We start from the raw sequence: 72,089 nt of genomic DNA on the forward strand, positions 1-72,089 counted from the left end.
AAGACTGAAAGAGTAGCCGAGGCCGCCTTAGGCGCATCGGGATTTTGACCAACTTCCGCTTCATCTGCCAGCACTTACAAGATATTTTCCAGTCCCTGGGACTCTAAAGTAACTCATGATGGGCTTGGTTTTCAGTGAAATTCTGAGAGGAAAACTTTTTGAACGCTCACTTTGGAGCTTCTGGGCCGAAATAGAGCCCCACTTCACTTTAAGACTGAAAGAGTAGCCGAGGCCGCCTTAGGCGCATCGGGATTTTGACCAACTTCCGCTTCATCTGCCAGCACTTACAAGATATTTTCCAGTCCCTGGGACTCTAAAGTAACTCATGATGGGCTTGGTTTTCAGTGAAATTCAGAGAGGAAAACTTTTTGAACGCTCACTTTGGAGCTTCTGGACCGAAATATAGCCCTACTTCACTTTAAGACTGAAAGAGTAGCCGAGACTGCCTTACGCGAATCGTTATTTTGACCAACTTCGTCTCGATTTCGCGGAACTTGGGGGATATTTTCCAGTTCCGGGCACTGTAAACTACTTCCTGAGGGCCTTGCTTTGCAGTGAAATGGGCACAGCATAACTTTTTGAACGCTCACCTTCGAGCTTGTTGGCCGAAATATACAGCCACGTCACTTTAAGACTCAAAGAGTAGCCGAGACTGCTTTACGCGCATCGTGATTTTGACAAACTTCGGCTCGATTTCCCGGAACTTGGGGGATATTTTGATGTCCCGGAGACTGTAAACTATCTCCTGATGTGGCTTGGTTCGCGGTGAAATGGACACAGCAAAACTTTTTGAACTTTTCACTTTCGAGCTTCTGGGCCGAAATATAGCCCGAGTTCACTTTAAAGAATGAAAGAATAGCCGAGACCGCCTTACGCGCATGGTGATTTTGACCAAAATTGGCTCGATTTCTCGGGAAATAGGGAATATTTTCCGGTACCGGGGACTCTAAAGTAACTCCTGATTGCCTTGGTTTGCATTGAAATGGAGAGAGCAAAACTTTTTCAACGCTCCCCTTCGAGCTTCTGAGCCGAAATATAGCCCCACATCAGTTTAAGACTGAAAGAGTAGCCGACACCCTCTTACGCGCATCGTGATTTTGACGAACTTCGGCTCGATTTCCCGAAACTTCGGGGATATACTCAAGTCCCAAGGACCCTAAACTAACCCCTGATGGGCTTGGTCTGATGTGAAATGGACACAGCAAATTTTTTTCGCGCTCACTTTGGAGATTCTGGGCCGAAATAGAGCCCCACTTCACTTTAAGACTGAAAGAGTAGCCGAGGCCGCCTTAGGCGCATCGTGATTTTGACAAACTTCGGCTTGAGTTGCCAGAACTTAAGGGATATTTTCAAGTCCCGTGGACTCTAAACTAACTCATGATGGCCTTGGTTTTCAGTTAAATTGAGAGAGCAAAACTTTTTGAACGCTCACTTTCGAGCTTCTGGGCCGAAATATACAGCCACGTCACTTTAAGACTAAAAGAGTACCCGAGACTGCTTTACGCGCATCCTGATTTTGACAAACTTCGGCTCGATTTTCCCGAACTTAGGCGATATTTTCCAGTCCCGAGGAGTCTAAACTAACTCCTGATTGCCTTGGTTTTTAGTGAAATGAACACAGTAACTTTTTTTGAACGCTTATTTTCGAGCTTCTGGGATGAAATATAGCCCCACTTCACTTTAAGACTGAAAGAGTAGGCGAGACCGCCTTACGCGCATCGTGATTTTGAGCAACTTCCGCTCGATTTTCTAGAACTTTGGCGATATTTTCAAGTCCCGGGGACTCTAAACTAACTCCTGATGGCCTTGGTTTGCAGTGAAATGGACGAAGGAAAATTTTTGAACGCTCAGTTTCGAGCTTCTGGGCCGAAATACAACCGTATTTCACTTTAAGACTGAAATAGTAGCCGAGACCGCCTTACGAGCATCGTGATTTTGACCAAGTTCAGCTCGATTTCCCGGAACTTGGGGGATATTTTCCAGTCCGGGGGACTTTAAACTTACTCCTGATGGCCTTGGTTTGCACTTAAATGCAGAAAGCGTAACTTTTAAAAGGGTCACTTTCGAGCTTCTGGGCCGAAATATAGCCCCACTTTACTTTAAGACTGAAAGAGTAGCCGAGACCGTCTTACGCGCATCGTGATTTTGACCAATTTCCGTTCGATTTCCCTGAACTTCGGGGATATATTCCAGTCTCGGGGACTCTAAACTAACTGCTGATGGCCTTGGTTTGCAGTGAAATGGACACAGCACATTTTTTTGAACGCTCACTTTCCAGCTTCTCGGCCGAAATATAGCCCTACTTCACTTTAAGACTGAAAGAGTAGCCGAGACCGCCTTACGCGCATCGTAATTTTGACCAAATTCGGCTCCATTTCCCGGAACGTGGCGAATATTTTCAATTCCCGGGGAAGCTAAACTAACTTCCGATGACTTTAGTTTGCAGTTAAATGAACACAGCAAAACTTTTTAAACGCTCACTTTCGAGCTTAATGGTCGAAATATAGCCCCACTTAGCTTTAACACTGAAAGACTAGACGAGACCGCCTTACGCGCATCGTGAGTTTGGGATACTTCGGCTGGATTTCCCGCAAATAGGCGGATATTTTCCAGTCCCGGGGACTCTAAACTAACTCCTGATGGCCTTGGTTTCCAGTGAAATGGACACAGGAACACTTTTTGAACGCGCACTTTCGAGCTTGCTGGCCGAAATATAGCCCTACTTCTTTTTAAGACTGAAAGAGTAGGCGGGAGCGCCTTACGCGCATTGTGATTTTGAGGATCTTCGGCTCCATCAGGCGAAACTTAGGAGATATTTTCAAGTTCCAAAGTTTCTAAACTCACTCCTGATTGTCTAAGATGTGAGTGAAATAGAGACAAAACTTTTTGAAGCCTTACTTTCGAGCTTCTGGAGTTAAATCTAAGCCCACTTTACCTTAAGACTGAAAGAGTAGCCGAGACCCCCTTAAGCGCATCGTGATTTTGACTAACTTCGGGTGGATTTCCCGTAACTTGGGGGATATTTCCAGTCCTTTGGTCGCTAAACTAAGTCGTGATGGCCTTGTTTTGCAGTGAAATGGACACAGCAAAACATTTTAAACACTCAGTTTCGAGCTTCTGGGCCGAAATATTGCCCCACTTCACTTTAAGACTGAAAGAGTAGCCGAGACCGCCGTACGCGCGTCGTGATTTTGACCAACTTCGGTTAAGTTTCCCGGAACTTGGGGGATATTTTCCAGTCCCGGGGACTCTAAACTGACCCCCGACGTCCTTGGTCTGCAGTAAAATGGACACAGCAAAACTTTTTGAACGCTCACTTTTGAGCTTCTGGGCCGAAATAAAGCTCCACTTCACTTTAAGAGTGAAAGAGTAGCCGAGACTGCCTTACGCCCATCGTAATTTTGGGCTACTTGGGCTCGATTTCCCGGAACTTGGGAGATCATTCCCAGTCCCGGGCACTCTAAACTAATTCCTGATTGCCTTGGTTTTCAGTGAAATGGACACAGCACAACTTTTTGAACGCTCACTTTTGAGCTTCTGGGCCGAAATAAAGCTCCACTTCACTTTAAGACTGAAAGAGTAGCCGAGACCGCCTTACGCCCATCGTAATTTTGACCAACTTCGGCTCGATTTCCCGCAACTTGGGGGATATTTTCCAGTCCCGCGGACTCTAAAGTAACTCCTGATGGCCTTGCTCTGGAGTGAAATGGACACAGCACAACTTTTTGAACGCTTACTTTCCAGCTTCTGGGCGGAAATATTGCCCTAGTTCACTTTAAGAATGAAAGAGTAACCGGGACCGCCTTACGCGCATCGTGATTGCGACCAACTTTGGCTAGATTTCCCGGGAAATGGGGAATATTTTCGGCTACCGGGAACTCTAAACTAACTCCTGATTGCCTTGGTTTGCAGTGAAATGGACACAGCACAACTTTTTGAACGCTCACTTTTGAGCTTCTGGGCCGAAGCATAGCGCTACCTCACTTTAAGACTGAAAGACTTGCCGAGACCGCCTTACGCGCATCGTGATTTTGGGCTACTTGGGCTCGATTTCCCGGAACTTGGGAGATCATTCCCAGTCCCGGGCACTCTAAACTAATTCCTGATGGCCTTGGTTTTCAGTGAAATGGACACAGCCAAACTCTTTGAACGTTCACTTTCGAGCTTCTGGGCCGAAATATAGCCCCACCTCACTTTAAGACTGAAAGAGTAGCCGGGACCGCCTTACGCGCATGGTAATTTTGTCGAACTTCGGCTTGATTTCCTGGGACTTGGGGGATATTTTCCAGTCCCGGAAGCTCTAAACTAACTCCTGAATGCCTTGGTTTTTAGTGAAATAGACACAGGTAAAAGGGGCGCACGCTAGGTTTCCAGGTTGTAGGCCGAAATATAGCCCCACTTTATTTTAAGACTGAAAGTGTACACGAAACCGCCTTAAGCGCATCGAAATTTTTAGCCACTATGGCTCGATCTGCCAAAACTTGGGGGATATTTTCCAGTCCCGGGGACTCTACCCTAACTCTTGATGGCCTTAGTTCTCAGTCAAATGGTCACAGGTAACAGGAGCGCATGCTCGGTGTCGAGCTTCTAGGCCGAAATGTAGCCCCAGTTCATTTTAAGACTGAAAGAATAAACGAAACTGCCGTAGGCTTATCGTAATTTTAAGAAAGTATGGCTCAATTTGCCGAAACTTGGAGGATAGCTTCCAGTCTCGAGGATTCTAAACTATCTCCTGATGGACTTAGTTCTTAGTGAAATGGACACAGGTAAAAGGAGAGCACGCTCGGTGTCGAGCTTGTAGAACCGAAATATAGCCCCACTTCATTTTCGAAGTAAACAAGTAGCCGAGACCGCCTTACGCGCATCGTGATTTTGAGCATCTTTGGCTCGGACTCTATGCTAACTCCTGATGAACTTAGTTTTCAGTGATATGTACACAGGCAAAAGGAGCCCACGCTCGGTGTTGAGCTTGTCGGCCGAAATATAGCCCCAGTTCATTTTAAGACTGAAAGAGTAGCCGAGACCGCCTTACGCGCATCGTGATTTTGAGCAACTTTGGCTCGATCTGCCAGAATTTGGGAAATATTTTCCAGTCCCAAGGACTCTAAACTAACTCCTGATGGCCTAAGATGTCAGTGAAATGGACACAGGTAAAATTAGCGCACACCCGGTCTCGAGCTTCTAAGTCGAAATATAGTCCCCCTTCATTTTAAGACTGAAAGAGTAGCCGAGGCCGCCTTACGCGCATCGTGATTTTGGGCCACTTTTGCTCGATTTCCCGGAGGTTGGCGAATAATTTAAAGTCCCGGGAACGCTAAACTAACTCCCGATGACCTTGGTTTGCAGTTTAATGAACACAGCAAAACATTCTGAACGCTCACCTTCGAGCTTCAGGGCCGAAATATAGCCCTACTTAAATTTAAGACTGAAAGAATAGCCGAGAGCCCGTTACGCGCATCGTAATTTTCATCAACTTCGGCGCCATTTCCTGGAACTTGGAGAATATTTTCCAGTCCCGGGGACTCTATACTAACTCCTGATGGCCTTGGTTTGCAGTGAAATGGACACAGCAAAACTTTTTGAACGCTCACTTTCGAGCTTGTGGGCCTAAATATAGCCAGACTTCACTTTAAGACTGAAACAGTAGCGGAGACCGCGTTACGCGCATCGTGATATTGATCAACTTCTGCTCGCTTTCGTGGAACTTGGGGAATATTTTCCAGTCCCGGGCACTCTAAACTAACTCCTGATGGCCATGGTTTGCAGTGAAATTCACACAGCACAACTTTTTGAACGCACACTTTCGAGCTTCTAGGCCGAAATATAGTCCCACATCACTTACGACTTAAAGAGTAGCCGAGACCGGCGTGCGCGCATCGTGATTTCGACCAACTTCGGGTCGATATTCCGGAACTTGGGGGATACTTTCCAGTCCCAGGGACTCTAAACTAACTCTTGGTGGCCTTGGTTTGCAGTGAAATGGAGACAGCAAAACTTTTTGAACGCTCACCTTCAAGCTTCTGGGCCGAAATATAGCCCACTTTACTTTAATACTGAAAAAGTAGCCGAGACCGCCTTACGCACATCGTGATTTTGACAAACTTCGGGTGGATTTCCCGGAACTTGGGCGATATTTTCCAGTCCCTTGGACGCTAAACTAGGTGCCGATGTCCTTGTTTTGCAGTGAAATGGACACAGCAAAGCTTTTTGAACCCTCACTTTCGAGGTTGTGGGCCAAAATATAGCCATACTTCACTTTAAGACTGAAACAGTAGCCGAGACCACGTTTCGCGCATCGTGATTTTGATCAACTTCGGCTCGATTTCCCGGAACTTGCGAAATATTTTCCAGTCCCGGGGACTCTAAACTAACTCGTGCTTGTCTTGGTTTGCAGTGAAACGGAAACAGAAAAAGTTTTTGAACGCATACTTTCGAGCTTCTGGACCGAAATAGAACCCCACTTCACTTGAAGACTGAAAGAGTAGCCGAGACCGCCTTACGTGCATCGTGATTTTGAGCAACTTCGGCTCGATTTGTCGGAGCTAAGGGGATATATTCCAGTTCTGAGGACTCTAAACTAATTCCTGATGGCCTCCGTTTGCAGTAAAATGGACCCAGCAAAACTTTTTGAACGCTCAATTTCGAGCTTCTGGGCCAAAATATAGCCCCCCATTTCTTTAACACTGAAAGAGTAGCCGAGACCGCCTTACGCGCATCGTGATTTTCACAAACTTCGGGTTGATTTCCCGGAACTTGGGGGATATTTTCCAGTCCCGGGGACTCTCAACTAACTCTTGCTTGTCTTGGTTTGCAGTGAAATGGACACAGCGAAAGTTTTTGAACGCTCACTCTCGAGCTTCTGGGCCGAAATAGAGCCCCATTTTACTTTAAGACTGAAAGAGTAGGCGAGACCGTCTTGAGCGAATCGTCATTTTGACCAATTTCGCCTTTATTTCCCGAAACTTGGGGGATATATTCCAGTCAAAGGGACTCTAAAGTAACTCCTGATGGCCTTGGTTTTCAGTGAAATGGACAGAGCACAACTTTGGAGCTTCCGGACAGAAATATATCCCCACTTTACTTTAAGACTGAAAGAGTAGATGAGACCGCCTTACGCGCATCGTAATTTTGACGCACTTCGAATGGATTTCCCGGAACTTGGGGGATAATTTCCAGTCCCTTGGACGCTAAACTAAGTCCTGATGGCCTTGTTTTGAAGTAAAATGGACACAACAAAACTTTTTGAACGCTCACTTTCTAACTTGTGGGCCGAAATATAGCCACACTTCACTTTAGGACTGACACAGTAGCCGAGACCACGTTACGCGCATCATGAATTTGATATACTTCGGCTCGATTTCCCGGGACTTGGGGGATATTCTCCAGTCCCGGGGACTCTAAACTAACTTCTGATGGCCTTGGTTTGCACTGAAAGTGACAGAGCAAAACTTTTTTAACACTCACTTTCGAGCTTCTGGGCCCAAATATTGCCCCACTTCACTTTAAGACTGAAAGAGTAGCCGAGACCACCTTACGCACATCGTGATTTTGACCAACTTCGGCTCGATTTAACGGAACTTGGGGAATATTTTCCAGTCCCGAGGACTCTTAAGTAACCCCTGATGGCCTTGGTTTGCAGTTAAATGGATACAGCAAAACTTTTCGAATGCTCACTTTTGATCTTCTGGGCCGAAATATAGCCCCACTTCTATTTAAGACTGAAAGAGTAGCCGAGACCGTCTTACGCGCATCGTGATTTTGACCAACGTCTTCTCGATTTTCCGGAACTTGGGAAATACATTCCACTCCCGGGGACTCTAAACTAACTCCTGATAGCCTTGGTTTGCAGTGAAATACACAAAGTAATATTTTTTGAGCTTTGAGCTTGTGGGCCGAAATAGAGCCCCACTTCACTTTAAGACTGAAGGAGTAGCCGACACCGCCTTAAGCGCACCGTGATTTTGACCAACTTCGGCTCGATTTGCCGGAACTTGGGGGATATTTTCCAGTCCCGGGGACTCCAAACTAACTCCTGATTGTCTTGGTTTTCAGTGAAATGGACACAGCGAAAGTTTTTGAACACTCACTCTCGAGCTTCTGGACCGAAATATAGCCCCACTTTACTTTAAGACTGAAAGAGTAGCCGAGACCGTCTTGCGCAAATCGTGATTTTGACCAACTTCGGGTCGGTTTCCTGGAGCTTGGGGGATATATTCTATTTCCACGGACTCTAAACTAACTCCTGATGGCCTTGGTTTTCAGTGAAATGGACAAAGGGAAGCTTTTTGAACACTCTCTTTGTAGCTTCTGGGCCGAAATAGAATCCCACTTCACTTTCAGACTGAAATAGTAGCCGAGACCGCCTCACGTGCATCGTGAGTTAGACCAAGTTCAGCTCGATTTCACGCAACTTTTGGGATATTTTCCAGTGCGGGGGACTCTAAACTAACTCCGGATGGCCTTGGTTTGCACTGAAATGCGCACAGCATAACTTTTTGAACGCCCACTTTGGAGCTTCTGGGCCGAAATATAGCCCCACTTCACTTTAAGACTGAAAGAGTAGCCGAGATCGCCTTACGCGCATCGTGATTTTGACCATTTTCGGATCGATTTCTCGGAACTTGGGGGATATTTTCCAGTCCCGGGGACTCTAAACTAACTCCTGATCGCCTTGCTTTGCATTGTAATGGACACAACAAAACTTTGTGAACGCTCACTTTCGAGCTTGTGGGCCGAAATATAGCCACACTTTACTTTAAGACTGAAACAGTAGCCGAGACCGCATTTCGCGCATCGTGATTTTGATCAACTTCGGCTCGCTTTCCCGGAACTTGGGGAATATTTTCCAGTCCCGGTGACCCTAAACTAACTTTTGATAGCTTTGGTTTGCAGTGAAATGCACACAGCAAAACGTTTTGAACGCTCACTTTCTAGCTTCTGGAGAGAAATATAGCCCGACTTTACTTTAAGACTGAAAGAGTAGCCGAAACCGCATAACGTATATCGTCATTGAACGCTCACTTTCAAGCTCCTGGGTAGGAATAAAGCCTCACTTCACTTTAAGACTGAAACAGTAAGCGAGACCGCCTAACGCGCACCGTGATTTTGACCAAGTTCGGCTAAATTTCCCTGAACTTGGGGGATATTTTCCAGTCCCGAAGACTCTTAAGTAACCCCTGATGGCCTTGGTTTGCATTGAAATGGATACAGCAAAACTTTTTGAAGCTCACTTTTGAGCTTATGGGCCGAAATATAGCCCCACTTCACTTTAAGACTGAAAAACTAGCCAAGACCGTCTTGCGCGCATAGTGATTTTGACCAACGTCTTCTCCATTTTCCGGAACTTGGGAAATATATTGCAGTCCCGGGGACTCTAAACTAAATCCTGATGGCCTTGGTTTGCAGTGAAATGGACACAGCAAATTTTTTGCAGCGCTCACTTTGGAGCTTCTGGGCCTAAATAGAGCCCCACTTCACTTTAAGACTGAAAGAGTAGCCGAGGCCGCCTTAGGCGCATCGTGATTTTGACCAACTTCGGCTTGAGTTGCCAGAACTTAAAAGATATTTTCCAGTCCCGGGGACTCTAAACTAACTCATTATGGCCTTGGTTTTCAGTGAAATTCAGCGAGGAAAACTTTTTGAACGCTCACTTTCGAGCTTCTGGACCGAAATATAGCCCTACTTCACTCTAAGAGTGAAAGAGTAGCCGAGACTGCCTTACGCCCATCGTTATTTTGACCAACTTCGTCTCGATTTCCCGCAACTTGGGGGATATTTATCAGTCCCGCGGACTCTTAAGTAACTCCTGATGGCCTTGCTCTGGAGTGAAATGGACACAGCACAACTTTTTGAACGCTCACTTTCGAGCTTCTGGGCGGAAATATTGCCCCAGTTCACTTTAAGAATGAAAGAGTAACCAGGACCGCCTTACGCGCATCGTGATTGCGACCAACTTTGGCTGGATTTGCCGGAAAATGGGGGATACTTTCCGCTACCGGGGACTCTAAACTAACTCCTGATTGCCTTGGTTTGCAGTGAAATGGACACAGCACAACTTTTTGAACGCTCACTTTTGAGCTTCTGGGCCGAAGCATAGGCCTACTTCACTTTAAGACTAAAAGACTTGCCAAGACCGCCTTACGCGGATCGTGATTTTGGGCTACTTCGGCTCGATTTCCCGGAACTTGGGAGATCATTCCCAGTCCCGGGCACTCTAAACTAATTCCTGATGGCCTTGGTTTTCAGTGAAATGGACACAGCCAAACTCTTTGAACGTTCACTTTCGAGCTTCTGGGCCGAAATATAGCCCCACTTCACTTTAAGACTGAAAGAGTAGCCGAGACCGCCTTACGCGCATGGTAATTTTGTCGAACTTCGTCTTGATTTCCTGGGACTTGGGGGATATTTTCCAGTCCCGGAAGCTCTAAACTAACTCCTGAATGCCTTGGTTTTTAGTGAAATGGACACAGGTAAAAGGGGCGCACGCTAGGTTTCCAGGTTGTAGGCCGAAATATAGCCCCACTTTATTTTAAGACTGAAAGTATACACGAAACCGCCTTAAGCGCATCGAAATTTTTAGCCACTATGGCTCGATCTGCCAAAACTTGGGGGATATTTTCCAGTCCCGGGGACTCTACCCTAACTCTTGATGGCCTTAGTTTTCAGTCAAATGGTCACAGGTAACAGGAGCGCACGCTCGGTGTCGAGCTTCTAGGCCGAAATGTAGCCCCAGTTCATTTTAAGACTGAAAGAGTAAACGAAACTGCCGTACGCTTATCGTAATTTTAAGAAAGTATGGCTCAATTTGCCGAAACTTGGAGGATAGCTTCCAGTCTCGAGGATTCTAAACTATCTCCTGATGGACTTAGTTCTTAGTGAAATGGACACAGGTAAAAGGAGAGCACGCTCGGTGTCGAGCTTGTAGAACCGAAATATAGCCCCACTTCATTTTCGGAGTAAACGAGTAGCCGAGACCGCCTTACGCGCATCGTGATTTTGAGCAACTTTGGCTCGATCTGCCAGAATTTGGGAAATAATTTCCAGTCCCAAGGACTCTAAACTAACTCCTGATGGCCTAAGATGTCAGTGAAATGGACACAGGTAAAATTAGCGCACGCCCGGTCTCGAGCTTCTAAGTCGAAATATAGCCCCCCTTCATTTTAAGACTGAAAGAGTAGCCGAGACCGCCTTACGCGCACGGTGATTTTGGGCCACTTTTGCTCGATTTCCCGGAGGTTGGCGAATAATTTAAAGTCCCGGGAACGCTAAACTAACTCCCGATGACCTTGGTTTGCAGTTTAATGAACACAGCAAAACATTCTGAACGCTCACCTTCGAGCTTCAGGGCCGAAATATAGCCCTACTTAAATTTAAGACTGAAAGAATAGCCGAGAGCCCGTTACGCGCATCGTAATTTTCATCAACTTCGGCGCCATTTCCTGGAACTTGGAGAATATTTTCCAGTCCCGGGGACTCTATACTAACTCCTGATGGCCTTGGTTTGCAGTGAAATGGACACAGCAAAACTTTTTGAACGCTCACTTTCGAGCTTGTGGGCCTAAATATAGCCAGACTTCACTTTAAGACTGAAACAGTAGCGGAGACCGCGTTACGCGCATCGTGATTTTGATCAACTTCTGCTCGCTTTCGTGGAATTTGGGGAATATTTTCCAGTCCCGGGCACTCTAAACTAACTCCTGATGGCCATGGTTTGCAGTGAAATTCACACAGCACAAGTTTTTGAACGCACACTTTCGAGTTTCTAGGCCGAAATATAGTCCCATATCACTTACGACTTAAAGAGTAGCCGAGACCGGCGTGCGCGCATCGTGATTTTGAAAAACTTCGGGTGGATTTCCCGGAACTTGGGGGATACTTTCCAGTCCCTGGGACTCTCAACTAACTCCTGCTTGTCTTGGTTTGCAGTGAAATGGACACAGCGAAAGTTTTTGAACGCTCACTCTCGAGCTTCTGGGCTGAAATAGAGCCCCATTTTACTTTAAGACTGAAAGAGTAGGCGAGACCGTCTTGAGCGAATCGTGATTTTGACCAATTTCGCCTTTATTTCCCGAAACTTGGGGGATATATTCCAGTCAAAGGGACTCTAAAGTAACTCCTGATGGCCTTGGTTTTCAGTGAAATGGACAGAGCACAACTTTGGAGCTTCTGGGCAGAAATATATCCCCACTTTACTTTAAGACTGAAAGAGTAGATGAGACCGCCTTATGCGCATCGTAATTTTGACGAACTTCGAATGGATTTCCCGGACTTTGGGGGATATTTTGCAGTCCCTTGGACGCTAAACTAAGTCCTGATGGCCTTGTTTTGAAGTAAAATGGACACAACAAAACTTTTTGAACGCTCACTTTCTAGCTTGGGGGCCGAAATATAGCCACACTTCACTTTAGGACTGACACAGTAGCCGAGACCACGTTACACGCATCATGAATTTGATCAACTTCGGCTCGATTTCCCTGGACTTGGGGGATATTCCCCAGTCCCGGGGACTCTAAACTAACTTCTGATGGCCTTGGTTTGCACTGAAAGTGACAGAGCAAAACTTTTTAAACACTCACTTTCGAGCTTCTGGGCCCAAATATTGCCCCACTTCACTTTAAGACTGAAAGAGTAGCCGAGACCACCTTACGCACATCGTGATTTTGACCAACTTCGGCTCGATTTACCGGAACTTGGGGGATATTTTCCAGTCCCGAGGACTCTTAAGTAACCCCTGATGGCCTTGGTTTGCATTGAAATGGATACAGCAAAACTTTTTGAACGCTCACTTTTGAGCTTCTGGGCCGAAATATAGCCCCACTTCACTTTAAGACTGAAAGAGTAGCCGAGACCGTCTTACGCGCATCGTGATTTTGACCAACGTCTTCTCGATTTGCCGGAACTTGGGGGATATTTTCCAGTCCCGGGGACTCTAAACTAGCTGCTGATTGTCTTGGGTTTCAGTGCAATGGACACAGCGAAAGTTTTTGAACGCTCACTCTCGAGCTTCTGGACCGAAATCTAGCCCCACTTTACTTTAAGACTGAAAGAGTAGCCGAGACCGTCTTGCGCAAATCGTGATTTTGACCAACTTCGGGTCGGTTTCCCGGAGCTTGGGGGATATATTCCATTTCCGCGGGCTCTAAACTAACTCCTGATGACCTTAGTTTTCAGTGAAATGGACAAAGGAAAGCTTTTTGAACACTCTCTTTGTAGCTTCTGGGCCGAAATAGAATCCCACTTCACTTTCAGACTGAAATAGTAGCCGAGACCGCCTCACGCGCATCGTGAGTTAGACCAAGTTCAGCTCGATTTCACGCAACTTTTGGGATATTTTCCAGTCCGGGGGACTCTAAACTAACTCCGGGTGGCCTTGGTTTGCACTGAAATGCGCACAACATAACTTTTTGAACGCCCACTTTGGAGCTTCTGGGCCGAAATATAGCCCCACGTCACTTTAAGACTGAAGGAGTAGCCGAGATCGCCTTACGCGCATCGTGATTTTGACCATTTTCGGATCGATTTCTCGGAACTTGGGTGATATTTTCAAGTCCCGGGGACTCTAAACTAACTCCTTATCGCCTTGCTTTGCATTGAAATGGACAGAGCAAAACTTTTTGAACACTCACTTTCGAGCTTGTGGGCCGAAATATAGCCACACTTTACTTTACCGCATTTCGCGCATCGTGATTTTGATCAACTTCGGCTCGCTTTCCCGGAACTTGGGGAATATTTTCTAGTCCCGGGGACCCTAAACTAACTTTTGATAGCTTTGGTTTGCAGTGAAATGCACACACCAAAAGTTTTTGAACGCTCACTTTCTAGCTTGTGGGCCGAAATATAGGCACACTTGACTTTAAGACTGAACCAGTAGCCGTAGCCACGTTACGCGCATTATGAAGTTGATCAACTTCGGCTGATATTCCCGGGACTTGGGGGAAATTTTCCAGTGCAGGGGACTCTAAACTAACTCCTGATGGCCTTGGTTTCCATTGAAATGGACACAGCACAAATGTTTGAAAGCACACTTTGGAGATTCTGGGCCAAAATATAGCCCCACTTCACTTAAGACTGAAAGAGTAGCCGAGACCGCCTTGCTCTCATCGTGAGTTTGACAAACTTCGGGTCGATATTCCGGAACTTGCGGGATATTTTCCAGTCCCAGGAACTCTAAACTAACTCCTGATGGCCTTGGTTTGCAGTGAAATGGACAGAGCAAAACTTTTTGAACGCTCACCTTCGAGCTTCCTGGCCGAAATAAAGCCCCACTTTACTTCAAGACTTAAAAAGTAACCGAGACCACCTTACGCGCATTGTGATTTTGACAAACTTCGGGTGGATCTCCCGGAACTTGGGGAACATTTTCCAGTCCCTTGGACGCTAAACTAAGTCCTGATGGCCTTGTTTTGCAGTGAAATGGACACAGCAAAGCTTTTTGAACGCTCACTTTCGAGCTTGTGGGCCGAAATATAGCCACACTTTACTTTAAGACTGAAACAGTAGCCGAGACCGCATTTCGCGCATCGTGATTTTGATCAACTTCGGCTCGCTTTCCCGGAACTTGGGGAATATTTTCCAGTCCCGGGGACCCTAAACTAACTATTCATAGCTTTGGTTTGCAGTGAAATGCACACAGCAAAACTTTTTGAACGCTCACTTTCGAGCTTCTGGAGAGAAATATAGCCCCACTTCACTTTAAGACTGAAAGGGTAGCCGAGACCGCTTTGGGAGCATCGTGATTTTTACCAACTTCAGTTCGCTTTCCTGGAACTTGGGGTATATTTTCCAGGCCCAGGGACGCTAAACTAACTCGTGATGGCCTTGTTTTTCAGTCAAAAAACACAGCAAAACTTTTTGAACGCTCACTTTCGGGCTTCTGGGCCGAAATATAGCCTCTCTTCACTTTAAGACTGAAACAGTAGCCGCTACCGCATTTCGCGCATCGTGATTTTGATCAACTTCGGTTCGATTCCCCGGAACTTGGGCAATATTTTTCAGTCTCGGGGACTCTAAACTAACCCCTGGTGGCCTTGGCTTGCAGTGAAATGGACACAGCAAAACTTTTTGAACGCTCACTTTTGGGCTTCTGGACCGAAATATAGCCCCACTTCACTTTAAGACAGAAAGAGTAGCCAAGACCACTTTAGGGGCATCGTGATTTTGACCAACCTCAGCTCAATTTCCCGGACCTTGGGGCATATTTTCTTGTCCCGGGGACGCTAAACTAACTACTGATGGCCTTGGTTTGCAGTGAAATGAACACAGCGAAGCTTTTTGAACGCTCACTTTCGGGCTTCTGGGCCGAAATATAGCCCCACTTCACTTTAAGACTGAAAGAGTAGCCGAGACTACCTTACGCAAATCGTGATTTTGACCAACTTCGGCTCGATTTCCCGGAAGTTGAGGGATATTTTCCAGTCCCGGGGACTCTAAACTAGCTCCTGATGGCTTTGGTTTGCAGTGAAATGAACACAGGTAAACTTTTTTAATGCTCACTTTCAAGCTCCTGGGCAGCAATAAAGCCTCACTTCACTTTAAGACTGAAACAGTAAGCGAGACCGCCTAACTCGCACCGTGATTTTGACCAACTTCGGCTCGATTTACCGGAACTTGGGGGATATTTTCCAGTCGCGAGGACTCTTAAGTAACCCCTGATGGCCTTGGTTTGCATTGAAATGGATACAGCAAAACTTTTTGAACGCTCACTTTTGAGCTTCTGGGCCGAAATATAGCCCCACTTCACTTTAAGACTGAAAGACTAGCCAAGACCGTCTTACGCGCATCGTGATTTTGACCAACGTCTTCTCCATTTTCCGGAACTTGGGAAATATATTGCAGTCCTGGGGACTCTAAACTAACTCCTGATGGCCTTGGTTTGCAGTGAAATAGACACAGCAACTTTTTTGCAGCGCTCACTTTGGAGCTTCTGGGCCTAAATAGAGCCCCACTTCACTTTAAAACTGAAAGAGTAACCGAGGCCGCCTTAGGCGCATCGTGATTTTGACCAACTTCGGCTTGAGTTGCCAGAACTTAAAAGATATTTTCCAGTCCCGGGGACTCTAAACTAACTCATGATGGCCTTAGTTTTCAGTGAAATTCAGAGAAGAAAACTTTTTGAACGCTCACTTTCGAGCTTCTGGACCGAAATATAGCCCTACTTGACTTTAAGACTAAAGAGTAGCCGAGACCGCCTTACGCGCATCGTGATTTTGACAAACTTCGGGTTGATTTCCCGGAACTTGGGGGATATTTTCCAGTCCCGGGGACTCTAAACTAACTCCTGCTTTTCTTGGTTTAGAGTGAAATGGAAACAGCAAAACTCTTTGAACGCTGACTTTCCAGCTTCCGGGCCCAAAAGTTTAGCCCCACTTCATTTTACGGTTGAAAGAGTAGCCCAGGCCGCCTTACGCGCATCGTAATTTTGACTAACTTAAGCTCGATTTTCGGAAAATTGGGGGATATTTTCCAGTCCCGGGGACTCTAAACTAACTCCTGATGGCCTTGCTTTGCAGTGAAATGGACACAGGAAAACTTTTTTAGCGCTCTTGTGCGAGCTTCTCGGCCAAAATATAGCCACACTTCACTTTAAGACTGAAAGAGTAGCCGAGACCGTCTTAAGCGCATCGTGATTTTGACCAAGTTCGGCTCCATTTCCCGGAACTGGGGGGATATTTTCCAGTCCCGGGGACTCTAAACTAACTCCTGATTGCCTTGGTTGGCCGAGCAATGGACACAGGAAAACTTTTTGAACGCTCACTTTCGAGCTGCTGGGTTGAAATATAGCCCCACTTTACTTTAAAACTGAAAGAGTAGCCTAGACCGCCTTACGCGCAACGTGATTTTGACCAACTTCCGCTTGATTTCCCGGAACTTGGGGGATATTTTACAGTCTCGGGGACTCTAACGTATTTCCTCTTGGCCTTGGTTTGCAGTGAAATGGACACAGGAAAACTTTTTGAACGCTCACTTTCGAGCCTTTGGGCCGAAATATAGCCCATTTCATTTGAAGACTGAAAGAGTAGACGAGACCGCCTTACGCGCATCGTGATTTTGAGCCTCTATGGCTCGATTTCCCGGAACTTGGGGGATAGTTTCCAGCTTTGGGAGCTCTAAACTAACTCCTGATTGCCTTACTTCTCAGTGAAATCGACACAGATGAAATTAGCGCACGCTCGGTGCCGAGCTTCTAGGTCGAAATATAGCCCCACTTCATTTTAAGACTGAAAAAATAGACGAAACGGCCTTACGCGCATGGTGATTTTGAGCAACTTTGGCTCAATTTGCCGGAACTTGTGGGATATTTTTCAGTCCCAGGGACTGTAAACTAACTCCCGATCGCCTTGGTTTGCATTGAAATGGACAGAGCAAAACATTTTAAACGCTCACCTTCAAGCTTCTGAGCCGAATATAGCCCCACTTCACTTTAAGCCTGAAAGAGTAGCCGAGACCGTTTTACGCGCATCGTGATTTTGACCAACTTTGGCTTGATTTTCCGGAACTTGGGGGATATTTTTCAGTCCCGGGGACTCTAAACTAACTCCTGATTGCCTTGCTTTGCCGTGAAATGGACACAGCAAAACTTTTTCAACGCTCACTTTGGAGCTTCTGGGCCGAAATATAACCCCACTTCACTTTAAGACTTAAAGAGTTGCCGAGACCGCTTTACGCGCATCGTGATTTTGACCATCTTCGGCTTGATTTCGCGGGACTTGGGGGATATTTTCTAGTCCCGGGGACTTTAAACTAAGTCGTGATGACCTTGTTTTGCAGTGTAATTGAAACAGCAAAAGTTTCTGAAAGCAGAGTTTCGAGCTTCTGGGCCGAAATATAGCCCCACTTCACTTGAGGAGTGAAAGATGAGCCGAGTCCGCCTTACGCGCATAGTGATATTCACCAACTTCGGCTCGATTGGCCGGAACTTAGGGAATATTTTCCAGTTCTGTCGATTCTAAACTAATTCCTGATGGACTTGGTTTGATATGAAATGGACACAGCAAAACTTTTTGAACGCTCATGTTCGAGCTTCTGCAGCAAAATATAGCCCCACTTCACTTGAAGACTGAAAGAATAGCCGAGACCGCCCTACAGACATCGTGATTTTGACCAAGTTCAGCTCGTTTTCCCGGAACTTAAGGGATATTTTCCAGTCCGGGGGACCTTAAAATAACTCCTGATGGCCTTTTTTTTGCAGTTAAATGCACGAAGCGTAACTTTTTAAACGGTCACTTTCGAACTTCTGGCCCGAAATATAGCCCACTTTACTTTAAGACTGAAAGAGTAGCCGAAACCGTCTTGCGCGAATCGTGATTTTGACCGACTTCGGGTCGATTTCCCGGAGCTTGGCGGATATATTCGAGTCCCGCGAGCTCTAAATTAACTCCTTATGGCCTTGGTTTTCGGAGAAATGGACAGAGCAGAACTTTTTTAACACTTACCTTCTAGCTTGTGCGCTTAAATAGAAGCCCACTTCACTTTAACCCTGAAATAGTAGCCGAGACCGCCTTACGCGCATCGTGATTTTGACCAAGTTCAGCTCGATTTCCCGGACCTTGGGGGATATTTTCCGGTCCGGGGGACTCTAAACTAACTCCTGATGGCCTTGGTTTGCAGTGAAATGCACAGAGCATAACTTTTTTAACGATCACCTTGCAGCTTCTGGGCCGAAATATAGCCCCACTTCACTTTAAGACTGAAAGAGTAGCGGAGACCGCCTTACAGGCATCGTGATTTTGACCAACTTCAGCTCGATTTCCCGGAACTTGGCGGATATTTTCCAGTCCGGGGAACTTTAAACTAACTCCTGATGGCCTTTTTTTGCCGTTAAATGCACAAAGCGTAACTTTTTAAACGGTCACTTTCGAGCTTCTGGGCCGAAATATAGCCCCTCTTCACTTTAAGACTGAAACAATAGCCGAGATCGCGTTTCGCGCATCGTGATTTTGACCAACTTCGGATCGATATCCCGGAACTTGGGGGATATTTTCCAGTCTCGGGGACTCTAAACTAACTCCTGATCGCCTTGCTTTGCATTGAAACTGACAGAGCAAAACGTTGTGAAGACTCACCTTCGAGCTTCTGGGCCGAAATATAGCCACACTTCTTTTTAAGAGTAAGAGTAGCCGAGTCTGTCTTACGCAAATCGTGATTTTGACTAACTTCGGCTCGATTTCCCGGAACCTGGGGGATATATTGCAGTCCCGGGAACACTAAACTAACTCCTGATGGCCTTGGTTTCCAGTGAAATGGACACAGCAATTTTTTTTGAACCCTTACTTTGGAGCTTCTGGGCCGAAATAGAGCCCCACTTTATTTTAACAATAAAAGAGTAGCCGAGACGGCCTTACGCGCTTATTTATTTTGCCAAACTTTGTCTGGATTTTTCGACACTTACGGGATATTTTCCAGTCCCCGGGACTCTAAAATAACTCTTGATGACTTTGGTTGGAAGTGAAATTGACACAGGAAAACTTTTTGAACGCTCACTTTCAAGCTTCTGGGGCGAAATATAGCCCCACTTCACTTTAAGACTGAAAGATTAGCCAAGACCGCCTTACGCCCTGATGATTTTGACAAACTTCGGCTAAATTTGCCAGAATTTGGGGGATATTTTCCACTCCCTGGGTCTCTAAACTAACTCCTGATGGCCTTGGTTTGCAGTGAAATTGAGACAGCAAAACTTTTTAAACACTCAGTTTCGAGCTTCTGGGCCGAAATATTGCCCCACTTCACTTTAAGACTGAAAGAGTAGCCGAGACCGCTGTACGCGCGTCGTGATTTTCACCAACTTTGGCTAAATTTCGCGGAACTTGGGGGATATTTTCCATTCCCGGGGACTCTAAACTGGCCCCCGACATCCTTGGTCTGCAGTAAAGTGGACACAGCAAAACTTTTTGAACGCTCCCCTTCGAGCTTCTGAGCCGAAATATAGCCCCACATCACTTTAAGACTGAAAGAGTAGTCGAGACCGTCCTACGCGCATCGTGGTTTTGACCAACTTCGGCTAGATTTCCCGAAACTTCGGGGACATATTCCAGTCCCAAGGACTCGAAAGTAATTCCTGATGGCCTTGGTTTGCAGTGAAATGGACACAGCCAATTGTTTTGAACGCATACTTTCGAAATTCTGGGGAAAAATATAGCCCCACTTCACTTTAAAACTGAAAGAGTAGCCGAGACCGCCTTAGGCGCATCGTGATTTTGACCAACTTCGGCTCGAGTTTCCGGGACTTAAGGGATATTTTTCAGTCCCGGGGACTCTAAACTAACTCACGATGGCCTTGGTTTTCAGTTAAATTGAGAGAGCAAAACTTTTTGAACACTCACTTTCCAGCTTCTGGACCGAAAAATAGCCCTACTTCACTTTAAGACTGAAAGAGTAGCCGAGACCGCCTTACGCGCATCGTGATTTTGACCAACTCCGTCTCGATTTCGCGGAACTTAAGGGAGATTTTCCAGTTCCGGGGACTCTAAACTAACTCCTGATGGCTTTGGTTTGCAGTGAATTGGACACAGGATAACTTTTTGAACGCTCACTTTCGAGCTTCTGGGCCGAAGCATAGCCCTACTTCACTTTAAGACTGAAAGAGTAGCTGAGATTGCCTTACGCGCATCTTGATTTTGGCTTAGTTCGGCTCGATTTCCCGGAACTTGGGAAGTAATTCCCAGTCCCGGGCACTCTAAACTAATTCCTGATGGCCTTGGTTTTCAGTGAAATGGACACAGCCAAACTTTTTAAACGTTCACGAGCTTTTGAACGCTCGAGCTTCTGGGCCGAAATATGGCCCCACTTCACTTTAAGACTGAAAGAGTAGCCGAGACCGCCTTACGCGCATGGTAAATTTGTCCAACTTCGCCTTGATTTCTCGGGGTTTGGGAGATATTTTCCAGTCCCGGAAGCTCTAAACTAACTCCTGATTGCCTTGGTTTTCAGTGAAATAGACACAGGTAAAAGGAGCGCACGCTAGGTTTCCAGGTTGTAGGCCGAAGTGTAGCCTTACTTTATTTTAAGACTGAAAGGGTAGACGAAACCGCCTTAAGCGCATCGAAATTTTTAGCCACTATGGCTCGATCTGCCAAGCTTGGGGGAGATTTTCCAGTCCCGGGGACTCTAAACTAACTCCTGATAACCTTATTTTTCACTAAAATGGTCACAGGTAACAGGAGCGCACGCTCCCTGTCGAGCTTCTAGGTCGAAATAAAGCCCCACTTCATTTTAAGACTGAAAGAGTAAACGAAACTGCCGTACGCTTATCGTAATTTTAAGAAACTATGGCTCAATTTGCCGAAACTTGGAGGATAGTTTCCAGTCTCGAGGACTCTAAAGTATCTCCTGATAAACTTAGTTCTTAGTGAAAAGGATACAGGCAAAAGGAGCGCACGCTCGGTGTCGAGCTTGTAGAACCGAAATATGGCCCCACTTCATTTTCAGAGTGAAAGAGTAGCCGACACCGCCTTACTCGCATCTCTATTTTGAGCATCTTTGGCTCGATTTGCCGGAATTCGGGCAATATTTTCCAGTCCCGAAGACTCTATGCTAACTCATGATGAACTTAGTTTTCAGTGATATGTACACAGGCAAAAGAAGCGCACGCTCGGTGTCGAGCTTCTCGGCCGAAATATAGCCCCACTTCATTTTAAGACTGAAAGAGTAGCCGAGACCGCCTTACGCGCATCGTGATTTTGAGCAACTTTGGCTCGATCTGCCAGAATTTGGGAAATATTTTCCAGTCCCGAGGACTCTAAACTAACACCTGATCGCCTAAGATGTCAGTGAAATGGACACAGGTAAAATTAGCGCACGCCCGGTCTCGAGCTTCTAGGTCGAAATATAGCCCCCCTTAATTTTAAGACTGAAAGAGTAGCCGAGACCGCCTTACGCGCATGGTGATTTTGGGCCACTTTTGCTCGACTTCCCGGAAGTTGGCGAATAATTTCAAGTCCCGGGGACGCTAAACTAACTCCCGATGACCTTGGTTTCCAATTTAATGAACACAGCAAAACATTCTGAACGCTCACCTTCGAGCTTCAGGGGAGAAATATAGCCCTACTTCACTTTAAGACTGAAAGAATAGCCGAGAGCCCGTTACGCGCATGGTGATTTTGATCAACTTCGGCGCGATTTCCTGGAACTTGGAGAATATTTTCCACTCTCGGGGACTCTAAACTAATTCCTGACGGCCTTGGTTTCCAGTGAAAGTGACAGAGCAAAACTTTTTGAACGCGCACTTTCGAGCTTCTTGGCCGAACTATAGCCCAACTTCACTTTAAGACTGAAAGACTAACCGAGAGCGCCTTACGCGCATCGTGACCTTCACCAACTTCGGCTCGATCTGGCGGAACTTGGGAAATATTTTCTAGTCCCAAGGGCTCTAAACTAACTCCTGATGGCGTTGCTTTGCAGTGAAATGGACACAGCAAAACTTTTCGAATGCGCACTTTCGAGCCTCTGGGCCCAAATATAGCGCAACTTCACTTTAAGACTGAAAGGGTAGCCGGGACCGCCTTGCGCGCATCGTGATTTTGACCAATTTGGGCTCGATTTCCCGGAACTGGGGGGATATTTTCTACTTGCCCGTACTCTAAACTAACGCCTGATGGCCTTGGTTTGCAGTGAAATGGACACAGCAAAACTTTTTGAACGCTCACTTTCGAGCTTGTGGGCCGAAATACAGCCACACTTCACTTTAAGACTAAAACAGTAGCCGAGACCGCGTTACGCGCATCGTGATTTTGATCAACTTCTGCTCGATTTCCCGGAACTTGGGGAATATTTTCCAGTCCCGGGGACTCTAAACTAACTCCTGATGGCCATGGTTTGCAGTGAAATTAACACAGCACAAGTTTTTGAACGCACACTTTCGAGGTTCTTTACCGAAATAGAGCCCCACTTCACTTGAAGACTGAAAGAGTAGCCGAGACCGACTTACGCGCATCCTGATTTTGAGCAACTTCGGCTCGATTTGCCAGAACTTAGCGGATATATTCCAGTTCTGAGGACTCTAAACTAACTCATGATGGCCTTGGTTTGCAGTAAAATGGACACAGCAAAACTTTTTGAACGCTCAATTTCGAGCTTCTGGGCCAAAATATAGCCCAACTTTACTTTAACACTAAAAGGGTAGCCGAGACCGCCTTACGCGCATCGTGATTTTGACAAACTTCGGGTTGATTTCCCGGAACTTGGGGGATATTTTCCAGTCCCGGGGACTCTAAACTAACTCCTGCTTTTCTTGGCTTGGAGTGAAATGGAAACAGCAAAACTTTTTGAACGCTGACTTTCCAGCTTCTGGGCCCAAAAGTTTAGCCCCACTTCATTTTACGATTGAAAGAGTAGCCGAGGCCGCCTTACGCGCATCGTAATTTTGACTAACTTAAGCTCGATTTTCGGAAAATTGGGGGATATTTTCCAGTCCCGGGGACTCTAAACTAACTCCTGATGGCCTTGCTTTGCAGTGAAATGGACACAGGAAAACTTTTTTAGCGCTCTTGTGCGAGCTTCTGGGCCAAAATATAGCCACACTTCACTTTAAGACTGAAAGAGTAGCCGAGACCGCCTTATGCGAATCGTGATTTTGACAAACTACGCCTCGATTTCCCGGAACTTGGGGGATATTTTCCAGACCCGGGAACTTTAAACTAACTCCTGATTGCCTTGGTTTGCAGTAAACTGGAAACGGCAAAACTTTTTCAACGCTCACTTTAAAGCTTCTGGGCTAACACATAGCCCCACTTGACTTTAAGACTTAAAGAGTAGCCGAGACCGTCTTAAGCGCATCGTGATTTTGACCAAGTTCGGCTCCATTTCCCGGAACTGGGGGGATATTTTCCAGTCCCGGGGACTCTAAACTAACTCCTGATTGCCTTGGTTGGCCGAGCAATGGACACAGCAAAACTTTTTGAACGCTCACTTTCGAGCTGCTGGGTCGAAATATAGCCCCACTTCACTTTAAAACTGAAAGAGTAGCCGAGACCGCCTTGCGCGCAATGTGATTTTGACCAACTTCCGCTTGATTTCCCGGAACTGGGGCGATATTTTCCAGTCCCGGGGACTCTAAACTAACTCCTGATTGCCTTGGTTGGCCGAGCAATGGACACAGGAAAACTTTTTGAACGCTCACTTTCGAGCCTTTGGGCCGAAATATAGCCCATTTCATTTGAAGACTGAGAGAGTAGACGAGACCGCCTTACGCGCATCGTGATTTTGAGCCTCTATGGCTCGATTTCCCGGAGCTTGGGGGATAGTTTCCAGCTTTGGGAGCTCTAAACTAACTCCTGATTGCCTTAGTTTTCAGTGAAATCGACACAGATGAAATTAGCGCACGCTCGGTGCCGAGCTTCTAGGTCGAAATATAGCCCCACTTCATTTTAAGACTGAAAAAATAGACGAAACGGCCTTACGCGCATGGTGATTTTGAGCAACTTTGGCTCAATTTGCTGGAACTTGTGGGATATTTTTCAGTCCCAGGGACTGTAAACTAACTCCCGATCGCCTTGGTTTGCATTGAAATGGACAGAGCAAAACATTTTAAACGCTCACCTTCAAGCTTCTGAGCCGAATATAGCCCCACTTCACTTTAAGCCTGAAAGAGTAGCCGAGACCGTTTTACGCGAATCGTGATTTTGACCAACTTTGGCTTGATTTTCCGGAACTTGGGGGATATTTTCCAGTCCCAGGGACTCTAAACTAACTCCTGACGGCCTGGGTTTGCAGTGAAATGGACACAGGAAAACTTTTTGAACGCTTCCTTTCGAGCTTCTGGGCCGAAACATAGCCCCACTTCACTTTAAGACTTAAAGAGTAGCCGACATCGCTTGACGCGCATCGTGATTTTGACCATCTTCGGCTTGATTTCGCGGGACTTGGGGGATATTTTCTAGTCCCGGGGATTGTAAACTAAGTCCGGATTGCCTTGTTTTGCAGTCAAATTGAAACAGCCAAACTTTTTGAAAGCAAAGTTTCGAGCTTCTAGGCTGAAATATAGCCCCACTTTACTTGAAGAGTGAAAGATGAGCCGAGTCCGCCTTACGCGCATCATGATTTTGACCAACATCGGCTCAATTTCCCGGAAATTAGGGAATATTTTCCAGTTCTGTGGACTCTAAACTTATTCCTGATGGCCTTGGTTTGCAGTGAAATGGACACAGCGAAACTTTTTGAACGCTTATCTTCGAGCTTCTGCGCAAAAATATAGCCCCACTTCACTTGAAGACTGAAAGAATAGCCGAGACCGCCTTACAGACATCGTGATTTTGACCAAGTTCAGCTCGATTTCCCGGAACTTGGCGGATATTTTCCAGTCCGTGGGACTTTAAAATAACTCCTTATGGCCTTTTTTTTGAAGTTAAAGGCAAGAAGCGTAACTTTTTAAACGGTCACTTTCGAGCTTCTGGGCTGAAATATAGCCCCACTTCACTTTAAGGCTGCAACAATAGCGGACCCGCGTTTCGCGAATCGTGATTTTGATCAACTTCGGATCGATATCCCGGAACTTGGGAGATATTTCCCAGTCCTGGGGACCCTAAACTAACTCCTGATCACCTTGGTTTGAAGTGAACTTGACAAGGGAAAACTGTTTGAACGCTCACTTTCGAGCTTCTGGGGCGAAATATAGCCCCCCTTCACTTTAAGACTGAAAGATTAGCCAAGACGGTCTTACGCCCATGGTGATTTTGACAACCTTAGCCTAAATTTCTCGGAATTTGGGGGATATTTTCCACTCCCTGGGTCTCTATCCTAACTCCTGATGGCCTTGGTTTGCAGTGAAATTGACACAGGAAAACCTTTTTAAACACTCACTTTAGAGCTTCTGGGCCGAAATATTGCCCCACTTCACTTTAAGACTGAAAGAGTAGCCGAGACCGCCTTACGGGCATGGTGATTTTAACCAACCTCGGCTCGATTGCCAGGAAGTTGGGGGATATTTTCTACTCCCGGAAACTCTAAATTTACTCCTGATGGCCTTCGTTTGCAGTGAAATAGACAGAGCAAAACTTTTTAAACGCTCACTTTCAAGCTCTTGGGCAGCAATGTAGCCCCACTTCACTTCAAGACTGAAAGAGTAGCCGAGACCGCCTTACGCGCATCGTGATTTTGATCAACTTCGGCTCGATTTTCCGGAAATTGGGGGATATTTTCCAGTGCCGGAATCTCTAAACTAAACCCTGATGTCTTTATTTTTTGCTGAAATGGACACAGGTTAAAGAAGCGCAACCTAGGTGTCGAGCTTCTAGGCCGAAATATAGCCCCACTTCATTTTAAGACTAAAAGAGTAGCCGAGACCGCCTTACGCGAATGGTGATTTTTGAGCATCTTTGGCTGGATTTGCGGGAACTAGGGGGATATTTTTCAGTTCCGGGGACTCTAAACTAACTCCTGATTGCCGTATTATTAAGTGAAAAGGACAGAGGTAAACGAAGCGGACGCTAGGTGTGGAGCTTCTAGGCCGAAATATAGCCCCACTTTAATTTAAAACGGTAAGAGTACCATAAACTCTTACGCACATCGTGATTTTCAGCAACTTTGGTTGATTTGCCGGATTTTGGTTGATATTTTACAGTCCCAGGGACTCTAAACTAACTTCTGATGGCCTTAATTTTTACTAAAATGGACACAGATAAAAGGAGCGCTCGCTCGGTGTCGAGCTTCTAGGCCGAAATATAGCCCCACTTCACTTTAAGACGGAAAGAGTAGCAAAGAACGCCTTCCGCACATCGTGATTTTCACCAACTTCGGCTCGATTTGCCGCAACTCCGAGGACATTTTCTAGTCCCGGGATTTCTAAACTAACTCCTCATTGTCGTGGTTTGCAGTGAAGTGGACTTAGCAGAACTTTTTAAACGCTCAGTTGTGAGTTTCTGGAACAAAATATAGCCCAACTTTACTTTAAGACTGATAGAGTAGCCGAGACCGGCTTACGTGCATGGTGATTTTGACCAAATTTGGCTCGATTTCCCGGAACTTGGGGGATATATTCCAGTCCCGGGGACTCTAAACTAGCTCCTGATGGCCTGGGTTTGCAGTGAAATGGACACAGCAAAACGTTTTGAACGCTTCCTTTCGAGCTTCTGGGCCGAAACAAAGCCCCACTTCACTTTAAGACTTAAAGAGTAGCCGACACCGCCTTACGCGCATCGTGATTTTGACCATCTTCGGCTTGATTTCGCGGGACTTGGGGGATATTTTCAATTCCCGGGGATTCTAAACTGAGTCCGGATGGCCTTGTTTTGCAGTGAAATTGAAACAGCCAAACTTTTTGAAAGCAAAGTTTCGAGCTTCTAGGCCGAAATATAGCCCCACGTCACTTGAAGAGTGAAAGATGAGCCGAGTCCGCCTTACAGGCATCGTGATTTTGACCAACTTCAGCTCGATTTCCCGGAACTTGGCGGATATTTTCCAGTCCGGGGGACTTTAAACTAACTCCGCCTTACGCGCATCGTGATTTTGACCAACTTCGGCTGGATTTGCAGGAAATAAGGGAATATTTTCCCGTTCTGTGGACTCTAAACTTATTCCTGATGGCCTTGGTTTGCAGTGAAATGGAGACAGCAAAACCTTTTTCAACGCTTATCTTCGAGCTTCTGGCCTAAAATATAGCCCAACTTCACTTTAAGACTGAAAGAATAGCTGAGACCGCCTTTCGCGAATTTTCATTTTGACCAACTTCGGTTCGATTTCCCGGAATTGGGGGGATATTTTCTAGTCCCGGAGACTCTAAACTAACTCCTGATCGTCTTGGTTTGCATTGAAATGGACACAGCGAAACTTTTTGAACGCTCACTTTCGAGCTTCTTGCCCGAAATATAGCCCACTTTACTTTAAGACTGAAAGAGTAGCCGAAACCGTCTTGCGGGACTCGTGATTTTGACCAACTTCGGGTCGCTTTTAGGGAGCTTGCCGGATATATTCGAGTCCCGCGAGCTCTAAATTAACTCCTTATGGCCTTGGTTCTCGGAGAAATGGACAGAGCAGAACTTTTTTAACACTCACCTTCTAGCATGGGGGCTTAAATAGAAGCCCACTTCACTTTAACCCTGAAATAGTAGCCGATACCGCCTTACGCGCATCGTGATTTGGACCAACTTCAGCTCGATTTCCCGGAACTTGGGACATATTTTCCAGTCCGGGGGGGTTTAAACTAACTCCTGATGGCCTTTGTTTGCAGTTAAATGCACAAAGTGTAACTTTTTAAACGGTCACTTTCGAGCTTCTGGGCCGAAATATAGCCCCACTTCACTTTAAGACTGAAACAATAGCCGAGATCGCGTTTCGCGCATCGTGATTTTGACCAACTTCGGATCGATATCCCGGAACTTGGGGGATATTTTCCAGTCCCGGGGACTCTAAACTAACTCCTGATCGCCTTGCTTTGCATTGAAACTGACAGAGCAAAACGTTGTGAAGACTCACCTTCGAGCTTCTGGGCCGAAATATAGCCCCACTTCTTTTTAAGAGTAAGAGTAGCCGAGTCTGTCTTACGCAAATCGTGATTTTGACTAGCTTCGGCTCGATTTCCCTGAACCTGGGGGATATATTCCAGTCCCGGAAACACTAAAGTAACTCCTGATGGCCTTGGCCTTGGAGCTTCTGGGCCGAAATAGAGCCCCACTTTATTTTAACACTAAAAGAGTAGCCGAGACGGCCTTACGCGCTTATTTATTTTGCCAAACTTTGTCTCGATTTTTCGGTACTTACGGGATATTTTCCAGTCCCCAGGACTCTAAACTAACTCTTGATGGCTTTGGTTGGAAGTGAAATTGACACAGGAAAACTTTTTGAACGTTCACTTTGAAGCTTCTGGGGCGAAATATAGCCCCACTTCACCTTAAGACTGAAAGATTAGCCGAGACCGCCTTACGCCCTCGTGATTTTGAGAAACTTCGGCTAAATTTGCCGGAATTTGGGGGATATTTTCCACTCCCTGGGTCTCTAAACTAACTCTTGGTTGCTTTGGTTTGCAGTGAAATGGACACAGCAAAACTTTTTAAGCACTCACTTTCGCGCTTCTGGGCACAAATATTGCCCCACTTTTCTTTAAGACTGAAAGAGTAGGCGAGACCGGCTTACGCGCATCGTAATTTTGGCCAACTTCGGCTTGATTTCCCGGAACTTGGGGGATATTTTACAGTCCCGCGGACTCTAACGTAACTCCTGATGGCCTTGCTTTGGAGTGAAATGGACACAGCACAACTTTCTGAACGCTCACTTTCAAGCTTCTGGGCGGAAATATTGCCCCGGTTCACTTTAAGAATGAAAGAGTAGCCGAGACCGCCTTACGCTTATCGTGATTGTGACAAACTTTGGCTCGATTTCCCGGAACTTAGGGGATATTTTCCGGTACCGGGGACTCTAACGTAACTCCTGATGGCCTTGCTTTGGAGTGAAATGGACACAGCACAACTTTCTGAACGCTCACTTTCAAGCTTCTGGGCGGAAATATTGCCCCGGTTCACTTTAAGAATGAAAGAGTAGCCGAGACCGCCTTACGCTTATCGTGATTGTGACAAACTTTGGCTCGATTTCCCGGAACTTAGGGGATATTTTCCGGTACCGGGGACTCTAACGTAACTCCTGATGGCCTTGCTTTGGAGTGAAATGGACACAGCACAACTTTCTGAACGCTCACTTTCAAGCTTCTGGGCGGAAATATTGCCCCGGTTCACTTTAAGAATGAAAGAGTAGCCGAGACCGCCTTACGCTTATCGTGATTGTGACAAACTTTGGCTCGATTTCCCGGAACTTAGGGGATATTTTCCGGTACCGGGGACTCTAACGTAACTCCTGATGGCCTTGCTTTGGAGTGAAATGGACACAGCACAACTTTCTGAACGCTCACTTTCAAGCTTCTGGGCGGAAATATTGCCCCGGTTCACTTTAAGAATGAAAGAGTAGCCGAGACCGCCTTACGCTTATCGTGATTGTGACAAACTTTGGCTCGATTTCCCGGAACTTAGGGGATATTTTCCGGTACCGGGGACTCTAACGTAACTCCTGATGGCCTTGCTTTGGAGTGAAATGGACACAGCACAACTTTCTGAACGCTCACTTTCAAGCTTCTGGGCGGAAATATTGCCCCGGTTCACTTTAAGAATGAAAGAGTAGCCGAGACCGCCTTACGCTTATCGTGATTGTGACAAACTTTGGCTCGATTTCCCGGAACTTAGGGGATATTTTCCGGTACCGGGGACTCTAAAGTAACTCCTGATGGCCTTGCTTTGGAGTGAAATGGACACAGCACAACTTTCTGAACGCTCACTTTCAAGCTTCTGGGCGGAAATATTGCCCCGGTTCACTTTAAGAATGAAAGAGTAGCCGAGACCGCCTTACGCTTATCGTGATTGTGACAAACTTTGGCTCGATTTCCCGGAACTTAGGCGATATTTTCCGGTACCGGGGACTCTAAAGTAACTCCTGATTGCCTTGGTTTGCATTGAAATGGAGAGAGCAAAACTTTTTGAACGCTCCCCTTCGAGGCTTCTGAGCCGAAATATAGCCCCACTTCACTTTAAGACTGAAAGAGTAGCCGAGACCGCCTTACGCGCATGGTAAATTTGTCCAACTTCGGCTTGATTTCTCGGAGTTTGGGGGATATTTTCCAGTCCCGAAGCTCTAAACTAACTCCTGATTGCCTTGGTTTTCAGTGAAATGGACACAGGTAAAAGGAGCGCACGCTAGGTTTCCAGGTTGTAGGCCGAAATGTAGCCCCACTTTATTTTAAGACTGAAAGGGTAGACGAAACCGCCTTAAGCGCATCGAAATTTTTAGCCACTATGGCTCGATCTGCCAAAACTTGGGGGATATTTTCCAGTCCCGGGGACTCTAAGCTAACTCCTGATGAACTTAGTTTTCAGTAAAATGGTCACAGGTAACAGGAGCGCACGCTCCGTGCCGAGATTCTAGGTCGAAATAAAGCCCCACTTCATTTTAAGACTGAAAGAGTAGCCGAGACCGCCTTACGCGCATCGTGATTTTGAGCAACTTTGGCTCGATCTGCCAGAATTTGGGAAATATTTTCCAGTCCCAAGGACTCTAAACTAACTCCGGATGGCCTAAGATGTCAGTGAAATGGACACAGGTAAAATTAGCGCACACCCGGTCTCGAGCTTCTAGGTCGAAATATCGCGCCTCTTAATTTTAAGACTTAAAGAGTAGCCGAGACCGCCTTACGCGCATCGTGATTTTGGGCCACTTTTGCTCGATTTCCCGGAAGTTGGCGAATAATTTCAAGTCCCGGGGACGCTAAACTAACTCTTGATGACCTTGGTTTGCAGTGAAATGAACACAGCAAAACATTCTGAACGCTCACCTTCGAGCTTCAGGGGCGAAATATAACCCTACTTAAATTTAAGACTGAAAGAATAGCCGAGAGCCGGTTACGCGCATCGTAATTTTCATCAACTTCGGCGCCATTTCCTGGAACTTGGAGAATATTTTCCAGTCCCGGGGACTCTAAACTAACTCCTGATGGCCATGGTTTACAGTCAAATTCACACAGCACAAGTCTTTGAACGCCCACTTTCGAGCTTCTAGGCCGAAATATAGTCCCACATCACTTACAACTTAAAGAGTAGCCGAGACCGGCGTGCGCGCATCGTGATTTTGAACAACTTCGGGTCGATATTCCGGAACATGGGGGATATTTTCCAGTCCCAGAGACTCTAAACTAACCCTTGATGGCCTTGGTTTGCAGTGAAATGGAGACAGCAAAACGTTTTGAACGCTCACCTTCAAGCTTCTGGGCCGAAATATAGCCCACTTTACTTTAATACTGAAAAAGTAGCCGAGACCGCCTTACGCGCATCGTGATTTTGACAAACTTCTGGTGGATTTCCTGGAACTTGGGGGATATTTTCCAGTCCCTTGGACGCTAAACTAGGTGCCGATGGCCTTGTTTTGCAGTGAAATGGACACAGCAAAGCTTTTTGAGCTTCTAGGCCGAAATATAGTCCTACATCGCTTACGACTTAAAGACTAGCCGAGACCGCCTTACGCGCATCGTGATTTTGACAAACTTCGGGTTGATTTCCCGGAACTTGGGGGATATTTTCCAGTCCAGGGGACCCTCAGCTAACTCCTGCTTGTCTTGGTTTGCAGTGAAATGGACACAGCGAAAGTTTTTGAACCCTCACTCTCGACCTTCTGGGCCGAAAGGGAGCCCCATTTTACTTTAAGACTGAAAGAGTAGGCGAGACCGTCTTGAGCGAATCGTGATTTTGACCAATTTCGCGTTTATTTCCCGAAACTTGGGGGGTATTTCCCAGTCCCTTGGACGCTAAACTAGGTTCCGATGGCCTTGTTTTGCAGTGGAATGGACACAGCAAAGCTTTTTCAACGCTCACTTTCGAGCTTGTGGGCCGAAATATAGCCATACTTCACTTTAAGACTGAAACAGTAGCCGAGACCACGTTTCGCGCATCGTGATTTTGATCAACTTCGGCTCGATTTCCCGGAACTTGCGAAATATTTTCCAGTCCCGGGGACTCTAAACTAACTCGTGCTGGTCTTGGTTTGATGTGAAACGGAAACAGAAAAAGTTTTTGAACGCATACTTTCGAGCTTCTGGACCGAAATAGAGCCCCACTTCACTTGAAGACTGAAAGAGTAACCGAGACCGCCTTACGTGCATCGTGATTTTGAGCAACTTCGGCTCGATTTGCCGGAACTAAGGGGATATATTCCAGTTGTGAGGACTCTAAACTAATTCCTGATGGCCTTGGTTTGCAGTAAGATGGACCCAGCAAAACTTTTTGAACGCTCAATTTCGAGCTTCTGGGCCAAAATATAGCCCCCTATTACTTTAACACTGAAAGAGTAGCCGAGACCGCCTTACGCGCATCGTGATTTTGACAAACTTCGGGTTGATTTCCCGGAACTTGGGGGATATTTTCCAGTCCCGGGGACTCTCAACTAACTCTTTCTTGTCTTGGTTTCCAATGAAATGGACACAGCGAAAGTTTTTGAACGCTCACTCTCGAGCTTCTGGGCTGAAATAGAGCCCCATTTTACTTTAAGACTGAAAGAGTAGGCGAGACCGTCTTGACCGAATCGTGATTTTTACCAATTTCGCCTTTATTTCCCGAAACTTGGGGGATATATTCTAGTCAAAGGGACTCTACAGAACTCCTGATGGCCTTGGTTTTCAGTGAAATGGACAGAGCACAACTTTGGAGCTTCTGGGCAGAAATATAGCCCCACTTTACTTTAAGACTGAAAGAGTAGTCGAGACCGCATTACGCGCATCGTAATTTTGACGAACTTCGAATGGATTTCCCGGAACTTGGGGGATATTTTGCAGTCCCTTGGACGCTAAACTAAGTGTTGATGGCCTTGTTTAGAAGTAAAATGGACACAACAAAACTTTTTGAACGCCCACTTTCTAGCTTGTGGGCCGAAATATAGCCCTACTTCACTTTAGGACTGACACAGTAGCCGAGACCACGTTACGCGTATCATGAATTTGATCAACTTCGGCTCGATTTCCCGGGACTTGGGGGATATTCTTCAGTCCCCGGGACTCTAAACTAACTTCTGATGGCCTTGGTTTGCACTGAAAGTGTCAGAGCAAAACTTTTTAAACACTCACTTTCGAGCTTCTGGGCCGAAATATTGCCCCACTTCACTTTAAGACTGAAAGAGTAGCCGAGACCACCTTACGCACATCGTGATTTTGACCAACTTCGGCTTGATTTACCGGAACTTGGGGGATATTTTCCAGTCTCGAGGACTCTAAACTAACCCGTGATGGCCTTGGTTTGCAGTGAAATGGATACAGCAAAACTTTTTGAACGCTCACTTTCGGGCTTCTGGCCCGAAATATAGCCCCACTTCACTTTAAGACTGAAAGAGTAGCCGAGACCACTTTAGGGGCATCGTGATTTTGACCAACCTTGGCTCAATTTCCCGGACCTTGGGGCATATTTTCTTGTCCCGGGGACGCTAAATTAACTCCTGATGGCCTTGGTTTGCAGTGAAATAAACACAGGAAAACTTTTTGAACGCTCACTTTCGGGCTTTTTGCCCGAAATATAGCCCCACTTCACTTTAAGACTGAAAGAGTAGCCGAGACTACCTTACGCAAATCGTGATTTTGACCAAATACGGCTAAATTTTCCTGAACTTGGGGGATATTTTCCAGTCCCGAAAACTCTTAAGTAACCCCTGATGGCCTTCGTTTGCATTGAAATGGATACAGCAAAACTTTTTGAAGGCTCACTTTTGAGCTTCTGGGCCTAAATATAGCCCCACTTCACTTTAAGACTGAAAGACTAGCCAAGACCGTCTTGCGCGCACCGTGATTTTGACAAACTTCGGGTGGATTTCCCGGAACTTGGGGGATATTTTCCAGTCCCTTGGACGCTAAACTAGGTGCCGATGGCCTTGTTTTGCAGTGAAATGGACACAGCAAAGCTTTTTGAGCTTCTAGGCCGAAATATAGTCCTACATCGCTTACGACTTAAAGACTAGCCGAGACCGCCTTACGCGCATCGTGATTTTGACAAACTTCGGGTTGATTTCCCGGAACTTGGGGGATATTTTCCAGTCCAGGGGACCCTCAGCTAACTCCTGCTTGTCTTGGTTTGCAGTGAAATGGACACAGCGAAAGTTTTTGAACCCTCACTCTCGACCTTCTGGGCCGAAAGGGAGCCCCATTTTACTTTAAGACTGAAAGAGTAGGCGAGACCGTCTTGAGCGAATCGTGATTTTGACCAATTTCGCGTTTATTTCCCGAAACTTGGGGGGTATTTCCCAGTCCCTTGGACGCTAAACTAGGTTCCGATGGCCTTGTTTTGCAGTGGAATGGACACAGCAAAGCTTTTTCAACGCTCACTTTCGAGCTTGTGGGCCGAAATATAGCCATACTTCACTTTAAGACTGAAACAGTAGCCAAGACCCTCTTGCGCGCATCGTGATTTTGACCAACGTCTTCTCCATTTTCCGGAAATTGGGAATTATATTGCAGTGCCGGGGACTCTAAACTAACTGCTGATGGCCTTGGTTTGCAGTGAAATGGACACAACAAATTTTTTGCAGCGCTCACTTTGGAGCTTCTGGGCCGAATAGATCCCCACTTCACTTTAAGACTGAAAGAGTAGCCGAGGCCGCCTTAGGCGCATCGTGATTTTGACCAACTTCGGCTTGAGTTGCCAGAAGTTAAAAGATATTTTCCAGTCCCGGGGACTCTAAACTAGCTCATGATGGCCTTGTTTTTCAGTGAAATTCAGAGAGGAAAACTTTTTGAACGCTCACTTTCGAGCGTCTGCACCGAAATATAGCCCTACTTCACTTTAAGACTGAAAGAGTAGCCGAGACCGCCTTACGCGAATCGTTATTTTGACAAACTTCGGCTCGATCTCCCGGAACTTGGGGGATATTTTGATGTCCCGGAGACTGTAAACTATCTCCTGATGTGGCTTGGTTCGCGGTGAAATGGACACAGCAAAACTTTTTGAACCCTCACTTTCGAGCTTGTGGGCCGAAATATACAGCCACGTCACTTTAAGACTAAAAGAGTAGCCGAGACTGCTTTACGCGCATCGTGATTTTGACAAACTTCGGCTCGATTTCCCGGGACTTGGGGGATATTTTGATGTCCCGGACACTGTAAACAATCTGCTGATGTGGCTTGGTTTGCGGTGAAATGGACACAGCAAAACTTTTTGAACTTTCACTTTCTAGCTTCTGGGCCGAAATATAGCCCCAGTTCACCTTAAGAATGAAAGAGTAGCCGAGACCGCCTTACGGCATCGTGATTTTGACAAAATTCGGCTCGATTTCCCCGAACTTGGGCGATATTTTCCACTCCCGAGGAGTCTAAACTAATTCCTGATGGCCTTGGTTTGCAGTGAAATGAACACAGCAAAACTTTTTGAACTTTCACTTTCTAGCTTCTGGGCCGAAATATAGCCCCAGTTCACCTTAAGAATGAAAGAGTAGCCGAGACCGCCTTACGGCATCGTGATTTTGACAAAATTCGGCTCGATTTCCCCGAACTTGGGCGATATTTTCCACTCCCGAGGAGTCTAAACTAATTCCTGATGGCCTTGGTTTGCAGTGAAATGAACACAGCAAAACTTTTTGAACTTTCACTTTCTAGCTTCTCGGCCGAAATATAGCCCCAGTTCACCTTCAGAATGAAAGAGTAGCCGAGACCGCCTTACGCGCATCGTGAATTTGACAAAATTCGGCTCGATTTCCCCGAACATGGGCGATATTTTCCAGTCTCGAGCAGTCTAAACTAACTCCTGATGGCCTTGGTTCGCAGTGAAATGAACACAGTGACACTTTTTGAACGCTTATTTTCGAGCTTCTGGGATGAAATATAGCCCCACTTCACTTTAAGACTGAAAAAGTAGCCGAGACCGCCTTACGCGCATCGTGATTTTGGGCAACTTCCGCTCGATTTTCTAGAATTTTGGCGATATTTTCAAGTCGCGGGGACTCTAAACTAACTCCGGATGGCCTTGGTTAGCAGTGAAATGGACGCAGGAAAACTTTTTGAACGCTCAGTTTCGAGCTTCTGGGCCGAAATACAACCGTATTTCACTTTAAGACTGAAATAGTAGTCGAGACCGCCTTACGAGCATCGTTATTTTGACCAAGTTCAGCTCGATTTCCCGGAACTTGGGGGATATTTTCCAGTCCGGGGGACTTTAAAGTAACTCCTGATGGCCTTGGTTTGCAGTTAAATGCAGAAAGCGTAACTTTTTAAAGGGTCACTTTCGAGCTTCTGGGCCGCAATATAGCCCCACTTTACTTTAAGACTGAAAGAGTAGCCGAGACCGTCTTAGGCGCATCGTGATTTTGACCAACCTCCGTTCGAATTCCCGGAACTTCGGGGATATATTCCAGTCCCGGGGACTGTAAATTAACTGCTGATGGCCTTAGTTTGCAGTAAAATGGACACAGCATATTTTTTTGAACGCTCACTTTCGAGCTTCTCGGCCGAAATATAGCCCTACTTCACTTTAAGACTGAAAGAGTAGCCGAGACCGCCTTACGCGCATCGTAATTTGTGTGTTAGGAACTTTTATGTTTATCTTGCTGTATTTCCGGACGGTAATTAATTCGCTGCGATTCAAAGTTGTTGAACCTTCAGTACTGTTTTGAGCCAGCGGTTTTCGCTATTCACACCCATCGTCCCTTGCGCGGATGAAAGGACCATGTGCTTTTGTAAGATGGCGTCGCGTTTTGGCGTCTGTGTTTTCGTCCGAGATTTTCGTTCAGGTTTATCTTAGTTTACAAAGGACGGTGTCGATGTTCAGAACGGCAGAGAACGAACAACAACGTATGTATGAACAATGTGAAGTTTAATTTCTCTTGCTACCTGTATTTTCAATGTTGTTCACTTCGTATCATTACAAGACACATTTTGTAATTTTGTCACCCAGGTTTTACCTACTAGTTCTCTACGAATAAAATGGAGTTGAAACGTCTGTTGTGTGTGGATCGATGCCGTTACAGTAAAACGTTGTTGTAGTAAGTCTTCGAGTTGCCAGCCAACCAGGAGATTGAAAGTGTGTTTTCAAATTGTCTTCGAATTTTGTTCGCTCCGAGTTGCCAGCCAACCAGGGGATTGAAAGTGTGTTTTCAAGTTGTCTTCGAATCTTGTTCGCTTCAAGTTGCCAGACAACCGGGAGATTGAACGTGTGTGTTTCAAGTTGTCTTCGAATCTTGTTCGCTTCAAGTTACCAGCCAACCGGGAGATTGAACGTGTGTTTTCAAGTTGTCTTCGAATCTTGTTCGCTTCAAGTTGCCAGCCAACCGGGAGATTGAACGTGTGTTTTCAAGTTGTCTTCGAATCTTGTTCGCTTCAAGTTGCCAGCCAACCGGGAGATTGAACGTGTGTTTTCAAGTTGTCTTCGAACTCAGTAACCTCGAATTTTGTTCGCGCCAAGTTGTTAGCCATCGGTGAGTGTGGACTTCTTTGTTTTAAGTTATCAGCTAAGATTGAATGTAATTTTCAATCATGAGTGTTGTAGAGGAGAAGAAACAAGAAAGAACTAAAGCCAAAGTACAAGTGACCAAAGCTTCGCGAAGATTAACTGGTGCAATTGAAAGAAAGGCAGATGTTGATGTTTTGACTGCCTTAATGGTTGAACTAGAGAAAGTATACGATGATTTTTGCGTGATAGATGAGGAATATGAAACCCTGGTTTCAGAAGAAGAACATGCTGATCATCGAGTTGTTAATGGGTTAGACATTATTGCGTACCGGGCAAATGTCAAAGAAGCATAAACGGTGGCCAGAAATGCTTTTATGCAGGCAAAGGCCCCCAAGACGTCAAATGTGGTTCAACTGGGTTCAGTTCCCACACCTGCTGACCCCCCTACACATCCATCAGAACAAAGTGTTACATTACCAGTACAAGGAACTTCTCAGTCAGGAAACAATGTTAACTCAGATCTATCAGTCACTAGTGTGGTCACTGCATCCTCACAGACACAGAATGTAACATTATCAGCAAGTAGTGCCCAAGCCAACAATTTTCATTTTGGCACTGGATCTATTACCCCTGCAGGTTACAGTGTGGCACCAACACCTCAGCACCCATTACCTGTGTTGTCTACTCAACAGCCCACAGTGACACATGTATACACTGGACATTTGTCAAGTGTTTTACCACAACAGTCAGTCAGTTATGCTATGCCAGCTCAGAGCTATGGTAGCCAAGCAAATGATTTGATGGGGTTTGATCCCATTAGTTCCGCTAGTTTCAGTAGTCCCCCGGCCCAGCAGTATTGGTTGCCACACTCATTTGTTCAACAGTCAGCAGGAGGACATGGTTATCCTGGACAGTTAATGAATGTGTCTCCGTATCAGCTTAGTAGTCATGGTATGCCAGCTCAAAGCAGTGGAAACAGCTCTGCAGACACACCAGGTGTTCACCTCAAGAAAATGTCACTTCCCACCTTTTCTGGCCAGAGAAAAGCTTGGCCAGAGTTTAAAACAGTCTGGAAGCAGTTGGCAGAAGGTGCAATCAAAAACAAAACAGCCTTAGCTCACGAACTCAAGAGGTCAGTGAAAGGTGAAGCTAGTCAAAGGATCAAGTCAGTGTATGTCACCAAACCAGAGGCTTATGATATAATGTGGAAGAAGTTGGAAGATTACTATGATGATACCAGTGCCACTGTTCAAGCAGCACTAGAGGATTTACATAAGCTCAAGCCAGTCTCAGAAACCGATTACAGAGGTCTTGTTGAATTTGTTGACGTTGTGGAGTCATCCTACAGCCAGCTTGAAGAGTTGAATCAGTTGAACTCTCTCACTATGAGGGACGTTGATTTTGTCAATGGACTTTTGCCTAACCATCTGAGATTGGAGTGGATTCGCAAATATCATGATATGAGCCAAACAGAGAGAATTCAGCCTTTCAAATCCTTTATGAAGTTCTTGGAAAGGGAAAGAGAAGCAGTAGCTCGGTTAGCTGAATACCAACCAAGGCGGAGAAGAACACTTGAAGTACCGAGGAATGGTGATCGTGGTAAAGGGCTGACACATCATGGAACAGGAACTGGTCAGGGCCAAAAACAGTTTTACCAGTGTGTTTTCCACAAGAGAAATACGGTTAAGCACAAAACAAGTGATTGTAAAGAATTTCAGAAACTCCCCATCAGTGGAGAGGGTGGCAAGTTTGAACTCCTCAAACAAGTGAATGCCTGTTTTGTCTGCTTTGGAGATCACCCACAGCAGAAGTGTCCCAGCAAAAAACCATGTTCATTGTGTGGAAGTGAGAAGCACCACTTCCTCCTGTGCAAGTCAGGAAAAAAGAAAGAAGGTTCAAACACTACTGGTCAAGATCAGACTCTATCAGCACCTCGAAAGGAAGAAGATCGACAAACTGACCATTGTGCTCATGCTGAATCAGCAAGTCATGCTACAAGAGGAGCTGGCCTTGCTCTCTATCCCATCCAGCAGGCAAAGGTGTGTGAGAGTGGGAAGAATGTTACCATATTCTGTGATGGTGGCTCAAACACAACCTACATAACCCACCAAGCAGCAGATAGAATCAAGGCCAAAAAACTGAACAGATTCACGCTTGACGTAACCACGATGGGAGATGTTGAGAAGACTTACAACACCCGACAGTATCAGTTCACCTTGAGAACGGACACTGGCAAGAAAGTCAGTATCACTGCATTTGGTATGGATAGAATTACTGGTCCTGTCAGCAAGCTGGACACTAAAGTCTTAGCCAATTTGTTCCCTGGCTATGATGTTGACTCTCTACAGAGGAAGACTGACAAAGTAGACATTCTCCTGGGCTGCGACTACTTTGGGTTGTTCCCCAAGTGTGAGGAGGCGAAGTGTGGAGATAATTTAAGCATCATGAAAGGAGACTTTGGAGTCTGTCTTCAAGGTACCCATCCTGATCTGAGAGAAGGAACTGAGCACGATTCAAATCTTGTGAAAACGATTCACAACTCAGTGATCAAGCATGAGGCTTACCATGTATGCCATGTCACTCACCCCGAGTTTCAGCCAAATTGTTCCAACCCTGGAGAGCTGGTCAAAGTCAGCAAAAAGTATGCTAGTCTCAGACAGACGAATGTTGCAGAACCCCTCGCGGGTAAAAATCAGGGACGCCTTATAGAAAACTTCATTTGTGGTGAAGAAATTGGAACTGAAATAACTCCACGCTGTGGTAGTTGTCGTTGTGGCAAGTGTCCAACTGTTGGCCACACCTATTCGTTCAAAGAGGAACAGGAGTTAAAATTGATTCAAGAGAACCTTGAGTATGACGGTGTTAAACAGTGTTGGGTAACTAGCTATCCTTGGCTTGTGGATCCAGGAACTTTACCCAATAACTACAGTAGCGCCTTGGCTACTCTCAAGAGTACCGAGCGAACACTCAGCAAGGACGAGCGGTGGGCTGAAACTTACCAGAAGCAGATGGAGGACATGGTGGAACGAGGTGTTGCACGGAAGTTGTCTCAGAAAGAACTGCAAGAATGGAGTGGTCCTAAGTTTTACATCTCCCACCTGGCAGTGGTCAACACACGGTCACACTCCACACCTGTGCGAATCGTATTTAATTCCAGTCAAGTGTGCCAAGGAATGTCTCTTAATTCCTGTTTAGCTAAGGGACCGGACTGTTACATGAACAATCTAATTGGCATATTGCTGCGCTGGAGGGAGGAGCAGGTTGCTCTTGTGGGAGACATTCGTAAAATGTTCCACTCTATCCACTTGAAGCCCTTGGAGCAACATTGTCATCGGTTCCTGTGGCGTGATTTGAAAATTGACCAAGAACCCGATGTGTATATGATGACACGAGTCAATATGGGCGACACTCCAGCCCCGGCTATTAGCACTGAAGCTATGTACAAGACTGCAGATATGTTTGAAACTGACAGTCCAAAGGCTGCCAACCTCCTGAAGAGATCCAGCTATGTAGATGATTTAATTGACTCTCAACCAAGTACACCTGAAGCATTGAAAATTGCTCGTGAAACAGAAGACATGCTTGCGAAGGGAGGCTTTGCAGTCAAGTGTTGGCAGTTTACTGGAGAATCAAGTCCTCGCACCGGCGAAATGTTGTCTGACAACGTTGACACACTTGTTGCACCTGATGGTACTGTACGCACGCACCCAAACATGTTGAAAGGAACTGATAGCAACCTGAGGGTATTGGGCCTTGGCTGGAATCCAGTGGAAGATACCATGGTGTTCGAAGTCACTCTCAACTTCAGCAAGAAGAAGAAAGGAACACACACAGGCCCAAACCTCAAGAAAGCTGATTTGCCAAAAGGCCTACCACTTGTGTTGACAAGAAGAATTGTTCTGTCGCAGGTTATGATGATCTTTGATCCTCTTGGACTTGTGTGCCCCTACACTCTGCTGGGAAAGATTTACCTGCGCGAAACGTGGTCCCTAAAGCTTGGATGGGACGATCCGCTGCCAACCCACCTACGGTCCAAGTGGGTTCACTTCTTCTGTTCCCTGTTCCAGCTCGAGCAGCTTAGTTTGAATCGTTGTTTACGACCACCCGACTCTGTTGGCCGACCATGGCTTATCATCTTCAGTGATGGTAGTGACCTCGCCTATGGTTTTGCAGCCTACATCAGATGGCGCCTAAACAGCGGGGACTATTGGTGTCGACTTATCATGGCAAAGTGTCGTATCGCCCCAGTGAATAAGTTGTCTACTCCTCAGATGGAGTTAAATGCTGCTGTATTGTCCAAGCGAGGTAGAAAGGTCATAGAAAAGGAGATGAGGTTCGAATTTGAAGAGGTGTAGCAAATTGTGGACTCTGAAACTGTTTTGAGTATGATCAACAAGACCAGTACTCGCTTCAAGGTGTATGAAGGAGTTAGAATTGGAGAAATTCAAGCCGCAACGAATGGTGATATGTCCCGTTGGGCCTGGATGTCAGGTTATCACAACCCCGCAGATTGGTTGACCCGTGGACGCACCCCTGAGGAGCTCGATCAAGACTCCCACTGGTGGAATGGCCCACCTATCCTGTACAAGCCTGTTGAAGAGTGGGGACTCAAGTCTGGTCTGCAGAAGGAAGAAGTGCTCCCTGGAGAGAAGAAGATGTGTAGTACGGCGGTAGCCAGGGCAGATCCTCCTTTGATTGTCTATGAGAGATTTAGAAACATCAATCGAGTCATTTGGGTCGTGGCAAGGTTGAAAAACATTGCAAGGAACAAGACTTTCCGTGCAGGAAATGCCATGCAAGTAACCGCACAGCACTTGAAAGACGCAGAGGACTTTGTCGTGAAGAACATTCAGAAAACAATGGAATGCGAGCTAAAGAAGAGCAGCAGCAAGAAAGGTCATGGAGGTCGCTATGCTAAGCTGAAGCCTGTACAAGATGCAAGTGGAATATGGGTCGTAGGAGAACGACTACTAAGGTACAATGCGATGACACCAGACTCATCCCTTCAGAGATTGTTACCCTCTAAGCATCCAGCTACATGTCTTTTCATGGAACGTGCGCATCAAGCAGGAGGACATAGGGGACGCGACGCAACCCTTGCTCGATTTCGAATGCGTTACTGGACGCCTCAAGGCAGTAAACTGGCAAGGCTAGTGAAAATGGACTGTCAACTGTGCAAGTTGCGCGATGCCAAATTTCTTGAGCAACCGATGGGGTTACTGCCAGAAGCTAGACTGGAACCCGCACCAGCATTCAACCACGTGATGCTTGACCTGTTTGGACCGTACACAGTTAGAGGGGAAGTCCAGAAACGCACAAGTGGCAAAGCATATGGTGTATTGTTCACCGATCTCGCAATGAGAGCTGTTCATATCGAGGCAGTGTTTGGATACGACACCAGCAATTTCCTGATGGCGCTTAGCAGATTTGCCAGTCTTCGTGGATGGCCAGAGAAGATTTACAGCGATCCAGGTTCTCAGCTTGTGGGCGCAGAGAGGGAACTCAAAGAAGCCTGGCAAAGAATCGACAGGGAGTCCTTACAGAGAGATTCTACTCAGAATGGTTCAACCTGGGTATTTGGACCTGCCGATAGTCCCTGGCATCAAGGAGCAGTGGAGTCTCTGATAAAGGCCGCCAAACGTGCTATTCATTTCTCAGTGAGTGACCAACGTCTGTCTGTACCTGAATTTCTCACTGTCTGTTGTGAAGTGTCCAACTTACTAAATGAGCGTCCGATTGGAGTGAAACCAAGCATGGATTCAACCATCAATGTTCTCACACCCAACAGTTTGTTGCTTGGACGGGCGACTGCATCTAACCCCTTAGGATGGCAACCTTACGACGCAAGCATTGTAACACGTTACCATCTTGTTCAGTCTGTGGTGGAGGACTTCTGGAAACGTTGGACTGAGCTGTATGCTCCAGCATTAGTAGTACAGCGCAAATGGCACACTGCCACTCGCAACTTGTGTCCAGGAGATGTGGTGATTGTCGCTGACAAGAACACTCTTAGGGGAGATTATCGCTTGGCGCTTGTGCAAGATGTTTTTCCAGGGGAAGATGGCAAAGTGCGCAAGGTGACAGTCAAGTACAAGAGCTATCGCACTGGGGAAAAAGTTCACGAGTACCGGGGTGCAAGAGACACTGTGGTTTCAAGGGCAGTTCAGCGCCTTGCCCTACTTGTTCCAGTGGATTAAAGTCTGAAGCCGAAGTCAAGAATGCAAATGGCATTAAGGATATTGAATATAAACGTTTATCTGGAGACATTTTGTGATTTGTTCAATGTTACAAGTTGTATCGCAGCGACCCCCACCCTCCCGGTGTGTTAGGAACTTTTATGTTTATCTTGCTGTATTTCCGGACGGTAATTAATTCGCTGCGATTCAAAGTTGTTGAACCTTCAGTACTGTTTTGAGCCAGCGGTTTTCGCTATTCACACCCATCGTCCCTTGCGCGGATGAAAGGACCATGTGCTTTTGTAAGATGGCGTCGCGTTTTGGCGTCTGTGTTTTCGTCCGAGATTTTCGTTCAGGTTTATCTTAGTTTACAAAGGACGGTGTCGATGTTCAGAACGGCAGAGAACGAACAACAACGTATGTATGAACAATGTGAAGTTTAATTTCTCTTGCTACCTGTATTTTCAATGTTGTTCACTTCGTATCATTACAAGACACATTTTGTAATTTTGTCACCCAGGTTTTACCTACTAGTTCTCTACGAATAAAATGGAGTTGAAACGTCTGTTGTGTGTGGATCGATGCCGTTACAATTTGGACCAACTTCGGCTCGATTTCCCGGAAGTTGGCGAATATTTTCAATTCCCGGAGAAGCTAAACTACCTTCCGATGGCCTTAGTTTGCAGTTAAATGGACACAGCAAAACTTTTTGAACGCTCACTTTCGAGCTTATGGATCGAAATATAGCCCCACTTAACTTTAAGACTGAAGAGTAGCCGAGACCGCCTTACGCGCATCGTGATTTTGGGATACTTCGGCTCGATTTCCCGCAAATAGGGGCATATTTTCCAGTCCCGGGGACTCTAAACTAACTCCTGATAGCTTTGGTTTCCAGTGAAATGGACACAGGAACACTTTTTGAACGCGCACTTTCGAGCTTGCTGGCCGAAATATAGTGGTACTTCTTTTTAAGACTGAAAGAGTAGGCGGGAGCGCCTTACGCGCATTGTGATTTTGAGGATCTTCGGCTCGATCTGGCGAAACTTGGGAGATTTTTTCCAGTCCCAAAGTCTCTAAACTCACTCCTGATTGTCTAAGATGTGAGTGAAATAGAGACAAACATTTTTGAACCCTTACTTTCGAGCTTCTGGAGTTAAATCTAAGCCCACTTTACCTTAAGACTGAAAGAGTAGCCGAGACACCCTTAAGCGCATCGTGATTTTGACTAACTTCGGGTGGAATTCCCGTAACTGGGGGGATATTTCCAGTCCCTTGGACGCTAAACTAAGTCGTGATGGCCTTGTTTTGCAGTGAAATGGACAAAGCAAAACTTTTTAAACACTCAGTTTCGAGCTTCTGGGCCGAAATATTGCCCCACTTCACTTTAAGACTGAAAGAGTAGCCGAGACCGCCGTACCCGCGTCGTGATTTTGACCAACTTCGGTTAAATTTCCCGGAACTTGGGGGATATTTTCCAGTCCCGAGGACTCTTAAGTAACCCCTGATGGCCTTGGTTTGCATTGAAATGGATACAGCAAAACTTTTTGAACGCTCACTTTTGAGCTTCTGGGCCGAAATATAGCCCCACTTCACTTTAAGACTGAAAGAGTAGCCGAGACCGTCTTACGCGCATCGTGATTTTGACCAACGTCTTCTCGATTTCCCGGAACTGGCGAAATATTTTCCAGTCCCGGAGACTCTAAACTAGCTCGTGCTGATCTTGGTTTGCAGTGAAACGGAAACAGAAAAAGTTTTTGAACGCATACTTTCGAGCTTCTGGACCGAAATAGAACCCCACTTCACTTGAAGACTGAAAGAGTAGCCGAGACCGCCTTACGTGCATCGTGATTTTAAGCAACTTCGGCTCGATTTGCTGGAACTAAGGGGATATATTCCAGGTCTGAGGACTCTAAACTAATTCCTGATGGCCTTGGTTTGCAGTAAAATGGACCCAGCAAAACTTTTTGAACGCTCAATTTCGAGCTTCTAGGCCAAAATATAGCCCCCCATTACTTTAACAATGAAAGAGTAGGCGAGACCGCCTTACGCGCATCGTGATTTTGACCAACTGTGGGTGGATTACCCGGAACATGGGGGATATTTTCCAGTCCCGGCGACTCTCAACTAACTCCTGCTTGTCTTGGTTTGCAGTGAAATGGACACAGCAAAAGTTTTTGAACGCTCACTCTCGAGCTTCTGGGCCGAAATAGAGCCCCATTTTACTTTAAGACTGAAAGAGTAGGCGAGACCGTCTTGCGCGAATCGTGATTTTGACCAATTTCGCCTTTATTTCCCGAAACTTGGGGGATATATTCCAGTCAAAGAGACTCTAAAGAAACTCCTGATGGCCTTGGTTTTCAGTGCAATGGACAGAGTAAAACTTTGGAGCTTCTGGGCAGAAATATAGCCCCACTTTACTTTAAGACTGAAAGAGTAGATGAGACCGCCTTACGCGCATTGTAATTTTGACGAACTTCGAATGGATTTCCCGGAACTTGGGGGATATTTTGCAGTCCCTTGGACGCTAAACTAAGTCCTGATGTCCTTGTTTTAAAGTAAAATGGACACAACATAACTTTTTGAACGCTCACTTTTTAGCTTGTGGGCCGATATATAGCCACACTTTCCTTTAGGAGTGACACAGTAGCCGAGACCACGTTACGGGCATCATGAATTTGATCAACTTCGGCTCGATTTCCCGGGACTTCGGGGATATTCTCCAGTCCCGGGGACTGTAAACTAACTTCTGATGGCCTTGGTTTGCACTGAAAGTGACAGAGCAAAACTTTTTAAACACTCACTTTCGAGCTTCTGGGCCGAAATATTGCCCCACTTCACTTTAAGACTGAAAGAGTAGCCGAGACCACCTTACGCACATCGTGATTTTGACCAACTTCGGCTCGATTTACCGGAACTTGGGTGATATTTTCCAGTCCCGAGGATTCTTAAGTAACCCCTGATGGCCTTGGTTTGCATTGAAATGGATACAGCAAAACTTTTTGAAAGCTCACTTTTGAGCTTCTGGGCCGAAATATAGCCCCACTTCACTTTAAGACTGAAAGAGTAGCCGAGACCGTCTTACGCGCATCGTGATTTTGACCAACGTCTTCTCGATTTTCCGGAACTTGGGAAATACATCCACTCCCGGGGACTCTAAACTAACTCCTGATAGCCTTGGTTTGCAGTGAAATAGACACAGTAATATTTTTTGAGCTTTGAGCTTGTGAGCCAAAATAGAGCCCCACTTCACTTTAAGACTGAAGGAGTAGCCGACACCGCCTTAAGCGCACCGTGATTTTGACCAACTTCGGCTCGATTTGCCGGAACTTGGGGGATATTTTCCAGTCCCGGGGACTCTATACTAACTTCTGATTGTCTTGGTTTTCAGTGAAATGGACACAGCGAAAGTTTTTGAACGCTCACTCTCGAGCTTCTGGACCGAAATATAGCCCCACTTTACTTTAAGACTGAAAGAGTAGCCGAGACCGTCTTGCGCAAATCGTGATTTTGACCAACTTCGGGTCGGTTTCCCGGAGCTTGGAGGATATATTCCATTTCCACGGACCCTAAACTAACTCCTGATGGCCTTGGTTTTCAGTGAAATGGACAAAGGAAAGCTTTTTGAACACTCTCTTTGTAGCTTCTGGGCCGAAATAGAATCCCACTTCACTTTCAGACTGAAATAGTAGCCGAGACCGCCTCACGCGCATCGTGAGTTAGACCAAGTGCAGCTCGATGTCACGCAACTTTTGGGATATTTTCCAGTCCGGGGGACTCTAAACTCACTCCGGATGGCCTTGGTTTGCACTGAAATGCGCACAGCATAACTTTTTGAACGCCCACTTTGGAGCTTGTGGGCCGAAATATAGCCCCACTTCACTTTAAGACTGAAAGAGTAGCCGAGATCGCCTTACGCGCATCGTGATTTTCACCATTTTCGGATCGATTTCTCGGAGATTGGGGGATATTTTCCAGTCTCGGGGACTCTAAACTAACTCCTGATCGCCTTGCTTTGCATTGAAATGGACAGAGCAAAACTTTTTGAACGCTCACTTTCGAGCTTGTGGGCCGAAATATAGCCACACTTTACTTTAAGACTGAAACAGTAGCCGAGACCGCATTTCGCGCATCGTGATTTTGATCAACTTCGGCTCGCTTTCCCGGAACTTGGGGAATATTTTCCAGTCCCGGGGACCCTAAACTAACTTTTGATAGCTTTGGTTTGCAGTGAAATGCACACCGCAAAACTTTTTGAACGCTCACTTTCTAGCTTGTGGTCCGAAATATAGCCCGACTTCACTTTAACACTGAAAGAGTAGCCGAGATCGCCTTACGCGCATCGTGATTTTGACCATTTTCGGATCGATTTCTCGGAACTTGGGGGATATTTTGCAGTCCCGGGAACGCTAAACAGTAGCCGAGAACGCATTTCGCGCATCGTGATTTTGATCAACTTCTGCTCGCTTTGCCGGAACTTGGGGAATATTTTCCCGTCCCGGGGACCCTAAAATAACTTTTGATAGCTTTGGTTTGCAGTGAAATGCACACACCAAAACTTTTTGAAAGCTCTCTTTCGAGCTTCTGGACAGAAATATAGCCCCACTTCACTTTAAGACTGGAAGGGTAGGCGAGACCGCTTAGGGAGCATTGCGATTTTGACCAACTTCAGCTCGATTTACCGGAACTAGGGGAATATTTTCCAGTCCCAGGGACCCTAAACTAGCTCCTGATGGCCTTGGTTTTCAGTGAAATTCGGAGAGGAAAACTTTTTGAACGCTCACTTTAGGGCTTCTGGCCCGTAATATAGCCCCACTTCACTTTAAGACTGAAACAGTAGCCGATACGGCATTTTGCGCATCGTGATTTTGACCAACTTCGGTTCGATTCCCCGGAACTTGGTTAATATTTTTCAGTCCCGAGGACTGTAAACTAACCCGTGATGGCCTTGGTTTGCACTGAAATGGACACAGTAAAACTTTTTGAACGCTCACTTTCGGGCTTCTGGCCCGAAATATAGCCCCACTTCACTTTAAGACAGAAAGAGTAGCCGAGACCACTTTAGGGGCATCTTGATTTTGACCAACCTCGGCTCAATTTCCCGGACCTTGGGGCATATTTTCTTGTCCCGGAGACGCTAAACTAACTCCTGATGGCCTTGGTTTGCAGTGAAATGAACAGAGCAAAAGTTTTTGAACGCTCACTTTCGGGCTTCTGGCCCGAAATATAGCCCCACTTCACTTTAAGACTGAAAGAGTAGCCGAGACTACCTTACGCAAATCGTGATTTTGACCAACTTCGGCTCGATTTCCCGGAAGTTGGGGGATATTTTCCAGTCCCGGGGACTCTAAACTAGCTTCTGATGGCTTTGGTTTGCAGTGAAATAAACACAGGGAAACTTTTTGAACGCTCACTTTCAAGCTCCTGGGCAGGAATAAAGCCTCACTTCACTTTAAGACTGAAACGGTAAGCGAGACCGCCTAACGCGCACCGTGATTTTGACCAAGTTCGGCTAAATTTCCCTGAAAATGGGGAATATTTTCCAGTCCTGAAGACTCTTAAGTAACCCCTGATGGCCTTGGTTTGCATTGAAATGGATACAGCAAAACTTTTTGAACGCTCACTTTTGAGCTTCTGGGCCGAAATATAGCCCAACTTCACTTTAAGACTGAAAGACTAGCCAAGACCGTCTTGCGCGCATCGTGATTTTGACCAACGTCTTCTCCATTTTCCGGAACTTGGGAAATATATTGCAGTCCCGGGGACTCTAAACTAACTCCTGATAGCCTTGGTTTCCAGTGAAATGGACACAGCAAATTTTTTTGGAGCGCTCACTTTGGAGCTTCTGGGCCGAAATAGAGCCCCACTTCACTTTAAGACTGAAAGAGTAGCCGAGGCCGCCTTAGGCGCATCGTGATTTTGACCAACTTCGGCTTCATCTGCCAGAACTTACAAGATCTTTTCCAGTCCCGGGGATTCTAAACTAACTCATGATGGCCTTGGTTTTCAGTAAAATTGAGAGAGGAAAACTTTTTGAGCGCTTACTTTCGAGCTTCTGGACCGACATATAGCCTTCCTTCACTTTAAGACTGAAAGAGTAGCCGAGACCACCTTACGCGAGTCGTTATTTTGACCAACTTCGTCTCGATTTCGCGGAACTTGGGGGATATTTTCTAGTTCCTGGCACTGTAAACTACTTCCTGAGGGCCTTGCCTTGCACTGAAATGGGCACAGCATAACTTTTTGAACGCTCACTTTCGAGCTTCTGGGCCGAAATATACAGCCACGTCACTTTTAGACTCAAAGAGTAGCCGAGACTGCTTTACACGCATCGTGATTTTGACAAACTTCGGCTCGATTTCCCGCAACTTGGGGGATATTTTGATGTCCCGGAGACTGTAAACTATCTCCTGATGTGGCTTGGTTCGCGGTGAAATGGACACAGCAAAACTTTTTGAACTTTCACTTTCGAGCTTCTGGGCCGAAATATAGCCCCAGTTCACTTTAAGAATGAAAGAAAAGCCGACACCGCCTTCCGCGCATCGTGATTTTGACCAACTTTGGCTCGATTTCCCGGGAAATAGGGAATATTTTCCGGTACCGGGGACTCTAAAGTAACTCCTGATTGCCTTGGTTTCCATTGAAATGGAGAGAGCAAAACTTTTTCAACGCTCCCCTTCGGGCTTCTGAGCCGAAATATAGCCCCACTTCAGTTTAAGACTGAAAGAGTAGCCGAGACCGTCTTACGCGCATCGTGATTTTGACGAACTTCGGCTCGATTTCCCGAAACTTCGGGTATATATTCAAGTCCCAAGGACTCTAAATTAACCCGTGATGGCCTTGGTTTGCAGTGAAATGGACACAGCACATTTTTTCCGGCGCTCACTTTGGAGCTTCTGGGCCGAAATAGAGCCCCACTTCACTTTAAGACTAAAAGAGTAGCCGAAGCCGCCTTAGGCGCATCGTGATTTTGACCAACTTCGGCTTGAGGTGCCAGAACTTAAAAGATATTTTCCAGTCCCGGGGACTCTAAGCTAACTCATGATGGCCTTGGTTTTCAGTAAAATTGAGAGAGGAAAACTTTTTGAACGCTCACTTTCGAGCTTCTGGACCGAAATATAGCCCTACTTCACTTTAAGGCTGAAAGAGTAGCCGAGACCGCCTTACGCGCATCATGATTTTGACCAACTTTGGCTTGAGGTGCCAGAACTTAAAAGATATTTTCCAGTCCCGGGGACTCTAAGCTAACTCACGATGGCCTTGGTTTTCAGTTAAATTGAGAGAGCAAAACTTTTTGAACTTTCACTTTCCAGCTTCTGGGCCGAAATATACAGCCACGTCACTTTAAGACTAAAGGAGTAGCCGAGACTGCTTTACGCGCATCGTGATTTTGACAAACTTCGGCTCGATTTCCCGGGACTTGGGGGATATTTTGATGTCCCGGACACTGTAAACAATCTGCTGATGCGGCTTGGTTCGCGGTGAAATGGACACAGCAAAACTTTTTGAACTTTCACTTTCTAGCTTCTGGGCCGAAATATAGCCCCAGTTCACTTTAAGAATGAAAGAGTAGCCGAGACCGCCTTACGCGCATCGTGATTTTGACAAAATTCGGCTCGATTTCCCCGAACTTGGGCGGTATTTTCCAGCCCCAAGGAGTCTAAACTAACTCTTGATGGCCTTGGTTTGAAGTGATATGAAAACAGTAACACTTTTTGAGCGCTTATTTTCGAGCTTCTGGGATGAAATATAGCCCCACTTCACTTTAAGACTGAAAGAGTAGGCGAGACCGCCTTACGCGCATCGTGATTTTGAGCAACTTCCGCTCGATTTTCTAGAATTTTGGCGATATTTTCAAGTCCCGGGGACACTAAACTAACCCCTGATGGCCTTGGTTTGCAGTGAAATGGACGCAGGAAGACTTTTTGAACGCTCAGTTTCGAGCTTCTGGGCCGAAATACAACCGTACTTCACCTTAAGACTGAAATAGTAGCCGAGACCGCCTTACGAGCATTGTGATTTTCACCAAGTTCCGATCGATTTCCCGGAACTTCGCGGATATATTGCAGTCCCGGGGACTCTAAAGTAACTGCTGATGGCCTTGGTTTGCAGTGAAATGGACACAGCACATTTTTCTTAACGCTATCTTTCGAGCTTCTCGGCCGAAATATAGCCCTACTTCACTTTAAGACTGAAAGAGTACCCGAGACCGCCTTACGCCTATCGTAATTTTGACCAACTTCAGCTCGATTTCCCGCAACTTGGGGGATATTTTCCAGTCCCGCGGACTCTAACGTAACTCCTGATTGCCTTGCTCTGGAGTGAAATGGACACAGCACAACTTTTTGAACGCTCACTTTCGAGCTTCTGGGCGGAAATATTGCCCCAGTTCACTTTAAGAATGAAAGAGTAACCGGGACCGCCTTACGCGCATCGTGATTTTGGCCAACTTTGGCTCGATTTCCCGGGAAATGGGGGATATTTTCCGGTACCGGGGACTCTAAAGTAACTCCTGATTGCCTTGGTTTGCAGTGAAATGGACACAGCACAACTTTTTGAACGCTCACTTTTGAGCTTCTGGGCCGAAGCATAGCCCTACTTCACTTTAAGACTGAAAGACTTGCCGAGACCGCCTTACGCGCATCGTGATTTTGGGCTACTTCGGCTCGATTTCCCGGAACTTGGGAGATAATTCCCAGTCCCGGGCACTCTAAACTAATTCCTGATGGCCTTGGTTTTCAGTGAAATGGACACAGCCAAACTCTTTGAACGTTCACTTTCGAGCTTCTGGGCCGAAATATAGCCCCACTTCACTTTAAGACTGAAAGAGTAGCCGGGACCGCCTTACGTGCATGGTAATTTTGTCGAACTTCGGCTTGATTTCCTGGGACTTGGGGGATATTTTCCAGTCCCGGAAGCTCTAAACTAACTCCTGAATGCCTTGGTTTTTAGTGAAATGGACACAGCTAAAAGGGGCGCACGCTAGGTTTCCAGGTTGTAGGCCGAAATATAGCCCCACTTTATTTTAAGACTGAAAGTGTACACGAAACCGCCTTAAGCGCATCGAAATTTTTAGCCACTATGGCTCGATCTGCCAAAACTTGGGGGATATTTTTTAGTCCCGGGGACTCTACCCTAACTCTTGATGGCCTTAGTTTTCAGTCAAATGGTCACAGGTAACAGGAGCGCACGCTCGGTGTCGAGCTTCTAGGCCGAAATGTAGCCCCAGTTCATTTTAAGACTGAAAGAGTAAACGAAACTGCCCTAAGCTTATCGTAATTTTAAGAAAGTATGGCTTAATTTGCCGAAACTTGGACGATAGCTTCCAGTCTCGAGGATTCTAAACTATCTCCTGATGGACTTAGTTCTTAGTGAAATGGACACAGGTAAAAGGAGAGCACGATCGGTGTCGAGCTTGTAGAACCGAAATATAGCCCCACTTCATTTTCGGTGTAAACGAGTAGCCGAGACCACCTTACGCGCATCGTGATTTTGAGCATCTTTGGCTCGATTTGCCGGAATTCGGGCAATATTTTCCAGTCCCGAGGACTCTATGCTAACTCCTGATGAACTTAGTTTTCAGTGATATGTACACAGGCAAAAGAAGCGCACGCTCGGTGTTGAGCTTGTCGGCCGAAATATAGCCCCACTTCATTTTAAGACTGAAAGAGTAGCCGAGACCGCCTTACGCGCATCGTGATTTTGAGCAACTTTGGCTCGATCTGCCAGAATTTGGGAAATATTTTCCAGTCCCAAGGACTCTAAACTAACTCCTGATGGCCTAAGATGTCAGTGAAATGGACACAGGTAAAATTAGCGCACGCCCGGTCTCGAGCTTCTAGGTCGAAATATAGCCCCCCCTTAATTTTAAGACTGAAAGAGTAGCCGAGACCGCCTTACGCGCATCGTGATTTTGGGCCACTTTTGCTCAATTTCCCGGAAGTTGGCGAATAATTTCAAGTCCTGGGGACGCTAAACTAACTCCCAATGACCTTGGTTTGCAGTTTAATGAACACAGCAAAACATTCTGAACGCTGACCATCGAGCTTCAGGGCCGAAATATAGCCCTACTTAAATTTAAGACTGAAAGAATAGCCGAGAGCCCGTTACGCGCATCGTAATTTTCATCAACTTCGGCGCAATTTCCTGGAACTTGGAGAATATTTTCCAGTCCCGGGGACTCTATACTAACTCCTGATGGCCTTGCTTTGCAGTGAAATGGACACAGCAAAACTTTTTGAACGCTCACTTTTGAGCTTGCGGGCCGAAATATAGCCACACTTCACTTTAAGACTGAAACAGTAGCCGAGACCGCGTTACGCGCATCGTGATTTTGATCAACTCTGCTCGCTTTCCTGGAACTTGGGGAATATTTTCCAGTCCCGGGCACTCTAAACTAAATCGTGATAGCCATGGTTTGCACTGAAATTCACACAGCACAAGTTTTTGAACGCACACTTTCGACCTTTTAGGCCGAAATATAGTCCCACATCACTTACGACTTAAAGATTAGCCGAGACCACCGTGCGCGCATCGTGATTTTGACCAACTTCGGGTCGATATTGCGGAACTTGGGGGATACTTTCCAGTCCCAGGGACTCTAAACTAACTCTTGATGGCCTTGGTTTGCAGTGAAATGGAGACAGCAAAACTTTTTGAACGCTCATCTTCAAGCTTCTTGGCCGAAATATAGCCCACTTTACTTTAATACTGAAAAAGTAGCCGAGACCGCCTTACGCGCATCGTGATTTTGACTAACTTCGGGCGGATTTCCCGGAACTTGGGCGATATTTTCCAGTCCCTTGAACGCCAAACTAGGTGCCGATGGCCTTGTTTTGCAGTGAAATGGACACAGCAAAGCATTTTGAACGCTCACTTTCGAGCTTGTGGGCCGAAATATAGCCATACTTCACTTTAAGACTGAAACAGTAGCCGACACCACGTTTCGCGCATCGTGATTTTGATCAACTTCGCCTCGATTTCCCGGAACTTACGAAATATTTTCCAGTCCCGGGGACTCTAAACTACGTCGTGCTTGTCTTGGTTTGCAGTGAAACGCAAACAGAAAAAGTTTTTGAACGCACACTTTCGAGCTTCTGGACCGAAATAGAACCCCACTTCACTTGAAGACTGAAAGAGTAGCCGAGACCGCCTTACGTGCATCGTGATTTTGAGCAACTTCGGCTCGATTTGCTGGAACTAAGGGGATATATTCCAGTTTTGAATACTCTAAACTAATTCCTGATGGCCTTGGTTTGCAGTAAAATGGACCCAGCAAAACTTTTTGAACGCTCAATTTCGAGCTTCTGGGCCAAAATATAGCCCCCCATTACTTTAACACTGAAAGAGTAGGCGAGACCGCCTTACGCGCATCGTGATTTTGACAAACTTCGGGTTGATTTCCCGGAACTTGGGGGATATTTTCCAGTCCCGGGGACTCTCAACTAACTCCTGCTTGTCTTGGTTTGCAGTGAAATGGACACAGCAAAAGTTTTTGAACGCTCACTCTCGAGCTTCTGGGCCGAAATAGAGCCCCATTTTACTTTAAGACTGAAAGAGCAGGCGAGACCGTCTTGAGCGAATCGTGATTTTGACCAATTTCGCCTTTATTTCCCGAAACTTGGGGCATATTCCAGTCAAATGGACTCTAAAGTAACTCCTGATGGCCTTGGTTTTCAGTGAAATGGACAGAGCACAACTTTGGAGCTTCTGGGCAGAAATATAGCCCCACTTTACTTTAAGACTGAAAGAGTAGATGAGACCGCCTTACGCGCATCGTAATTTTGACGAACTTCAAATGGATTTCCCGGAGCTTGAGGGATATTTTGCAGTCCCTTGGACGCTAAACTAAGTCCTGATGGCCTTGTTTTGAAGTAAAATGGACACAACAAAACTTTTTGAACGCCCACTTTCTAGCTTGTGGGCCGAAATATAGTCACACTTCACTTTAGGACTGACACAGTAGCCGAGACCACGTTACGCGCATCATGAATTTGATCAACTTCGGCTGCAATTCCCGGGACTTGGGGGATATTCTCCAGTCCCGGGGACTCCAAACTAACTTCTGATGGCCTTGGTTTGCACTGAAAGTGACAGAGCAAAACTTTTTAAACACTCACTTTCGAGCTTCTGGGCCCAAATATTGCCCCACTTCACTTTAAGACTGAAAGAGTAGCCGAGACCACCTTACACATCGTGATTTTGACCAACTTCGGCTCGATTTACCGGAACTTGGGGGATATTTTCCAGTCCCGAGGACTCTTAAGTAACCCCTGATGGCCTTGGTTTGCATTGAAATGGATACAGCAAAACTTTTTGAAAGCTCACTTTTGAGCTTCTGGGCCGAAATATAGCCCCACTTCACTTTAAGACTGAAAGAGTAGCCGAGACCGTCTTACGCGCATCGTGATTTTGACCAACGTCTTCTCGATTTTCCGGAACTTGGGAAATACATTCCACTTCCGGGGACTCTAAACTAACTCCTGATAGCCTTGGTTTGCAGTGAAATAGACACAGTAATATTTTTTGAGCTTTGAGCTTGTGGGCCGAAATAGAGCCCCACTTCACTTTAAGACTGAAGGAGTAGCCGACACCGCCTTAAGCGCACCGTGATTTTGACCAACTTCGGCTCGATTTGCCGGAACTTGGGGGATATTTTCCAGTCCCCGGGACTCTATACTAACTTCTGATTGTCTTGGTTTTCAGTGCAATGGACACAGTGAAACTTTTTGAACGCTCACTCTCGAGCTTCTGGCCCGAAATATAGCCCCACTTTACTTTAAGACTGAAAGAGTAGCCGAGACCGTCTTGCGCAAATCGTGATTTTGACCAACTTCGGGTCGGTTTCCCGGAACTTGGGGGATATATTCCATTTCCGCGGGCCTCAAACTAACTCCTGATGGCCTTGGTTTTCAGTAAAATGGACAAAGGAAAGCTTTTTGAACACTCTCTTTGTAGCTTCTAGCCCGAAATAGAATCCCACTTCACTTTCAGACTGAAATAGTAACCGAGACCGCCTCACTTGCATCGTGAGTTAGGCGAAGTTCAGCTCGATTTCACGCAACTTTTGGGATATTTTCCAGTCCGGGGGACTCTAAACTAACTCCTGATGGCCTTGGTTTGCACTGAAATGCGCACAGCATAACTTTTTTAAAGGCCACTTTGGAGCTTGTGGGCCGAAATATAGCCCCACTTCACTTTAAGACTGAAAGAGTAGCCGAGATCGCCATACGCGCATCGTGATTTTCACCATTTTCGGATCGATTTCTCGGAGATTGGGGGATATTTTCCAGTCTCGGGGACTCTAAACTAACTCCTGATCGCCTTGCTTTGCATTGAAATGGACAGAGCAAAACTTTTTGAACGCTCACTTTCGAGCTTGTGGGCCGAAATATAGCCACACTTTACTTTAAGACTGAAACAGTAGCCGAGACCGCATTTCGCGCATCGTGATTTTGATCAACTTCGGCTCGCTTTCCCGGAACTTGGGGAATATTTCCAGTCCCAGGGCACCCTAAACTAACTTTTGATAGCTTTGGTTTGCAGTGAAATGCACACAGCAAAACTTTTTCAACGCTCACTTTCGAGCTTCTGGACAGAAATATAGCCCCACTTCACTTTAAGACTGAAAGGGTAGCCGAGACCGCTTTGGGAGCATCGTGATTTTGACCAACTTCAGCTCGATTTACCGGAACTTGGGGAATATTTTCCAGTCCCAAGGACGCTAAACTAACTCGTGATGGCCTTGTTTTTCAGTCAAAGAATTTCCCGGACCTTGGGGCATATTTTCTTGTCCCGGGTACGGTAAACTAACTCCTGATGGCCTTGGTTTGCAGTGAAATGAACACGGCAAAACTTTTTGAACGCTCACTTTCGGGCTTCTGGCCCGAAATATAGCCCCACTTTACTTTAAGACTGAAAGAGTAGCCGAGACTACCTTACGCAAATCGTGATTTTGACCAACTTCGGCTCGATTTTCCGGAAGTTGGGGGATATTTTCCAGTCCCGGAGACTCTAAACTAGCTCCTGATGGCTTTGGTTTCCAGTGAAATAAACACAGGGAAACTTTTTGAACGCTCACTTTTGAGCTTCTGGGCCGAAATATAGCCCCACTTCACTTTAAGACTGAAAGACTAGCCAAGACCGTCTTGCGCGCATCGTGATTTTGACCAACGTCTTCTCCATTTTCCGGAACTTGGGAAATATATTGCAGTCCCGGGGACTCTAAACTAACTACTGATAGCCTTGGTTTGCAGTGAAATGGACACAGCAATTTTTTTGCAGCGCTCACTTTGGAGCTTCTGGGCCGAAATAGAGCCCCACTTCACTTTAAGACTGAAAGAGTAGCCGAGGCCGCCTTAGGCGCATCGTGATTTTGACCAACTTCGGCTTCAGTTGCCAGATCTTATAAGATATTTTCTAGTCCCGGGGACTCTAAACTAACTCATGATGGCCTTGGTTTTCAGTGAAATGCAGAAAGGAAAACTTTTTGAACGCTCACTTTCGAGCTTCTAGACAGAAATATAGGCCTACTTCACTGTACCGCCTTACGCGAATCGTTATTTTGACCAACTTCGTCTCGATTTCGCGGAACTTGGGGGATATTTTCCAGTTCCAGGCACTGTAAACTACTTCCTGAGGGCCTTGCTTTGCAGTGAAATGGGCAGGGCATAACTTTTTGAACACTCACTTTCGAGCTTCTAGACAGAAATATACAGCCACGTCACTTTAAGACTCAAAGAGTAGCCGAGACTGCTTTACGCGCATCGTGATTTTGACAAACTTCGGCTCGATTTCCCGCAACTTAAGGGATATTTTGATGTCCCGGACACTGTAAACAATCTGCTGACGTGGCTTGCTTTGCCGTGAAATGGACACAGCAAAACTTTTTGAATTTTCACTTTCTAGCTTCTGGGCCGAAATATAGCCCCAGTTCACTTTAAGAATGAAAGAGTAGCTGAGACCGCCTTACGCGCATCGTGATGTTGACAAAATTCGGCTCGATTTCCCCGAACTCAGGCGATATTTTCCAGTCCCAAGGAGTCTAAACTAACTCCTGATGGCCTTGGTTTGCAGTGAAATGGACAGAGCAAAACTTTTTGAACGCTCACTTTCGAGCTTATGGGTCGAAATATAGCCCCACTTAGCTTTAACACTGAAAGAGTAGCCGAGACCGCCTTACGCGCATCGTGATTTTGGGATACTTCGGCTGGATTTCCCGCAAATAGGCGGATATTTTCCAGTCCCGGGGACTCTAAACTAACTCCTGATGGCCTTGGTTTCCAGTGAAATGGACACAGGAACACTTTTTGAATGCGCACTTTCGAGCTTGCTGGCCGAAATATAGCCCTACTTCTTTTCAAGACTGAAAGAGTAGGCGGGAGCGCCTTACGCGCACTGTGTTTTTGAGGATCTTCGGCTCGATCTGGCGAAACTTGGGAGATATTTTCCAGTCCCAAAGTCTCTAAACTCACTCCTGATTGTCTAAGATGTGAGTGAAATAGAGACAAAATTTTTGAACCCTTACTTTCGATTTCTAGAGTTAAATCTAAGCCCACTTTACCTTAAGACTGAAAGAGTAGCCGAGACCCCCTTAAGCGCATCGTGATTTTCACTAACTTCGGGTGTATTTCCCGTAACTCGGGGGATATTTCCAATCCCTTGGACGCTAAACTAAGTCGTAATGGCCTTGTTTTGCAGTGAAATGAACACAGCACAACTTTTTAAACACTCAGTTTCGAGCTTCTGGGCCGAAATATTGCCCCACTTCACTTTAAGACTGAAAGAGTAGCCGAGACCGACGTACGCGCGTCGTGATTTTGACCAACTTCGGTTAAATTTCAGGGAACTTGGGGGATATTTTCCAGCCCCAGGGACTCTAAACTGACCCCCGACGTCCTTGGTCTGCAGTAAAATGGACACCGCAAAGCTTTTTGAACGCTCACTTTCGAGGTTGTGGGCCGAAATATAGCCATACTTCACTTTAAGACTCAAACAGTAGCCGACACCACGTTTCGCGCATCGTGATTTTGATCAACTTCGGCTCGATTTCCCGGAACTTGCGACATATTTTCCGGTCCCGGGGACTCTAAACTAACTGCTGCTTGTCTTGGTTTGCAGTGAAACGGAAACAGAAAAAGTTTTTGAACGCATGCTTTCGAGCTTCTGGACCGAAATAGAACCCCACTTCACTTGAAGACTGAAAGAGTAGCCGAGACCGCCTTACGTGCATCGTGATTTTGAGCAACTTCGGCTCGATTTGCTGGAACTAAGGGGATATATTCCAGTTTTGAATACTCTAAACTAATTCCTGATGGCCTTGGTTTGCAGTAAAATGGACCCAGCAAAACTTTTTGAACGCTCAATTTCGAGCTTCTGGGCCAAAATATAGCCCCCCATTACTTTAACACTGAAAGAGTAGCCGAGACCGCCTTACGCGCATCGTGATTTTGACAAACTTCGGGTTGATTTCCCGGAACTTGGGGGATATTTTCCAGTCCCGGGGACTCTCAACTAGCTCCTGCTTGTCTTGGTTTGCAGTGAAATGGACAAAGCGAAAGTTTTTGAGCGCTCACTCTCGAGCTTCTGGGCCGAAATAGAGCCCCATTTTACTTTAAGACTGAAAGAGTAGGCGAGACCGTCTTGAGCGAATCGTGATTTTGACCAATTTCGCCTTTATTTCCCGAAACTTGGGGGATATATTCCAGTCAAAGGGACGCTCAAGTAACTCCGATGGCCTTGGTTTTCAGTGAAATGGACAGAGCACAACTTTGGAGCTTCTGGGCAGAAATATAGCCCCACTTTACTTTAAGACTGAAAGAGTAGATGAGACCGCCTTACGCGCATCGTAATTTTGACGAACTTCGAATGGATTTCCCGGAACTTGGGGGATATTTTGCAGTCCCTTGGACGCTAAACTAAGTCCTGATGGCCTTGTTTTGAAGTAAAATGGACACAACAAAAGTTTTTCAACGCTCACTTTCTAGCTTGTGGGCCGAAATATAGCCACACTTCAATTTAGGAGTGACACAGTAGCCGAGACCACGTTACGCGCATCGTGAATTTGATCAACTTCGGCTCGATTTCCCGGGACTTGGGAGATATTCTCCAGTCCCGGGGACTGTAAACTAACTTCTGATGGCCTTGGTTTGCACTGAAAGTGACAGAGCAAAACTTTTTAAACACTCACTTTCGAGCTTCTGGGCCGAAATATTGCCCCACTTCACTTTAAGACTGAAAGAGTAGCCGATACCACCCTACACACATCGTGATTTTGACCAACTTCGGCTCAATTTACCGGAACTTGGGGGATATTTTCCAGTCCCGAGATCTCTTAAGTAACCCCTGATGGCCTTGGTTTGCATTGAAATGGATACAGCAAAACTTTTTGAACGCTCACCTTCGAGCTTCTGGGCCGAAATATAGCCCCACTTCACTTTAAGAGTGAAAGAGTAGTCGAGACCACCTTACACACATCGTGATTTTGACCAACTTCGGCTCGATTTACCGGAACTTGGGGGATATTTTCCAGTCCCGAGGATTCTTAAGTAACCCCTGAAGGCCTTGGTTAGCATTGAAATGGATACAGCAAAACTTTTTGAATGCTCACTTTTGAGCTTCTGGGCCGAAATAGAGCCCCACTTCACTTTAAGACTGAAAGAGTAGCCGAGACCGCCTTACCGCATCGTGATTTTGACCAACGTCTTCTCGATTTTGCGGAACTTGGGAAATACATTCCACTCCCAGGGACTCTAAACTAACTCCTGATAGCCTTGGTTTGCAGTGAAATAGACACAGTAATTTTTTTTGAGCTTTGAGCTTGTGGGCCGAAATAGAGCCCCACTTCACTTTAAGACTGAAGGAGTAGCCGACACCGCCTTAAGCGCACCGTGATTTTGACCAACTTCGGCTCGATTTGCCGGAACTTGGGGGATATTTTCCAGTCCCGGGGACTCTAAACTAACTCCTGATTGTCTTGGTTTTCAGTGAAATGGACACAGCGAAAGTCTTTGAACGCTCACTCTCGAGCTTCTGGACCGAAATATAGCCCCACTTTACTTTAAGACTGAAAGGGTAGCCGAGACCGTCTTGCGCAAATCGTGATTTTGACCAACTTCGGGTCGGTTTCCTGGAACTTAGGGGATATATTCCATTTCCGCGGGCTCTAAACTAACTCCTGATGGCCTTGGTTTTTAGTGAAATGGACAAAGGAAAGCTTTTTGAACACTCTCTTTGTAGCTTCTAGCCCGAAATAGAATCCCACTTCACTTTCAGACTGAAATAGTAACCGAGACCGCCTCACTTGCATCGTGAGTTAGACGAAGTTCAGCTCGATTTCACGCAACTTTTGGGATATTTTCCAGTCCACGGGACTCTAAACTAACTCCGGATGGCCTTCGTTTGCACTGAAATGCGCACAGCATAACTTTTTGAACGCCCACTTTGGAGCTTCTGGGCCGAAATATAGCCCCACTTCACTTTAAGACTGAAAGAGTAGCCGAGATCGCCTTACGCGCAACGTGATTTTGACCATTTTCGGATCGATTTCTCGGAACTTGGGGGATATTTTCTAGTCCCGGGGACTCTAAACTAACTACTGATCGCGTTGCTTTGCATTGAAATGGACACAGCAAAACTTTTTGAACGCTCACTTTCGAGCTTAATGGTCGAAATATAGCCCCACTTAACTTTAAGACTGAAAGAGTAGACGAGACCGCCTTACGCGCATCGTGATTTTGGGATACTTCGGCTGGATTTCCCGCAAATAGGCGGATATTTTCCAGTCCCGGGGACTCTAAAATAACTCCTGATGGCCTTGGTTTCCAGTGAAATGGACACAGGAACACTTTTTGAACGCGCACTTTCGCGCTTGCTGGCCGAAATATAGCCCTACTTCTTTTCAAGACTGAAAGAGTAGGCGGGAGCGCCTTACGCGCACTGTGTTTTTGAGGATCTTCGGCTCGATCTTGCGAAACTTAGGAGATATTTTCCAGTTCCAAAGTCTCTAAACTCACTCTTGATTGTCTAAGATGTGAGTGAAATAAAAAACAAACATTTTTGAACCCTTACTTTCGAGCTTCTGGAGTTAAATCTAAGCCCACTTTACCTTAAGACTGAAAGAGTAGCCGAGACCCCCTTAAGCGCATCGTGATTTTCACTAACTTCGGGTGGATTTCCCGTAACTTGGGGGATATTTCCAGTCCCTTGGACGCTAAACTAAGTCGTGATGGCCTTGTTTTGCAGTGAAATGGACACAGCAAAACATTTTAAACACTCAGTTTCGAGCTTCTGGGCCGAAATATTGCCCCACTTCACTTTAAGACTGAAAGAGTAGCCGAGACCGACGTACGCGCGTCGTGATTTTGACCAACTTCGGTTAAATTTCAGGGAACTTGGGGGATATTTTCCAGTCCCAGGGACTCTAAACTGACCCCCGACGTCCTTGGTCTGCAGTAAAATGGACACAGCAAAACTTTTTGAACGCTCACTTTTGAGCTTCTGGGCCGAAATATAGCTCCACTTCACTTTAAGAGTGAAAGAGTAGCCGAGACCGCCTTTCGCCCATCGTAATATTGACCAACTTCGGCTCGATTTCCCGGAACTTGGGGGATATTTTCCAGTCCCGCGGACTCTAAAGTAACTCCTGATGGCCTTGCTCTGGAGTGAAATGGACACAGCACAACTTTTTGAACGCTCACTTTCGAGCTTCTGGGCGGAAATATTGCCCCAGTTCACTTTAAGAATGAAAGAGTAACGGGGACCGCCTTACGCGCATCGTGATTTCGACCAACTTTGGCTGGATTTGCCGGGAAATGGGGAATATTTTCCGCTACCGGGGACTCTAAACTAACTCCTGATTGCCTTGGTTTGCAGTGAAATGGACACAGCACAACTTTTTGAACGCTCACTTTTGAGCTTCTGGGCCGAAGCATAGCCCTACTTCACTTTAAGACTGAAAGACTAGCCGAGACCGCCTTACGCGCATCGTGATTTTGGGCTACTTCGGCTCGATTTCCCGGAACTTGGGAGATAATTCCCAGTCCCGGGCACTCTAAACTAATTCCTGATGGCCTTGGTTTTCAGTGAAATGGACACAGCCAAACTCTTTGAACGTTCACTTTCGACCTTCTGGGCCGAAATATAGCCCCACTTCACTTTAAGACTGAAAGAGTAGCCGGGACCGCCTTACGCGCGTGGTAATTTTGTCGAACTTCGTCTTGATTTCCTGCGACTTGGGGGATATTTTCTAGTCCCGGAAGCTCTAAACTAACTCCTGAATGCCTTGGTTTTTAGTGAAATGGACACAGGTAAAAGGGGCGCACGCTAGGTTTCCAGGTTGTAGGCCGAAATATAGCCCCACTTTATTTTAAGACTGAAAGTGTACACGAAACCGCCTTAAGCGCATCGAAATTTTTAGCCACTATGGCTCGATCTGCCAAAACTTGGGGGATATTTTCCAGTTCCGGGGACTCTACCCTAACTCTTGATGGCCTTAGTTTTCAGTAAAATGGTCACAGGTAACAGGAGCGCACGCTCGGTGTCGAGCTTCTAGGCCGAAATGTAGCCCCAGTTCATTTTAAGACTGAAAGAGTAAACGAAACTGTCGTACGCTTATCGTAATTTTAAGAAAGTATGGCTCAATTTGCCGAAACTTGGAGGATAGCTTCCAGTCTCGAGGATTCTAAACTATCTCCTGATGGACTTAGTTCTTAGTGAAATGGACACAGGTAAAAGGAGAGCACGCTCGGTGTCGAGCTTGTAGAACCGAAATATAGCCCCACTTCATTTTCAAAGTAAACGAGTAGCCGAGACCGCCTTACGCGCATCGTGATTTTGAGCATCTTTGGCTCGATTTGCCGGAATTCGGGCAATATTTTCCAGTCCCGAGGACTCTATGCTAACTCCTGATGAACTTAGTTTTCAGTGATATGTACACAGGCAAAAGGAGCGCACGCTCGGTGTTGAGCTTGTCGGCCGAAATATAGCCCCACTTCATTTTAAGACTGAAAGAGTAGCCGAGACCGCCTTACGCGCATCGTGATTTTGAGCAACTTTGGCTCGATCTGCCAGAATTTGGGAAATATTTTCCAGTCCCAAGCACTCTAAACTAACTCCTGATGGCCTAAGATGTCAGTGAAATGGACACAGGTAAAATTAGCGCACGCCCGGTCTCGAGCTTCTAGGTGTAAATATTGTCCCCCTTAATTTTAAGACTGAAAGAGTAGCCGAGACCGCCTTACGCGCATCGTGATTTTGGGCCACTTTTGCTCGATTTCCCGGAAGTTGGCGAATAATTTCAAGTCTCGGGAACGCTAAACTAACTCCCGATGACCTTGGTTTGCAGTTTAATGAACACAGCAAAACATTCTGAACGCTCACCTTCGAGCTTAAGGGCCGAAATATAGCCCTACTTAAATTTAAGACTGAAAGAATAGCCGAGAGCCCGTTACGCGCATCGTAATTTTCATCAACTTCGGCGCCATTTCCTGGAACTTGGAGAATATTTTCCAGTCCCGGGGACTCTAAACTAACTCCTGATGGCCTTGGTTTCCAGTGAAATAGACACAGCAAAACTTTTTGAACGCTCACTTTCGAGCTTGTGAGCCTAAATATAGCCAGACTTCACTTTAAGACTGAAACAGTAGCCGAGACCGCGTTACGCGCAACGTGATATTGATCAACTTCTGCTCGCTTTCCTGGAACTTGGGGAATATTTTCCAGTTCCGGGGACTCTAAACTAACTCCTGATAGCCATGGTTTGCAGTGAAATTCACACAGCACAAGTTTTTGAACGCACACTTTCGAGCTTCTAGGCTGAAATATAGTCCCACATCACTTACGACTTAAAGAGTAGCCGAGACCGGCGTGCGCGCATCGTGATTTTGACCAACTTCGGGTCGATATTCCGGAACTTGGGGGATATTTACCAGTCCCACGGACTCTAAACTAACTCTTGATGGCCTTGGTTTGCAGTGAAATGGAGACAGCAAAACTTTTTGAACGCTCACCTTCAAGCTTCTGGGCCGAAATATAGCCCACTTTACTTTAATACTGAAAAAGTAGCCGAGACCGCCTTACGCACATCGTGATTTTGACAAACGTCGGGTGGATTTCCCGGAACTTGGGCGATATTTTCCAGTCCCTTGGACGCTAAACTAGGTGCCGATGGCCTTGTTTTGCAGTGAAATTGACACAGCAAAGCTTTTTGAACGCTCACTTTCGAGGTTGTGGGCCAAAATGTAGCCATACTTCACTTTAAGACTGAAACAGTAGCCGAGACCACGTTTCGCGCATCGTGATTTTGATCAACTTCGGCTCGATTTCCCGGAACTTGCGAAATATTTTCCAGTCCCGGGGACTCTAAACTAACTGGTGCTGGTCTTGGTTTGCAGTGAAACGGAAACAGTAAAAGTTTTTGAACGCATACTTTCGAGCTTCTGGACCGAAATAGAACCCCACTTCACTTGAAGACTGAAAGAGTAGCCGAGACCGCCTTACGTGCATCGTGATTTTGAGCAACTTCGGCTCTATTTGTCGGAGCTAAGGGGATATATTCCAGTTGTGAGGACTCTAAACTAATTCCTGATGGCCCCGGTTTGCAGTAAAATGGACCCAGCAAAACTTTTTGAACGCTCAATTTCGAGCTTCTGGGCCAAAATATAGCCCCCTATTACTTTAACACTGAAAGAGTAGCCGAGACCGCCTTACGCGCATCGTGATTTTGAGAAACTTCGGGTGGATTTCCCGGAACTTGGGGGATATTTTCCAGTCCCGGGGACTCTCAACTAACTCTTGCTTGTCTTGGTTTGCAGTGAAATGGACACAGCGAAAGTTTCTGAACGCTCACTCTCGAGCTTCTGGGCCGAAATAGAGCCCCATTTTACTTTAAGACTGAAAGAGTAGGCGAGACCGTCTTGAGCGAATCGTGATTTTGACCAATTTCGCCTTTATTTCCCGAAACTTGGGGGATATATTCCAGTCAAAGGGACTCTAAAGTAACTCCTGATGGCCTTGGTTTTCAGTGAAATGGACAGAGCACAACTTTGGAGCTTCTGGGCAGAAATATAGCCCCACTTTACTTTAAGACTGAAAGAGTAGATGAGACCGCCTTACGCGCATCGTAATTTTGACGAACTTCGAATGGATTTCCCGGAACTTGGGGGATATTTTGCAGTCCCTTGGACGCTAAACTAAGTCCTGATGGCCTTGTTTTGAAGTAAAATGGACACAACAAAACTTTTTGAACACTCAGTTTCTAGCTTGTGGGCCGAAATATAGCCACACTTCACTTTAGGACTGACACAGTAGCCGAGACCACGTTACGCGCATCATGAATTTGATATACTTCGGCTCGATTTCCCGGGACTTGGGGGATATTGTCCAGTCCCGGGGACTGTAAACTAACTTCTGATGGCCTTGGTTTGCACTGAAAGTGACAGAGCAAAACTTTTTAAACACTCACTTTCGAGCTTCTGGGCCCAAATATTGCCCCACTTCACTTTAAGACTGAAAGAGTAACCGAGACCACCTTACGCACATCGTGATTTTGACCAACTTCGGCTCGATTTACCGGAACTTGGGGGATATTTTCCAGTCCCGAGGACTCTTAAGTAACCCCTGATGGCCTTGATTTGCAGTGAAATGGATACAGCAAAACTTTTCGAACGCTCACTTTTGAGCTTCTGGGCCGAAATATAGCCCCACTTCACTTTAAGACTGAAAGAGTAGCCGAGACCGTCTTACGCGCATCGTGATTTTGACCAACGTCTTCTCGATTTTCCGGAACTTGGGAAATACATTCCACTCCCGGGGACTCTAAACTAACTCCTGATAGCCTTGGTTTGCAGTGAAATAGACACAGTAATATTTTTTGAGCTTTGAGCTCTTGGGCCGAAATATATTCCCACTTCACTTTAAGACTGAAGGAGTAGCCGACACCGCCTTAAGCGCACCGTGATTTTGAGAAACTTCGGCTCGATTTGCAGGAACTTGCGGGATATTTTGCAGTCCCGGGGACTCTCAACTAACTCCTGCTTGTCTTGGTTTGCAGTGAAATGGACACAGCGAAAGTTTTTGAACGCTCACTCTCGAGCTTCTGGGCCGAAATAGAGCCCCATTTTACTTTAAGACTGAAAGAGTAGGCGAGACCGTCTTGAGCGAATCGTGATTTTGACCAATTTCGCCTTTATTTCCCGAAACTTGGGGGATATATTCCAGTCAAAGGGACTCTAAAGTAACTCCTGATGGCCTTGGTTTTCAGTGAAATGGACAGAGCACAACTTTGGAGCTTCTGGGCAGAAATATAGCCCCACTTTACTTTAAGACTGAAAGAGTAGATGAGACCGCCTTACGCGCATCGTAATTTTGACGAACTTCGAATGGATTTCCCGGAACTTGGGGGATATTTTGCAGTCCCTTGGACGCTAAACTAGGTCCTGATGGCCTTGTTTTGAAGTAAAATGGACACAACAAAACTTTTTGAACACTCAGTTTCTAGCTTGTGGGCCGAAATATAGCCACACTTCACTTTAGGACTGACACAGTAGCCGAGACCACGTTACGCGCATCATGAATTTGATATACTTCGGCTCGATTTCCCGGGACTTGGGGGATATTGTCCAGTCCCGGGGACTGTAAACTAACTTCTGATGGCCTTGGTTTGCACTGAAAGTGACAGAGCAAAACTTTTTAAACACTTACTTTCGAGCTTCTGGGCCCAAATATTGCCCCACTTCACTTTAAGACTGAAAGAGTAACCGAGACCACCTTACGCACATCGTGATTTTGACCAACTTCGGCTCGATTTACCGGAACTTGGGGGATATTTTCCAGTCCCGAGGACTCTTAAGTAACCCCTGATGGCCTTGGTTTGCAGTGAAATGGATACAGCAAAACTTTTCGAACGCTCACTTTTGAGCTTCTGGGCCGAAATATAGCCCCACTTCACTTTAAGACTGAAAGAGTAGCCGAGACCGTCTTACGCGCATCGTGATTTTGACCAACGTCTTCTCGATTTTCCGGAACTTGGGAAATACATTCCACTCCCGGGGACTCTAAACTAACTCCTGATAGCCTTGGTTTGCAGTGAAATAGACACAGTAATATTTTTTGAGCTTTGAGCTCTTGGGCCGAAATATATTCCCACTTCACTTTAAGACTGAAGGAGTAGCCGACACCGCCTTAAGCGCACCGTGATTTTGAGAAACTTCGGCTCGATTTGCAGGAACTTGGGGGATATTTTGCAGTCCCGGGGACTCTCAACTAACTCCTGCTTGTCTTGGTTTGCAGTGAAATGGACACAGCGAAAGTTTTTGAACGCTCACTCTCGAGCTTCTGGACCGAAATATAGCCCCACTTTACTTTAAGACTGAAAGAGTAGCCGAGACCGTCTTGCGCAAATCGTGATTTTGACCAACTTCGGGTCGGTTTCCCGGAGCTTGGGGGATATATTCCATTTCCACGGACCCTAAACTAACTCCTGATGGCCTTGGTTTTTAGTGAAATGGACAAAGGAAAGCTTTTTGAACACTCTCTTTGTAGCTTCTGGGCCGAAATATAATCCCAGTTCACTTTCAGACTGAAATAGTAGCCGAGACCGCCTCACGCGCATCGTGAGTTAGACCAAGTTCAGCTCGATTTCACGCAACTTTTGGGATATTTTCCAGTCCGGGGGACTCTAAACTAACTCCGGATGGCCTTGCATTGCACTGAAATGCGCACAGCATAACTTTTTGAACGCCCACTTTGGAGCTTCTGGGCCGAAATATAGCCCCACTTCACTTTAAGACTGAAAGAGTAGCCGAGATCGCCTTACGCGCATCGTGATTTTGACCATTTTCGGATCGATTTCTCGGAACTTGGGTGATATTTTCCAGTCCCGGGGACTCTAAACTAACTCCTTATCGCCTTGGTTTGCATTGAAAGGGACAGAGCAAAACTTTGTGAACGCTCACTTTCGAGCTTGTGGGCCGAAATATAGCCACACTTTACTTTAAGACTGAAACAGTAGCCGAGACCGCATTTCGCGCATCGTGATTTTGATCAACTTCGGCTCGCTTTCCCGGAACTTGGGGAGTATTTTCCAGTCCCGGGGACCCTAAACTAACTTTTGATAGCTTTGGTTTGCAGTGACATTCACGCAGCAAAACTTTTTGAACGCTCACTTTCGAGCTTCTGGACAGAAATATAGCCCGACTTTACTTTAAGACTGAAAGAGTAGCCGAAACCGCCTTACGTATATCGTCATTTTGACGAACTTCGAATGGATTTCCCGGAACTTGGCGTATATTTTCCAGTCCCTTGGACGCTAAACTAAGTCCTAATGGCCTTGTTTTGAAGTGAAATGGCCACAGCAAAACTTTTTGAACGCTCACTTTCTAGCTTGTTGGCCGAAATATAGGCACACTTGACTTTAAGACGGAAACGGTAGCCCAGACCACGTTACGCGCATTATGAATTTGATCAACTTCGGCTCATATTCCCGGGACTTGGGGGATATTTTGCAGTCCCGGGGACTCTAAACTAACTCCTGATGGCCTTGGTTTCCATTGAAATGGACACAGCACAATTGTTTGAGAGCACACTTTGGAGACTCTGGGCCGACATATAGCCCCTCTTCACTTTAAGACTGAAACAGTAGCCGATACCGCATTTCGCGCACCGTGATTTTAATCAACTTCGGTTCGATTCCCCGGAACTTGGGCAATATTTTTCGGTCTCGGGGACTCTAAACTAACCCCTGATGGTCTTGGTTTGCAGTGAAATGGACACAGCAAAACTTTTTGAACGCTCACTTTCGGGCTTCTGGCCCGAAATATAGCCCCACTTAACTTTAAGACAGAAAGAGTAGCCGAGACCACTTTAGGGGCATCGTGATTTTGACCAACCTCGGCTCAATTTTCCGGACCTTGGGGCATATTTTCTTGTCCCGCGGACGCTAAACTAACTCCTGATGGCCTTGGTTTGCAGTGAAATGAACACAGCAAAAGTTTCTGAACGCTCACTTGCGGGCTTCTGAGCCGAAATATAGCCCCACTTCACTTTAAGACTGAAAGAGTAGCCGAGACTACCTTACGCAAATCGTGATTTTGACCAACTTCGGCTCGATTTCCCGGAAGTTGGGCGATGTTTTCGAGTCCCGGGGACTCTAAACTAGCTCCTGGTGGCTTCGGTTTGCAGTGAAATAAACACAGGGAAACTTTTTGAATGCTCACTTTCAAGCTCCTGGGTAGGATTAAAGCCTCACTTCACTTTAAGACTGAAACAGTAAGCGATACCACCTAACGCGCACCGTGATTTTGACCAAGTTCGGCTAAATTTCCCTGAACTTGGGGGATATTTTCCAGTCCCGAAGACTCTTAAGTAACCCCTGATGGCCTTGGTTTGCATTGAAATGGATACCGCAAAACTTTTTGAAGCTCACTTTTGAGCTTCTGGGCCGAAATATAGCCCCACTTCACTTTAAGACTGAAAGACTAGCCAAGATCGTCTTGCGCGCATCGTGATTTTGACCAACGTCTTCTCCATTTTCCGGAACTTGGGAAATATATTGCAGTCCCGGGGACTCTAAACTAACTCCTGATGGCCTTGGTTTGCAGTGAAATGGACACAGCAAAACTTTTTGAACGCTCACTTTCGAGCTTGTGGGCCTAAATATAGCCAGACTTCACTTTAAGACTGAAACAGTAGCCGAGGCCGCCTTAGGCGCATCGTGATTTTGACCAACTTGGGCTTGAGTTGCCAGAACTTAAAAGATATTTTCCAGTCCCGGGGACTCTAAACTAACTCATGATGGCCTTGGTTTTCAGTGAAATTCAGCGAGGAAAACTTTTTGAACGCTCACTTTCGAGCTTCTGGACCGAAATATACCCCTACTTCACTTTAAGACTGAAAGAGTAGCCGAGACCGCCTTACGCGAATCGTTATTTTGACCAACTTCGTCTCGATTTCGCGGAACTTGGGGGATATTTTCCAGTTCCGGGCACTGTAAACTACTTCCTGAGGGCCTTGCTTTGCAGTGAAATGGGCACAGCATAACTTTTTG

The 72,089-nt window shown here is 46.1% G+C and overlaps 1 pseudogene; it reads left to right on the forward strand.

Annotated features, from left to right (window-relative positions):
- The first annotated feature begins 38,248 nt into the window (after positions 1 to 38,248).
- LOC110065258 (uncharacterized) lies at positions 38,249 to 44,071 on the forward strand (annotated as a pseudogene).
- Positions 44,072 to 72,089: the final 28,018 nt, after the last annotated feature.

Source organism: Orbicella faveolata, unplaced genomic scaffold, assembly GCF_042242905.1.
Source record: "Orbicella faveolata isolate gen_17 unplaced genomic scaffold, um_ofav_v1 contig_48, whole genome shotgun sequence".
Lineage (NCBI taxonomy): Eukaryota > Metazoa > Cnidaria > Anthozoa > Scleractinia > Merulinidae > Orbicella > Orbicella faveolata.